Source organism: Mizuhopecten yessoensis, unplaced genomic scaffold, assembly GCF_002113885.1.
Source record: "Mizuhopecten yessoensis strain PY_sf001 unplaced genomic scaffold, ASM211388v2 scaffold10973, whole genome shotgun sequence".
NCBI lineage: Eukaryota > Metazoa > Mollusca > Bivalvia > Pectinida > Pectinidae > Mizuhopecten > Mizuhopecten yessoensis.
This window is the reverse complement of record NW_018408814.1, coordinates 304,059-370,455: the sequence shown is the minus strand read 5'-3', so window position 1 is coordinate 370,455 and position 66,397 is coordinate 304,059. Positions and strand designations below refer to the sequence as shown.

At 38.2% G+C, this 66,397-nt stretch overlaps 3 protein-coding genes across 5 annotated transcripts; 1 reads left to right on the top strand and 2 right to left on the bottom strand.

Annotated features, from left to right (window-relative positions):
• Positions 1-1,778: 1,778 nt before the first annotated feature.
• LOC110464222 (probable RING finger protein 207 homolog) lies at positions 1,779-4,491 on the top strand. The gene has a single exon (XM_021519323.1). The coding sequence runs from the start codon at positions 2,079-2,081 to the stop codon at positions 3,717-3,719; it is 1,641 nt and encodes a 546-aa protein (XP_021374998.1). The 5' UTR covers positions 1,779-2,078; the 3' UTR covers positions 3,720-4,491.
• A 15,035-nt stretch (positions 4,492-19,526) lies between these two features.
• LOC110464212 (probable flavin-containing monoamine oxidase A) lies at positions 19,527-40,887 on the bottom strand. 3 transcript variants are annotated; one of them, XM_021519311.1, is made up of 11 exons: positions 40,672-40,887; positions 38,690-38,780; positions 33,053-33,224; positions 32,319-32,433; positions 28,006-28,163; positions 27,676-27,765; positions 26,478-26,565; positions 25,705-25,805; positions 22,749-22,928; positions 21,192-21,376; positions 19,527-20,562 (listed from the first exon to the last, which is right to left on the bottom strand). In XM_021519311.1, exons 1-11 carry the CDS (start codon positions 40,784-40,786, stop codon positions 20,289-20,291), a joined length of 1,569 nt encoding a protein of 522 aa, XP_021374986.1. In that variant the 5' UTR covers positions 40,787-40,887; the 3' UTR covers positions 19,527-20,288. The 3 variants fall into 3 exon arrangements, with proteins under 3 accessions (XP_021374986.1, XP_021374987.1, XP_021374988.1); XM_021519312.1 differs by lacking the exon at positions 40,672-40,887 and having other exon boundaries at positions 33,053-33,217; positions 38,690-38,766; XM_021519313.1 differs by lacking the exons at positions 32,319-32,433; positions 33,053-33,224 and having other exon boundaries at positions 28,006-28,081.
• Positions 40,888-44,842: 3,955 nt separating this feature from the next.
• Positions 44,843-60,593, bottom strand: LOC110464211 (probable flavin-containing monoamine oxidase A). Its single transcript, XM_021519310.1, has 11 exons — positions 60,415-60,593; positions 58,921-59,011; positions 58,217-58,391; positions 57,575-57,689; positions 55,568-55,725; positions 53,431-53,520; positions 52,627-52,714; positions 51,308-51,408; positions 50,814-50,993; positions 46,879-47,063; positions 44,843-45,457 (listed from the first exon to the last, which is right to left on the bottom strand). The coding sequence occupies exons 1-11, from the start codon at positions 60,527-60,529 to the stop codon at positions 45,178-45,180; spliced, it is 1,578 nt and encodes a 525-aa protein (XP_021374985.1). The 5' UTR covers positions 60,530-60,593; the 3' UTR covers positions 44,843-45,177.
• Positions 60,594-66,397: the final 5,804 nt, after the last annotated feature.

Genomic DNA, 66,397 nt, shown 5'->3' with positions numbered 1-66,397 from the left:
GACCGTGAGGAAATCTCTATATAGAGGTGGACTCACATATAACACTGGGACCGTGAGGAAATCTCTATATAGAGGTGGACTCACAGATAACATTGGGACCGTGACGAAATCTATATATAGAGGTGGACTCACAGATAACACTGGAACCGTGAGGAAATCTCTATATAGAGGTGGACTCACAGATAACACTGGGACCGTAAGGAAATCTCGATATAGAGGTGGACTCACAGATAACACTGGGACCGTGAGGAAATCTCTATATAGAGATATTTTCACAGATAACACTGGGACCGTGAGGAAATCTATATATAGAGGTAGACTCACAGATAACACTAGGACCGTGAGGAAATCTCTATATAGAAGTGGACTCACAGATAACACTGGGACCGTGAGGAAATCTCTATATAGAGGTGGACTCACAGATAACACTGGGACCGTAAGGAAATCTCTATATAGAGCTGGACTCACAGATAACACTGGGACCGTGAGGAAATGTATATATAGAGGTTGACTCACGTCATTAACTGATCAAAATTTTAAATGACATTATCTTATATCATAAACATACCATGATTCATATGATATACTCTAGAAACACACACAGGCTTATACTCCAATTTCCCGCTAATAAAAATATAATATTTTATACATGTATTTTATACACGAACTAACACACTGTCGTATTTTATTTATGCATGCTTGTTATGTTTCTCTTAATGATGAAACGTTGTCTTATATTAAAAGCCTTTAGTGTTATCATGTTAAACCATGTACCGACTAATAAATAAAGTTCACTTGACTTGACGTCTGTCTTTTAACCTTTAAGTTTTTTTGATGTTTTTATCTTGTGTTGGTTTTTTCGACCGTTTGTTGGCCCTACAGACCTATCTAGTGTTGTTGGGCCGTTAAGCATTTGATGATAGTAATTATCAACGTTTTAATGATGTGTCTGTTTTCGCCATTGACATTTTTACACTTATTTTGCTAATGAAGATTTTGTTGGTGACCGGCTAGGACTGATGTGTGGCCATGGTGACCGGCTAGGACTGATGTGTGGCCATGGTGACCGGCTAGGACTGATGTGTGGCCATGGTGACCGGCTAGGACTGACGTGTGGCCATGGTGACCGGCTAGGACTGACGTGTGGCCATGATGACCGGCTAGGACTGACGTGTGGCCATGATGGCATTGTTGTGTACACGTTTTGTTAAATTACCGACTCTCTTGTATCAAGGGTTTGTTGAGATTTCTGTGTAACCTTTTTGTACTGTAGCGTGTTCAAATTCATTCTGAATTGTTCTTTTTATTGTTGAATCCTTTCCTGTCGTAATCGGGTTTTTTTTATTTTATAAAAGCGAAAAAAATACAAAAAATATCCTCTTTTCAACAAAAACAAGATATTTTTGATAACAAAATTCAGGTCAAGTTTAGTGATAGCCTTGAGGGAGACTTCTATCCCATCTATATAAACCACTATCGGGAGAATGACAGATTGCACTTTGTTGGTTTAAACTCCTTAAATGTCTTATAATACTTTCTATACATGGGATAGGTTTAATTAACCTACAGTGATAAATTTCGTATTAAGGGTTTGTTGAGACTCCTGTTTAACCTATTTGTATTGTAGCGTGTTCAGATTGACGTTTGGTTCTGAATGCCATTATTGTGTTCGGTCCTTTGATCCAAACACACCAACTAGGATATGTTCCCATGTCCATGTGACTGGAATTAAGAAAGGTACTTATTACCATGGCAAAGAAAGTGTAACACTAGCAATTTAGACTTAAATAGCACAGTGTCATGATACATTGTAGCACTTTCAGTTATGTTTCGGTGGTTAAAGGGACACAACTCAAGTAAAAATCACAATATTTACTGGTGGTTACGTACGATATCAGTATCTGTTGTTTTGGTCTAACGCCAGGATCCGGGACTTTGTACTGTCTGTCGATCATATCATGTGATATACCCGTAACAAGGAAGTGTACAGTTAAAGTCGTACCGACACAGTAACAAAATCGTGGCAGTTCACAGTTTGTAGGCTAAGTATTCCTTCAACTCATCAAAGTACCAACACCATGGCAAGTAACAGATCCGTGCGGCGTGCCCAGGAACCCGTTACCTACACGTGTGCTTTGTGTGACAGTGAAGACGAGGTACGATGGTATTGTAACGACTGTCAGGAGAACTTGTGTGACCGGTGTAAGGAATTCCATTCACGCGGAAAGAAAACTAAAAACGATGACGTAGTATCGATAGGGGACGCTAACCGTCAGGGCGACAAGCCTGTACCAGAGGTATGTAAACTACATCCCGGTAAACAGCTTGATCTCTTCTGTTCGGACTGCAACGAGTTTCTTTGTGGGATATGTTTATCTAAAATTCATAAACACCACAACTGGAAACCTTTTGAAGACGAATTTTCTTCTAAATTGCAACATTTGAAAGAGCATATGGCAGCAATTTCTACCAAAATAAAACATTTCAAGAACGAGACATCAAAGCGACATCATGATAACGAAGGGTTCAATGACAACATTGATACAGTGAGGAAAGAAGTGAACTCTAAAAGGACAAAGTTAAAGGCAGAGGTAGATTATATCGCTGATGGAATACTCGCTGAACTGTCGGCTTTAGAAAAAGAAGAATCAACAATGAACAAGAAAGATTGTCAGCGATCAGAGAAAAAAGTCGAAGAACTGACGCGTCTGCTTAACGAAGCGGAAATGACAGATACATCAAGTGTATCTTTGTTTGAAACAGAAAGGTCATTGAGGAAAAAGCTGCCACTGTATGACGTTAATGTGAGATATGTTTCACCAAAACAACCAAGGTTTGTTACCGAAAGTATCGACCGTGTCATGTTGACGAAAACGTTTGGTAAAGTACACCACGAGAACCAGTACGAGAAGATAGACATCGACAGTAAACACGTTCAACGTCTCTCTAAGTTTAGTGTTCCTCAAAGGCATCAGCCATTCAGTATATGTCCAGTCGACGACAGCCATGCGTGGTTATCAATGCATCAATACCAGCGTCTGGTACTGGTCAACAAGAAGGGTGTGGTCAAAGAGTCAATAAAACTGGACTTCTGTCCTTTCCTAATCACCATGGTCGGGACAACAGACATACTTATGACCAGTGATCCACGTAGAACATTTGTATATAAACTATCACTACACAACAAACAAGTGACAACATTTGCTGACATCAGACCACATCAGTCACATGACGTCGGTATCAACGAGTGGGGCGAGGTGTTTGTTAGTACAGATACACCAGAAATAGTGGTACTGAATCAGTCAGGTACGATTATAAGGAAGGTCGCGATTGGATCGGAAAAAATACTGGACATTGTCTGCTTGTCATCGGGACGTCTGTGTGTAGTTCACACAATTAGAGGAAGCTTGGCTGATAGGCACATGAAGATAACAGACGAGTCAGGTACCGTCATACAGACATGGACTGGTGATCTCGACAACAGCCAAAAGGGCGATAGAATGAACCTCTATAATATGTCATGTGATAAGTACGATAGAGTCTTTGTACCAGATAACCACAACAACCAGGTGTACGTCCTACCGAGAGACGGTAAACAAGCCATGTGTCTCCTGAACCAGACACACGGAGTTGTGAGACCTTCAGCATTGGGTGTGGACACGTGTGGAAACGTATGGATCGGGTGTGAGGACGGCACCGTACACGTGATGGGGCTGTAGCACGAAGTAAAAATGATACAGTTCAATGATACACTGTGTTAATATAACTCCACGGTAGTTCACCGATGTATGAAGTATCAAATATTGAACCAGATTGAACAATCATTTGAACAGTGGATTTATTTTTGTCATGTCAGTGATCATCTTACAAACATAAGAAACTCGATCGTTTCATCCGACAGACAATACATGGTCATTGGACTGATCAACGAGTAAGTACGTTAGCTAGAATGTGGCCTTTGTTTTGTGTGTTTTTAATTAATTTATTTTTTTACATTTTGAAATTTTTCATTTTATCTTTAAAATGTTTCTTAATGGTTAGTTTCTCGAACAATTGTTTCCTAGCGACCTAAACCTCCAAATACGTGTTATCAAATGGTTTTAGATTTGACTATTTTTAAGCAAAAGAAGAAAATGCTATATCCGGTTATCTACCCTTATATTTTGTGCATACCCTTTTGTATTGATTTTCAAGGAAGAAATGTTGAAGTAAAAACCACTCTTCTAAATATATTTTTTAAATGAAATACTGTGTCTAATAACCCTTTTTTTGTAGATAAACGAAAGTGAATATTAAACAATTGTCCATTAATGTGTGTTTCACAGATGTTTACAAAACGTGATTAACCTGTAAATGTAAGGTAATACAGGTTTAGTTCAGTTGTTTTATACCTTGTAATATTGAAATATAACAAGAACGACTAATACATATTGATTTGTATTTCCATTTTTAAACCTTTAAGTAGACATATAGATATTATGCTAAATAAAACCTTTGACATTGTAGTACTGCTGTGTCTTTGTTGTTTATGGTATATATAAGTATAAGGATATTTGATTATAGGTTTGCTTCTTTATGTTGTATTTTTGTATTTCGACTCATTCTGAATATTTCTTTTTATTGTAAATTCCTTTCCTGTCATAATCGGGTTTTTTATTTTATAAAAGCAAAAGAGATACAAAAATATCCACTTTTCAACAAAAACAAGATTTTCCTTCTGTAAGTTAACAAAATAAGAAATATATTTCTGATAACAAAATCAGTTGAAGATTAGTTATAACCTTAAGGGCGACTATATAAACCACTATCGGTGGAATGGCAGATTGCACTTTGTTGATTTAAACTCCTTAAATGTCTTATACTTACTATATATAGGATGGGTTTAATTAACCTACAGTGAGATATTATCAGGACCCTATGAACAGGCTGCTATATTGGGGGCTATGTATATACCAAACAAAAACCAAGACATTAGGTCCAGATATACAATGTACCAACTGTGATTAATTGTCGACCACCACCAAACAAGACATAAAGATAGGTCTAAACATACCCACATTGATTGATCACCAGGCCCCTATGAACAGGCTTATTAGAGTAACATATGAGCAGGATAGGTCCAAACATTCCTACAATGATAAATTATCAGTACCCTGTAAACAGACTTGTTAGAGTAACATATGATCAGGATAGGTTCAAACATACCCAAAGTGATGATGAATCCTTAGGCCCCTGTGGACAAGCTTTCTAGAGTAACATATGAGCAGGATAGGTTCAAACATACCTACAATGATAAATTATCAGTTCCTTGTAAACAGACTTGTTAGAGTAACATATGATCAGCATAGGTTTAAACATACCCAAAGTGATGATGAATCCTTAGGCCCCTGTTAACATATGATCAGGACCTATAGTAATAAATTATCAGGTCCCTGTGAACAGGTTTAAAAGAGCAACATAGTATCAGGTTAGGTTCAAACATGCTTACATTGATAAATTAGCATGTCCCTGAGAACAGCCTTCTGAGAGTAACATGGGAACTATGATAGGTTCAAACATTCCTACAGTGATACATTATCAGGTCCCTGTGATCAGGCTTATTAGAAAAACATATGACAAGGATAGCTTCAAATATACTTACAGTGATCAATTATCATGTCCCTGTGTCCGGGCTCCTGTATCTATATGCAGACTAGCACGACAGAAAATGACTAAGTCTGGTATCAGGGCCAGAGGAAACTAGGGCAAACTAGGACTGACTATTAAAATAAAGATATTCGAGCGATATTAAAAATAGTATCAGTAAAATATTCAGAGCAAAAAATGCTGAGATCTTTTGCTTTATCTATTTAGATAATTCTGTCTTTATTTAGATTTTTTGTCAACAATATGTGGAAGATAATAAGGGATATGATATGAAAACGAAATAATGTTTTCGACAATATCTTTGGATTGGCAATAGAATACAACTATTACCTGACGCATTTTCCTATCGTTTTGAATCTTATTTTTTACCTGGGGACACAACACTGGACATGTTTCTATACCAGGATTTTGACTATAAAACCCAGAGTGAATAACAATCAAATCATTCGCATATATATATATCAAAACCGACCAATCACTGAACGATAAAAGGTGGGTTTTTTGCCTTTTATTTGGCACGAGGCTGGTTAATTATGTCATACCTGTATCACATAACAATGAAGAGTAAGTAGACGAAGTTACGATAACACCGTTGTGGAGGAACTGACAGAGCCAAGTGGCTTACACTTCTGAAACACCTGCTCATATATTATCCTTGTGTTTCTTAATGAACTAAATGTAAAGCTTCCTTTGTTCATATTTGGCTCTGATCTTATGTTTTCGAATTATATGATATTCTCTTCCTGTCTTTTCTACGTCAATGCTATTTCATTAATATGCAATGCCGAGGACACCCAGCAAAGTATTCTGTCCGGTCACATTCTAACGTTAAGATTGCGATTGTTTATAATATCTGTAGAACAGGGACCTCTGCACGAACCCATGTGATTATGTTCTCGTAGTGTTTGTACTGATATAGTTACTTATCTTTCCGTTTCTGTTTTTCAAACACTTCCATTAGTCATTGTCATGTCTATTCAAAAGATCTGTATGTATTTAATTCATGGTACGTTTTCAGAAATGCATTCTCCAGTCCTATATGGCTCTTATTCACATTTGAATAAGTAACGCAAAACAGAATAAATATCTTTTGGTTTACATAATTTACTGACATCATGTGATATATTTTCATGAAATGTAATGAAGAGATTTTTATTGTAAGGACACTAGAGCCGTGATATGTAAAGTTTATGTATATATAATATACTTCTGATGACCTGGTGAACGATTTCTTTTAAACTGTGTGAGAATCATCCTAAGTAGTAGTAGGAATCAAGTTGTCAATCTTAAGTTCCAACCTAAATCCAGTGTTCCGCAAGAGTAGCTTCTCGTGTTTCATCGACAACAACTGTCATGTAAATCTAGATCAAATCAAAGTCATGTCACGTTCTAACATCACAAACCTGAGTACCGACAACAAAACCACACTAATAAGCATAATCAAAAACATCACAAAAAGAAATAGCAATTTTCCAACAAAAATGGTTTAAAATTCCAAAATCTTCTTTATCAGACTCCAATTTACCAGAATAATGGATGGAAAGGTCCTTCGATGATTTATCAATATAATCAATTCCATTTCCTCGCATCACACATTCTTCCCATTGGCAAGGGGTACAGTTTACTTCAGTATAAGGGAATATCACTTTTGGGTTTGTTTTGGTAATTTTAGTGGGAAACTTGATTAGGAATGAGAAAGAAAGAGCCCATGATAATTTTTAAAAACAGTTCATGTAGATGTGCAATAGGGTTTTTATAAGATTTCAATGTGAAGGATTCTGTTACGATACATATACTGGGGGTCGTTAGGCGCATGGTTCGGTAAATATTCCCTTCCCCGGATGACATGCTGAGTACTGCAGTTTTCTTTGTTAGTCAACGCTTCACGTCTAAACAAGGGGAAATAACTAGATTATAGCTCAGATGACCGTTAAGGCCCATGGGCCTCTTGTATAATTCACAAACACCTACAAATCTGACTGTTGGCAGTTTTTAAACGAAGTGGTCAACATCTTCATAACCACCTGGTTTACTGCACTTACAATGTTAAACTCTTCAATAAATGCCGTAATACGTTCACTATTCCAATTGCAGGTGAAGATATAAAGTAAGTTTTTTGTTGACATACCCTACTCTCACCCAATGCAAACATTGACAAAACTTCACCTCAAGTATGGCGTCAGACACGAGGATATATGACTATTGACTTTGAGCTGTCAAAATCCTTAGAGGATTCATACATTGATTTATTGCTTAGGAGTGTTGGTATTGCATATTTGTGTTGGGATGTTTGTTCACTTTAATAAATATACTGAAATAAAAGCTCATGTATAATCCCACTGTACTACCCCTGCAGGTCGACGATCAAAACGACAATACGCCTGCTGTTTCCCCCTGCAGAAATGGGGATTAGAGTATGTGCAGTTCCCCAATTCTGTAGGAGGTTCCCAATTTAGTCGCTTCTTACGACCACGCAGTAAGTATCAGCAGGTATATTCTTGTATTGATCTCCGACCTGAAGGATTAACGCACGGTGGCATGACTTAGTCTGTTAATAGGATACTGGTTTATAAATGAAGCTACCCGGTAGAGTTATGCTCATGAATTTAAGATAATTATGCTCCTTCTAGCGACCGTAACACATTCTCTGAAGCTTATTGAGAGCACTTTCTTAAATATAAATATATATGTACAATCTAGTATGGCAGTCACTCTGTCTCACAAGAATGTTTCCTAGAATACAGGATTGTATGAAAATATGTTCCCTACTCAAATGGTCAGGACGAAGGAACACTGGAACTATAGATTTAAAGGTTTTTGGAATATAAGGCAGAGAAATACCAAGAGCGGAACACTTAATTACAAGAGATATCAGTTTTTATCTTAACCAAAAACAGTAAAAGAACATTTTGTGCAGTTTTGGTATATACTGAAGAAGAAAGAAATGGGGCAAATTACATATGGATTTTGAGAAACTGTTCTTTGACCAACCTATTCTTGCTTTGCAGCCAGGGTCATCCAAGAGACAAAAATTCAGAATGAAGGCTGATTGAATCTTTGACAAGATGTACGACACTTCTAAAAGGTCACCAATTATTTCAGATGACTACCTTCATGATTGAGCGTTCAAAGACTCTCTTCCTTATAGGATAACCTGTGTACAAGGGTTTAGGTAATTGCCAATAAGATGAAGTTAATTCATATTGTTAAAACAAAGACAACATTTTATATGTGAACAGGATTCGTAAAACAGGTCCTTGATTGTTAAAAAAAACCACTACTAGTGGTTCCAACTTCATACCGTTCTGTTTCAAATTCTCTTTAGTCTCTAAGTCAGTATATCCAAGAGCCATTATAGATTATTATTTTTACATTTTGTGTACCTTTACATTTACGAGATTTCGCGAAGATAGGATGGCGACCTCCACCAATACATTTACTCTTCATTATGAGATGAGTATTAACAACTGAGTATGAAATATCCCCTAAAAGCAATATAAAACGAAAATCTGATGATAAAATGTATAAAAAAATTATAACAAAATGTATAAGAACAAATTCTAAAAAGTGACAAAAAAATTACATTTGATCTCAAAATTGATTGTTAACAAAATATGTATCAATCACGCCGAGCGATGAAATAAATTGGAATTTGGAATTTTTTGTGACCTAACATGCACTGAAAGATTTATTGTAGGCTTGTAACGAATTTCGTAACCAATTACCTGTAATCAGGTGCATTGCTTTTTAAGTGGACGCCAGGGATGTGTCTTAAGCCCTTACCTTTTTGGGCACACTGGATACTTTGTTGTGTGAAATGAATACTTTCCACCTTCCACCACATTTTTTGGACTAAATAACACCACTTCTTCATACTATGAAAATTTTTGGTACACAAGAATAATAAGAATGAAAAATCCTATACTTTACATTAAAATAATCACAAAATGTTCGATTCAACTCACATTCTGGATGATAAATATATTATTACAGCACTACATGAGAGTAAATGTCCTTTCCCAAGTAATACTATGCAAAAATACGATTATTTTTCAGAAAAATACTTTCAGGCTGATATCGCATTTTTAGACCCCCATGCTGAAATAAGGTTAATTAATCATCTAAAAAAATAAGAAGAGTGAATCAAAGTAATAACATAGGATGTATAAGGGATTGAAAAAAGTAAAAACAACAGCATAAATCTCGTAGCATTTCAGAAACCAAATTTAAGAGGGGGCAGGCTCCTATGTAATTTTAACATAGCTGGAAACAGTCCCTTTATAAAAAAAAAAAAGCCTAAATATACCACAATCCCCAAAAATCATGATACCGGATAATATGCTTGCTCCTAACACGATTTCTCACCAGGAATCATGTCAGGGTGAGAAATCGTGCCGTAACAGCGGGCCACCGTGTACTGTTATAACGCGTCCTCAAGTATTTGTACACAGGTAGCTCTATCGGAATCCTGTGTCTATTAATAGATTATTATATACAGACGAATCCAATGCAATAGCTATTAATAAATGCGTTTCACGATACATACTCAACAAAATGCTTATTTCGCGTTATCTATATAAGTTTAAAACAAATTATACGTATGTAACACAAGTTCGTACAACCATTACCAACAAGTTTTGAAAGGATTTAATTTTCATTACTACTGCCTACGTCATACCGTTACCTGTGTTCCTACAAAAACACATATTGGTTGTGTTCTTTGAGCACTTTGGAATGTCAAAATTGCATGTCTTGCACGTGTATTGCACTGCTCACTTTATGTTGCAGTCTTCCTGCATTTTGAATAAATGATGACCTTTTTCCGGATTTTCGGTAAAATATTTCCGATAACAACAGTTCATTTTTCTGGCTTTGCCCTATTCTGGCGCAACAAATTTCACATATTTGTTGTTTCGGCATCATTGGTTCATGTTTAGATAATAGATGTAATTAATAGTGCCAATTTGAGGGTTAAACAATTCAAAAATATCATTAAAATGATATCTCACCTACAAAACGTAGTTGTACTGTACACGTGTAGGGAGATAAGTTGACATGATTCAAAAGAAGTATATATGTCGAATAAAATGGTAGCGAAATATTGTTAACAAAATTGATAAATCAATAGGTATGTTATTAAGATATGACAAATGCGTTACACGTTCGGCTACATCGGACATAGAACAATACGGAAACACTAACTGATTAACTTTTTTATTATTTCTCAAAAAAAGTAAGAGGGATCTTTTTTCAAATTTTATTTTTGAAGTTCCTCATGTTCTCTACATACACGTATTGAATTGTGAGCCAGGTCGAAAAACCAAGATGTTCGAGACATGGCCAGAGTAAGATATTGAAAGAACAAGAGTGTTAGTTTGGTTTGGTTTGGTTTGACATCCTATCAACAGCTTAGGTCATTTAAGGACGTGCCTCCATGTGTATTGTGTATGCGTGTGCGTCTGTGTGTGTACAGGAGGCAGGGTATGTTAGTGTATGTGCCTCCTTGCGATAGGGCAGATCTGATGCCGATGTTATAGTAATATTTAACTGAAATACAGTTGTGTGACCGCACAACGCACCAAAAATAGCGTGCGCACATTGTGCATACATCGTGCAAACACTGTTTACACATCGTCCGCACATGGCGCGCACAAGTGTGCGATTGCATAATCGTTAGCCCCGTTGTGCGCTTCTATCCGCACAACTGTGCAATTTGGTACAATTTCTTGATCAATATTACGGAATGAAAAACATACGGAAGGCTCGTATGCAATAATGTACGCTGTATATATCATTTTCTCATCAGAATAATTAAGATTATGTACAGCTTTAAAATGCGTGTTACACAATATTAGAGTGACCGTTACACTGTCAGGAATGGGTTTGGCTACAGATAAATAACAATTTGATGAGTGACCGGAGTTTTACCTAGCCTGTGCCTGACAAAGGGAGCTAATATATGACTATTATGAAAACACAAGTGGAATTTAGTATTTGTTAGTTGCATTCGGTTTGATCTATAGCTCCCCTTCACCTGGATTTTCACACTTCGACGAGTTACGTAATTGTCACGGGTGAGGAAATCTACGGTCCAGGTACGTACAAAGTGGGTATGTTTACCTGTATATTAGATCAACTCCATATCTGTTGTAATTTTACATGTGGCGATTGAGGTCGTTGAAATTTAAGAAAGTATAGATGGAAAGATAAGCTTAAAGATGAGCTAGAATATAGAAACATACTTACAAAATCAACTTTATATTTTTAAACACGTAACCGTATATATTATAAAGTCATTTCTCAATTTACACAAACCACGATCGTTATCGAACTACGATCGTCCATCGTCCGCACAAATGTTCGCAAGTAATGATCCTCCAGATTTGTGTCGTTCTCACATCGTGCACACATCGTTCACACACCGTGCATGCATCGTGCGCACACCGCACATCGTGTAACGTTGTGCGATCCCACAACTGTACCATGCCAAAGGCACCCTGCACATCATTCCGCCCGGTCACATTATACTGCAAACGAGTAAAACAGTAGTTGCCATTCCCCTCAATGCTGAACGTTAAGCAGGAATAACAACTACCATGTTAAGGACTGTGGTATGTTCCGGCCCCGGGTCAGAACCCATTGTCTTCCTCACCTGGGCTAACGTTCAGCATTAAAGCCAAATGTGAGGTGTTCTCAAGCGATGCGCTAGGAGGAAAAGGTTGTAAAAAGTAGAACAAAATACAAAGATACCAAGTATTGCAATGGGTGCAGCAGATTTGGTCACTTTTGTGTCCCCAAGTAGAGGACGCAAAACCAAATCCCCAAGTCTGCAGGGGTCTTTATCAACTTTTACGTGAAGGTTCCCAATGGTCCCTACTTATCCATATTGATATTGGATAGCAGTTCAATTTTGTAATCACCATTTTATATGTGTGGTCCCCATGTTAAAAAGACCCCTGGCCCGAATGAGAATTCATTCGTTATTGACAGCACTTCTAATTACTAAATTTTATTATTTTGCTTATAGTTATGCAATTCTTATACAATAACATTTGTTCTAGTGGCGCCAAGATCCTTCTGGGATCTCTTGTAAAGTAATACTGTGTAATAGTGTTGATATTATTACTAATCAGGATATTCTTTAAAGTTTTGCCGCGAAGGCTCTTAGATCAAATAGGAAATAACAAAAGATGACTGACTTCATTTCACCATTTGATTTAATGTGTTCAAGGGCAAGATACCCTGAAATCTGAAAGTCAAGGTTATAACACCTACGTTTTATAGGACCCCCGGCATTTGGCATAGGAAACAAAACTGTTAATACGAAGTAAAGGGAAAATATAAATGTTTCCTTGGCGGTAGCGGATCATTTTTTGTTTCTTCAAAGTCATATTAGCAGCGGAGTCGAGAAGACCTCGATTCTGTAGGAGCCTCTACATAGTCACCTTTCACGACACATTGTTATTTACTTTGGTATAATGTTCTATTTAAGAGTATTAAGCAGATAATAACGAAGTGTACCTGTATTTATCCGACATTTCCTTTTCATCGGCGAAGGCATAAGACTGAGTTTGAGAATGTAATATAATGTGAACTCGTTGATGTTTACCAACTGACGAAGCAATCATATTTCCAAAATAAGATCGTGCACTCTATGGCTACCAGTTTGGTCAGGCGGGGAGCAGCAATCGGAAACATATTAACCTTTCTAGTGGAAAATATTGTAGTGTAATGGTTTTTAGCTATTTTAGACTATAACAACATTTTCGGCTTGTATTATATAACATTCGTTTATTCCTTTTTCATTTCTCAAGTTGTTCCAGATTTCTTCCTAACAGAAACAAGAAAAGGATTATCAATTTGAAGAACCAGTGTAAAATTGATTTCAACAAAGATATGGTATATGATTCTGTTGACAACCAGTTCACGTACTTCAAATCTGGATCACTTTTTGGATGCCGATGGGACGATAGAGATGTAGAGATTCGCAAAAACAGTGAGTCACATTACCGACATAATTCGATATAATGAAGATGAAGACCATGACCAGATTGGCAAAATATTCAGCAAATCTTCAGACCAAGATATGCTCGAGTCAAATGCTTTTCTTGAATGGAAGGATATAAAACGTAGCTTTATCAAAATTTAAAATTGTACTAACCCTTGGTCACCTATTCTTCCATGAAGAGGAGATAAAATGTACTATAGTTTACATAAAAATATAATTTTAGGTATATTTGCTTTATTTCAGAAGGAGAGAATTTAAACTTGGACGGGATAATTGTCATGAGATTACAATTTGACATTATGAAAATTAAGAACGTGATGCACTTTTTTTTAACAATGCCCTTCTTCAGACCCAGATATACTGGGATCAAATATGCTTCATGAATGGAAAGGCCATAATGGGGCTTTTATCAAAATTGTGAATTTTAATACCACTGCTTCACCCGTTGTCCTCCTGAGGACGGTGTAATAATTATAGTTTAAATAGAGAAGCGACAAGGGGCCAGAAGGACAGGAGCCAAACTAATTAGATTTACTAAAGTTTTAACAAGATTCTTCAGATCCACATATTCTGAAACTGAAACCTAATCTTTTCATGAAAAGATCCCAAGGTGCTTAATTAAAGTTTTAACTTTTCATTATGCCTTTGTCACCCATTTCTCCCTTGAGAGGATGTTAATTTCACTAAATCATATGGTTTTGTTATTATATTTATGATAACATTTCGTAAAGGAAAAAAAACTTCAAAAAGACGTGTTTGGAATTGAATGGAATTATATGTACTATTTGCTTTTGTCACATCTTAACAACAATGATAGCATGGGCATCTTGTCCTAGTCATCTCTTCATTATTGTTTACAGCTAGCGTGTTGAGGTATCCGGCCCTGGATTCAGAAGATCGACTTTTGTTTGGCTATTTGGACAATGACATAGTATCCCTGAGATTAGATAATTCTGGCGCTGAATTTGTAGTTCCTGGAACAAGCGTTGGAACAGAACTGGTTCGAGATACAGAACGGAAGTGAGTTAGGATTTCAGCTGTATTTTTATTCCTACTGATTTTAAATTTTTGGTTGTATTTATGATATAGTTTCAGTTTGAAATACGTACTTTTGTATATTTTGCTCTATTTCTCAGTGAAATTTATTGGTATTTTCACAACATCGTAAAACGAGATAGTTACAATGGAGATTCAGAGATAGATTTTTGGAAATCATCCAGCTATTTCGGAATGTTTACTTTTAAAGGTTTGTATATTTTACAGATTAAATCTAAAATGTTGCCAGCGGCGTCCGGCTAAGTTAAAGCTCGTGCCACGGTTGCTGTGAAAGATCTGTTATCATTAAGATTGAAAATAAATACAGAAAACGTCGAAAAGTAATACAGTTAACAGTGGCATTTGACATTTTAAACGTTTGAAAACGGACGCAAATTTCTTACTATCTGTGTGTTAACTCACCTGGTCCTTATGCTAGGAGGGAACATCTGTTGTCCGAAGTTTGATTTGGGCAAAAACATTCTATTTTGGACAACAGTGATTTTGACCTTTGACGAACCAAGCATAAATATAACAGAATCTGGTTCTTTTCTTATTATTCAATTTGAAGGATAAAACACCTAACAATTGTTAATTATTGTCAGCCCAGCTGTTCCAAAGGGCATAGTGTTATATCGTTGCCCGTCTTTCGTCCAGCTTCATTTTGTTTTCTTTAAGCCACTTTTTCTCAATTAAAAGGCCCGGGTTCGTGGTCATTTACCAGTAGCATAATGGGATGACGTGCTACCAGGTTTGTTCAAATAAATGACATTGATGCATTTTCAAGGTCACATGGGTCCAACTCTCTACAAAATCTGCAAATAGCTTGCTGCTGGGATGAAGTACAAATGAACGACTATGACTTCACAGATCACAGATGTTAAATGTGTTAAAAATGTTTTTTAAATCTTAATATTCTAGATGTAAATGGGAGATGATATTTTGTCAGTAGCATGCTGGGATGACTTTCAAGGTCACAATTGTCAAATATAAGGAGCTGTTTAAGCGTCCGTGTCTCAATAGCCAAAAGACCCAAGATAATGATATTTGGCAATAGCATGCTGGGATGAATGGCTACCATTTTTTGTAATGAATGACCTTAAGCCACTTACAAGGTCACTTTGGTCAAATGTGTTAAAGGCTTCAACCAAATTCTGAATAATCCAAATACTAGTGGTGTTTATATTTGTCCAGAAACATGCATAGATAAAGAGATGGCAAGTTTGTTCAAGTAAATGTAAGATTTTCAAGGTCACGGGGATCTAGTGTTAAAAACAATCACCTCAAAAAATATAAGGTGATAATATTTGGCCAGTCGCCAGCTGGGAAGAAGAGCTAAGTTTGTTCAAATGAATTACCTGATAAGACTGTCAAGGTCACTGGGGTAAAATGTATTTAAATACTTTGCAGGTTCGTTTGAATGACAAAGAGTCATAGATAATATTTCGCCTGTAGCTTTATTTAATGTTACAAGATCAATATCAGGTGAGCGATACATGCCCATTAGACCTCTGTTTCCTTTTTGCTCGCTCTATGCGTATTCATTTTGTATTCTTCGTTATTCAGGAATAAGCAATTTCAGCTAATTACTACGTGTTTCAAGGTTACCGCGTAAAACTTAACGATGCATGAAACAGGCAAGCTTAACATAAATGATTATATTTGTTAATGTATCGAAATGTGTCCCATTATAGGTGACAGTATATTCAGTATTGATGCGCATTATCGGGGAATTACCAGGATTCATCACAACTGTTGCTGACGTCTTGTACTCGCACTATGGTGTAATGGATGCCTGCGGTAAGCTGTATGCAGATCATGAGTGGATTTACTGTATAGGATATAAAGATATGTAAGTATAGAAAATATACAATATCTATCTTCGTATGTTCCACTTGTGTTATGCATGTTCTTATAATTGTTTTCAGATTAAAGAAGACAGGCACAATACAGTAAGTTTGAAATTCTACTAATTGCCCAACATCCTGACAATGCCTCATTTTCATTTCACTGAGTCAAATGCCAGAGCAAATTTGAAAATAAAGCACCTGTAACTATTTGCAAAGTGTCATAACACATTGTCGTTATATTATGCACATTGTGATAGCAGTTACTCATTGTAATCGTGAAGTCAGGACGGTTTTTATATTTCCATTTTGTAGTGTTTCAACATTGTTTAATACCGATTCATTTTGCACCATTTATGCTAAGATGATATTTTATGTTGACATATCGAATAAATCTTCTACCAATGTTCACCTTATAGGAATATACTGCGGTTACAGAGGGATGGAAAGGGAAGTAGTTCCCATGGTCCATTGGAGTCGGGTATTCTTTAGGCTTTATTCTGTTCATACTTAAGTTACAAGCTACTTTAATTTGAAAACAGGGATTAATCTGTTCGATAGCTTGTTCGTGCATGTACATTTTGACAAACGACAAATGTGATTTTAGTTATATGACACACGTATTTTAAAATTTTACATGAAATTGTTTTGAGAAATCATATAAACATGTATATTACACGTCTTCATTTCCCTTATTTTGTTCCCATTATTCATAAATGATACTGCTCGCAGGCGCGTAGCTACCATGTAAGCCAATAAGCCCGGGCTTGCACATGATTTTGAAAAGTATAGGTTTTCATGACATTATTTTTTCTTGCCGATACTATAAAGTGGAGTTTAAGTTTTGAATATATAGTATACATATGTAATTCCTCAGATATGATACAGTGTTAATAGTACAAAAATGTATGAAGTTTAGAAATGTCCATTGCATTAATGGACAGTTCCAGGCGGAACTAAACTGCTCGATTGAGTAAATTGAGAAACTCACGCCTGGCGCAAACGACTCCGAGTATGGCACAGTGGACACAGACAATCAATGTGGGTTTTTTTATGAAAATATCAATTTGGCGCACGTTCGGCCCCTTTTGCCGGGGCACATTCGGCCACCCCGAATGCAACTGTTATTGTGCCAAGTGACGTCACTATTGTTAACGTCACCCAATTGACCACAAAAATAATATTTTTACGTCGCAAAAATTAAGTATTTTTTTCTTTGTATTCACTGATTTGTTCTGGACTTATTTTCCAACAGAATTGAATGAAATTCCATACACTTATTAGTAAATTGTCTTCTCTATCCTTCATGCCATACTTGCCCTGGTAGGGGCCGGATTTACCTCAGGGCGGGGCTCGTCCGGCCCCCAACTCTCTCGACCTAAAAAGTCCAATAATTCCCAAAATATGGTCTTGTTTACNTGGGGGGGCTGCTGCCTTCGGCAACCCCATGTCGGGGCTTACACATGGTAAAGGGGCTAGCTACGCGCCTGGCTCGAGCCGTTTTGTCCTCTGCATTTTGAGAGGCCATTTTGATTATGTACACCCAACTCAGTCCAAGTAATGTATGAGAATCATTAGACATGGCCTCAGTGTTCAAATGGTGCTTTCATTCGTTTTGTAAAAAAGGAAAAGGATGGAGGGATTTTTCTGTTTCATTGTGACCCAACCCAGTAATAACATTTTAACAATCGTTAAAGAAATACACCTTATGTATCCTTATGTATTCACTATGACAATTGTAAAAATTTCAATTTGAAAAATATTAACATTATTACATAATATTACCTCATATTTTGCTGGGTTCCCGGCGATGTTGGAGTATTGGTTAATAAAAAACGCGAAACAGCTTTATTGCTACCACGTGTGGATTCTAAATTTCATCTAACTGATTTAAAAACACTTATAACAAAGTTTTGAGGATCACATTGGCAAAATCACTGGACTCGATACATAGACAGTAAATTACATTCTTCAAAGCATTATTTGGTGAATGGCATCCTAACTAAAAATAAAGTCGCCCGAACAAGGCTGTCCTTAGCCCTGTCCGGATGGGTCATTAATACATAACACATTGTTATTGATTGAAACGTATAAACCAGCCTGAAAACACAGCATTCAAAAACATATTAACAGTTAAACAGTAAATATATTTTGTCGCCTTTCAGCCAACTCGAGAACATTTCTATGATAACGTTGCATGTCTTGTATCTCATTTCGAAACAATTACTGTCCCTACAAGTTCAAACAATCTCAAAGTAGTTGGTCTTTTCAAAATAGCATGAGTCCCCAGAACCACTTCTAATCAAGTATGTCTTTTAACTTTTTAGTTTTATGTCATTTTTGTATTTTGCATTTATTTTTGTCGACCATAAATTAGCCTTTTTACCTCCCCGATGCCGTTAGGTACGTAATAATAATGTTCACAAAAAATAAGAAAAAAAGTGTGCTACCCTGGATATTGATAATGGTATGTTATATGTCTTAACAACCATTCCATAATTCACTTCCACCCTTGATCCATTAGCAAATATAAGAGTAACTATAACATGTTTTTTGTAGAGTCTGTTTACTTGTTATCTGTTTTCAAGCTGAAATTGATATATATTTTCTTCAATAAAAATACTAAATTGACTTAAAATGAGGTAAGACAAATGGAACCATATAAGCATATACTCATGGGGTAATTACGTGTGATTGTGGGTCTGCAAGATAGACTAGAGGGAGCCCTGTGATAGGTAAGTACACCACCATCGCAATCAGGTATAATGTGTTTGTTCTTACGATCTTTTGACATGCATGTCATGGTGTTTCATTTTGTCGTCACTTATATGCATTATACCAAGAGTAGGAATTTTAACTCAAGTAGTACATAACAGACTATTAGTTAAACGTCAAAAAATTGTAATTATATCTTTTGTTTCCTGTCTAACAATAACTCAGAATGTATATTTGATGAATTAAATACATGAAAAGAAATTGTTGACAAAAAGATGTTTTAAACAGATTTATTGTAATTTCAATGATTTAAGCATTTTTAAAGGCAATTTTGTGAATTGTAAGCGTAAAAACAATGTGAAAGAATACACAACAATATTAATACTCTGTAGATTATATTACGTTATCTGTCGGCGACATGAACTGGTTGAAAATGACAAAGATACGGATACAGAGACTTAAATAATCCAGAGACTCACTGATTTCAACTCTCTACGCTCCTGTTTTGTTTGGTTTGTATAATTTAATTATTTACATTAGTTTTGCATTTTACCTTATTTCCTACGGAAACGGTTTACATTTTAGACATTAATGACGTCATGAATTACTACGTGATCAATAAGACTTACTACAGATCATGTACAATATCGATTTTCAATCAAAATGATCTATTATAACAATGAAATACAAAAGCGTTAAAAAACATTATTCCAACTCATACATATGCGAACATACAATACGTTTTCTGAATTGTTAAGGGTTTAACATCTTCAAAGAGAATAAAATCACACAGAGACGTTTTCAACGTTGTCAGCAGATGACTGGGGCACTGAAGTGCAACTTTAACATCTTACTGAAATGTTGTAACCTGGACATGGCAACACTACTCTATCTGGTATGCATAGTTATAATTGATATCATAAGGAAACCATGTGAAATGTTTGAGATGCAGTTAAACTGTCTGAACGGAATAATGCAGCTTACCACCAAAACAACTGTTTAATTGGTGGTTAAGTAAAAATAATAATCATATCAAATTAACGATACAAACTTCCATACAGCAGCGCAATGACGCCTACTAAAATGGCGAAGCTCAAACCTTTAGTCATGTAAGATTGTTTCACTTTTCTTCTTAGATGTTGTGGTGCTTTGTATGAAGGACTGTAAGCTGTCCCTGACAGTTCTGCACTGGAGACGGAGCCGGGCCGGAGTTGATGTAATATTTCCGTTGCTGCACGTATACCGGACTGGACCCCGCCGGACATGTACCCATCCCATTCCATGGCGCCATCAGCGCCGGCAAAGTGTAGTCTTAGAGCAGAAAATAAATTCTTTTTTAAATGATTCCACATGCTTATACCTTCATTTTGATTAAATTAATTTCGTAATCAAAAGTTAATTTCTTGGTTAATTTGTTATATTAATAAGTGATTATATAATCAATCTGCCTATTATGTTAGCTAAGAATGTCAACATTGTATAGCATGCTGTATACCATAACACTGTTTCCTATCCAGGTTGAAGTAATTTGGGAAAGCGAAGCATGTACTACGAATACATCACTATTTGAGAAACCAAATATCCCTGCAGGTTTCTAGTTAAAAAATAAATGTTAAATCCAAATCAAAACAAAAGAGACAACACAATATTAATTAACTTATTCCCTGATTTTCTCTGAGTGTGTTTTGACGACATATTGCCTCCCCCAAGGTTCCCATACACAGACATCTCGATATCACTATGAATAGTCTCCCCTGGTGTTTCCTCATATCGAAACTTCAACATGTAGTAAAATAACCCGAATCCCCTCCCACTAGGGGTCCTGTAGAGAGACAACTGTGCAACACAATCTGTCTCCCTATGGTTTTATACAATCACACTTTAATGGGACCTTCCCAGAGGTTTCTGTTATGCAAACACAAATACAAGACGATAGTTACCTCCCCTGCGGTTCCCGGAGACCAGCAGCAAAGTTTCGCATTGCCCCTGTACTGACTCCTGCTAAAGCGCCTTCTATGAATAGCTCTTCACTCCAGTCCTTCTCAAAGTAATCCAGGCAGGTTTCCGCTTGCGACCCGAAGAAATCAGTCAATGACTTTAAAACTGCGTTTTTCCTTGTGTGAGCCTGAAACGGGAGGGTCGGGTATAACAGATGAGGATTCAATGAAATTGGGAACAAACCAATGCCTATTCTAAGTATTAGGATTATGATATGTCAGTTCGTAACAGTATGATGTGTTATAATTTTAAACCTGAAGATCCCTTTACGAGGGTAAAAGTACGAGTGTGAGAAGGTGCGATTTCGTTTTTATTGTATATGTTCGAATAATTTAAGGTTTTGTTCCGGGTACTCCGTTTTCCTCCCACAATAAGGCCCACAGGTGCGCTAACATCCGGGCCACAAGAATAATTTTATCAACTGACAGACAGTAATTATAACTTTCTTCGAAGTTGTTGCTGCGTCCACCAAAACGTACACCATGATCTCTGTTACGCTATTCAACAAATACAATTTCTTATTTTCGACCTAAAACTGTCTTTTCTACGTCATATAAAATATTTGAAAGAAACTGCTCGAAAGCTCTAAATATTCTCATGTATCTATTGTTCAGACAGATTGATAAGCAGACCGTGACCTGCTGCTAGTTTACGTCGCTCATTGATTCAAAGCTTTACTATGGTTTTGAAAAATCTCGCATTCTTCTGTTCAATTCATCCCACAATTTCTTTTACTCACAATTGTATATAAACAGCTCTAAGGTCGCAAAGGAACTTGCTGCAGTATGTGTGGTTGGCAACCTGTCGTTTGCCCTCCAGTTCTTACATTTTACAGCTAAAGCAATTGCAGTTGGGTTGTAATTTGATGAAATTGAAAAGAATTAAATGAAAAAAAGCAATATTCTGTTCTGTTTTGTTGTCGCTACTACAAATATTAAAAAGTCGGAACTTTGACAATGTTCTCATGCAAAACATCGCCCTGCGTATTAACAGGATTGTAGTGTCCTGCCGCATGATTTATCTCAGTCTGTAAACCCGGTCAGAATAGGAGACTACAAACGAAAGGTACTAAACTGCCATAATATGATTTTAAATCTTTCATAGCAAATTATATAAAATTAATGCTCCGAAGGGAAATTTGCAATTCAACCTAATGTAGGCTCATTTGCAACAGGTATATCATATCGCAGAGAGGAAGTTGCCCTCTCGCGACTACACATGGGCCATAAATATATATTACGCATGGTTACATTTTACGTACGGAAGGTCAACTTTATTGTCATGCATGTGATCAACCTTTGAAAGTAAAATAGTTCATGATTGAATGCGATAATGTTAAACAAATACGTGACAGATTCTATAATGCACCGTCCATGAAAAGTTTATTTGATACAGTTTTTTTCAATTGAAATATGCATGTTTACCGTGTTGTCTTGCCCTAAATGACTTGCATGAACGACTGACCGTGAAGCAACACAAAAACAAAAAACAATACCCACTTTCTGTCTGCTCCATTGTATAGCTTGATCTCCCGACAAGAACGCCAACAGCGCGGGACTTCCTTTCGGAGTTGTTGCATCGCACACAGCAGACAGAGGGCCTACGTCACATCCGCTTACGTCACTAGGACCACCATACGTCAAAGCCTCTCCAGATTGGCCATTGGACTTCCAGAATGCCTGTACATCAAGTTATTTCTTGCGTTAGAAAACAAATTGAATTCTGCATTTTTTATCAAAACTTCAATATGAAATTGAACACCATTTTATGAACTATTAATTATGGTATGAATGTATTTTTTTTTTGCTTTCACACTTTATAACAATAACTTTAACGTCATTCATTCCTTAAAATTACATTATAAAACCTATTTTTTGTATTCTGTATGTATTGACAGTAAAAGTCGGGGTTTTCTGTCTGGCAACACTCCTAACAAACTTGGTCACTTCAGCGATTGACTATGTATCCATTGCATTGGTCGACATGTCCATACAGAAAGATCAGACTATTTGTTGTCCCTTATGACCTATCTTGTGTTGATGGGCCATTAACCATGTAATAATACTAATACAGAAAGATCAGACTATTTGTTGGCGCTAATGACCTATCCTGTGTTGATGGGCTATTAACCATGCAATAATAGTAATACAAAAAGATCAGACTATTTGTTGGCCCTAATGACCTACCTTGTGTTGATGGGCCATTAACCATGCAATAATACTAATACAGAAAGATCAGACTGTTTGTTGGCACTAATGACCTATCTTGTGTTGATGGGCCCTTAACCATGTAATAATACTAATACAGAAAGATCAGACTGTTTGTTGGCACTAATGACCTATCGTGTCCTGATGGGCCATTAACCATGTAATAATACTAATACAGAAAGATCAGACTATTTGTTGGCGCTAATGACCTATCCTGTGTTGATGGGCTATTAACCATGCAATAATACTAATACAAAAAGATCAGACTATTTGTTGGCCCTAATGACCTATCCTGTGTTGATGGGCCATTAAGCATGTAATAATACGAATACAGAAAGATCAGACTATTTGTTGGCCCGAATGACCTATCTTGTGTTGATGGGTCATTAACCATGTAATAATACTAATACAGAAAGATCAGACTATCTGTTGGCCCTAATGACCTATCTTGTGTTGATGGGCCATTAACCATGTAAAAATACTAATACAGAAAGATCAGACTGTTTGTTGGCACTAATGACCTATTTTATGTTGATGGGCCATTAACCATGTAATAATAATAATACAGAAAGATCAGACTGTTTGTTGTCCTTAATGACCTATTTTGTGTTGATGGGCCATTAACCATGCAATAATACTAATACAGAAAGATCAGACTGTCTGTTGGCCCTAATGACCTATCGTGTGCTGATGGGCCATTAACCATGTAATAATTCTAATACAGAAAGATCAGACTATTTGTTGTCCCTAATGACCTATTTTGTGTTGATGGGCTTTTAACCATGTAATAATACCAATACAGAAAGATCAGACTATTTGTTGTCCCTAATGACCTATTTTGTGTTGATGGGCCATTAACCATGTAAAAATACTAATACAGAAAGATCAGACTGTTTGTTGGCTCTTATGACCTATCGTGTGCTGATGGGCCATTAACCATGTAATAATAATAATACAGCAAGATCAGACTATTTGTTGGCCCTAATGACCTATCCTGTGTTGATGGGCCATTAACCATGTAAAAATACTAATACAGAAAGATCAGACTGTTTGTTGTCCTTAATGACCTATTTTGTGTTGATGGGCCATTAACCATGCAATAATACTAATACAGAAAGATCAGACTATCTGTTGGCCCTAATGACCTATCTTGTGTTGATGTTCCATTAAACATGTAATAATACTAATACAGAAAGATCAGACTATTTGTTGTCCCTAATGACCTATTTTGTGTTGATGGGCTATTAACCATGTAATAATACCAATACAGAAAGATCAGACTATTTGTTGGCCCTAATGACCTATCTTGTGTTGATAGGCCATTAACCATGTAATAATAATAATACAGAAATATCAGATTATTTGTTGGCCCTAATGACCTATCCTGTGTTGATGGGCCATTAACCATGTAATAATAATAATACAGAAAGATCAGACTATTTGTTGGCCCTAATGACCTATCTTGTGTTGATGGGCCATTAAACATGTAATAATACTAATACAGAAAGATCAGACTATTTGTTGTCTCTAATGACCTATCGTGTGCTGATGGGCCATTAACCATGTAATAATAATAATACAGAAAGATCAGACTGTTTGTTGTCCTTAATGACCTATTTTGTGTTGATGGGCCATTAACCATGTCATAATACTAATAAAGAAAGATCAGACTATTTGTTGGCCCTAATGACCTATCTTGTGTTGATGTTCCATTAAACATGTAATAATACTAATACAGAAAGATCAGACTATTTGTTGTCCCTAATGACCTATCCTGTGTTGATGGGCCATTAACCATGTCATAATAATGATACAGAAAGATCAGACTATTTGTTGTCCCTAATGACCTATCTTGTGTTGATGGGCCATTAACCATGTAATAATAATAATACGAATACAGAAAGATCGACTGGGTAGATACATTGAGAACGTAAACGAATTAAATAATGTGGCAGCTCGTTCGACCTGAGAGGTCTATTCAGAACAGACCTGCTGTTACCAAAAGCATGCCGTGAGAGGCGACCTATGCGGGAGACCCTCCTGTAGCATTCTATTGTACCAATTTGAATTTCCAGACTATAATATATATGTTTGAATCCCCCCATTTGACTCGTTGGAGTAAATAACTGTAAAGCACTTTAATTTTCGCGTAAATTCCCAGAGACCTTGTTCAAAAATAAAATGTTCCGCGGAAAACACTTTGTAAATAACATTAACGGAATGAAATATCCCGCTCCTGTTGTATTACCTCCTCGTACGTTATAACGACTTTGATGCAGTTTCCAAAAGGCATCCATTTCTCTATCTCTCTTCGCTGTAAGGACAGCTGGGGCTCAAACTGTATTTGTCCTGTGAAAGATCAATATTACACTTCAAATAATTGTCGAGATGATATTGGTGTAAAAATTCCTACTTATTTGTTGAAGATGGACAGAGTTCCTTTGCTGCACCTGACTGTCTGGGAAACTGGTGAAAGGCATACCTATAATTAATTGGTCCCTGCAAGTAGGTCGTAAGAATTGTATTTGCTGTCCCTAGCCTATTGCATGATCGTAATAGGTGACTAAATTTGGGATCTTATCTTTTCTCTTCTTTCTAAATAACGTTCTTCTTCCTAATGTCTTCCTTGACAATGCATCACTTTTGGCCTTTAGCTAAGCGTTCGCCCCTGTGAGGAAGGCTTTGGGTTCTGTCCCCTGGCCGAGACATACCAACGTCTGTAAAAATGGTAGTTTCTATTCCTGCTTAACGCTGAGCAATTTAGGAGTGGGACGACTGGTTCGCCCGGTGTCAGTATAATGTGACCGGGTGGAGTGTCATCCTAGGTGTATTCGGACCTATGTTTCAGTGAGGTAGGACTATAAAGTCGCTATCACAAGGAGACAAACACGAACATATCGCAGCCTCACAAAACACACACGCATGCATCTTGCACACAGGGGAGGCCGTCCTAAAATGACCATAGCTGTTAATAGGACGTTAAACAATACAAACCAAACCAAATATTCATAGTTCACTCACTTGCAACCATCGGCGGTGCGGCCATCACTGCTCGCTTACAGCTCACTGTCAGTCCGTTCTGGCATTTCAGTTGAATGCTTTCCTCACTCTGAAACAAGTATATATTGAAAGAAAATTTAAGGGTTTTAACGTTTTATGTTATAAATTGGTTGTGTATCAGTAATATTTGTATTATTTTTATATCCTGTATTGCTTTTTGGACACAAAAGGTTGAAAGGCTCAATAGGAGTGGTCTTACAAAATAGTAAGATTGGAGATCATGAAGCAAACGAAATGTTAAAAACACAAAATTGGATCAGGATTATTGGTGCCGTTTCGGACATTGGTATTTCAACCTTATCGTAATATACCTCAACAAATACACCAACATACCGCCTCCATCAGACTACATACATCACACACGTGTTCTTACTAGATCTTAGCTGTTAATAGAGCTCGAAATCCATTCAACCAAATCAAACAGTTGTCGTCTATGTAAGATATTGACATCAACATCTGAGGTGACTTATGTAGGGCACCTGCAGGGGGGTTTCTTTAGGGGACATTTTAAAATAACCAAGAATATTCCTTCCATATCTCAACGAATGTTTCGTACAGGCGACTAATGTGAGGACCCTGCAGGACCAGGTTTTTTGTCCCTGTCACCTACAAAAAGGGACATTGACCTTAAGTGATCCGCCGCTTCCACTGCAACACTTTGGATATTTTTTAGTTTACTATCTTTCCTGTCTACTTCCGTTCTTTTTTCTTCCCATTTTCTTCCAGGATGTTTTCAAATGGTAGTTGGTACTCCCTGCTTAACGTTCAGCATCAAAGGTGATTGCACGAACTGATTCACCTGTTGTCAGTATAATGTGACAGGGCGTTATGCTGTGCTGGGTGCCTTCGTCATGGTATTTCAGCGAGATTGCACTATAAAGTAAACCCATATCCGCGCTATCACAAGAAGGCAATTACACAAACATACCTTGTCTGCGGCAAACATTCACACATGCACGCTTACACAACACACATGGGGGCACGACCTTAAATGACCTTAGATGTTGCAATAGAACGTTTAATAAAATAGTCCTCATATATTGCTGACTGATACGGGACGTTTAATACCAAACAAAACAAAACAAATCGCTCTTTGTATTTTCGACAGAAGGTTGTTGCATATTGTTCAAAAACATCAACAACATACACGGACATTTACCTGTATCACCTTAGTAACAGCGTGCTCCAGCAGGACATTGTCTGTCCCGACTTTCTCCGCTAAAATCTTAGAGATCTGCTGCGTTCCTCCCTGTAAGTAAATGGTTGGTACACACTTATATCCGGGTACTACGTGCAAAACAAGCTAATGAGTGAAGCTCCATCACATATATCCCGTAGAGTATTGTTACATGTATAAACTCACTACAAACCTGTTTATGTAAGTGAGGACGCCAGTCTAAGATTATTTGATCATAGGGTACATGTGCGATCCCGATATGATATAATTGTCCCTCTTTGTATACAGTTACACCAAACAAGAAGTTCCTACCTTGACTTTTAAACCCTGAGCGGAGTCTTCATTTGTTTCCACCATGGCCATTAGTCCACCGGCGGATGACATCGTACTAAGGAAGTAAAGAGTCGATATTTGTGACGGTTCCATGGTAATCAAGGAACGAATGAAGGCCGCTATTGTCTCGTAGGCACCTACACAAAGACAGGTATACAGAGTTATAGCCCCTACACACAGACATGTATATATAGTTACGGCCCCTACACACAGACATGTATATAGAGTTACCACCCCTACACACAGACATGTATATAGAGTTACGGCCCCTACACACTGACACGTATATAGAGTTACGGCCCCTACACACAGACATGTATATAGAGTTACGGCCTCTACACACAGACATGTATAAATAGTTACGGCCCCTTCACACAGATATGTGTAAAGAGTTATGGCTCTACACACAGACATGTATATAGAGTAACGGCCCCTACACACAGATATGTATAAACAGTTATGGTTCTACACACAGATATGTATATAGAGTTACCGCCCCTACACATTGACACGTATATAGAGTTACTGCCCCTGCACACAGACATGTATATATAGTTACGGCCCCTACACAAACACATGTTTATAGAGTCGTGGCTCCTACACACAGACATGTATATAGAGTTACCACCCCTACACACAGACATGTATATATAGTTACGGCCCCTACACACAGATTTGTATATAGAGTTACGGCCCCTACACACAGACATGTATATAGAGTTACCACCCCTACACCCAGACATGTATATATAGTTACGGCCCCTACACACAGATTTGTATATAGAGTTACGGCCCCTACACACAGACATGTATAAATAGTTACGGCCCCTTCACACAGATATGTGTAAAGAGTTATGGCTCTACACACAGACATGTATATAGAGTAACGGCCCCTACACACAGACACGTATATAGAGTTACGGCCCCTACACAAAGTCAGGTATATAACATGTATATAGAGTTACGGTCTCTACACAAAGACAGGTATATAGAGTTACCGCCCCCACACACAGACATGTATATAGAGTTATAACCCCTACACACAGACATGTATATAGAGATATAACCCCTACACACAGACATGTATATGGAGTAACGGCCCCTACGAACAGACACGTATATAGAGTTAACGCCCCTACACACAGACATGTATATATAGTTACGGCCCCTACACACAGACATGTATATAGAGTTACGGCCCCTACACATTGACACGTATAGAGAGTTACGGCCCCTACACACAGACATGTATATAGAGTTACGGCCCCTACACACAGACATGTATAAATAGTTACGGCCCCTTCACACAGATATGTGTAAAGAGTTATGGCTCTACACACAGACATGTATATAGAGTAACGGCCCTACACACAGATATGTATAAAGAGTTATGGCTCTACACAGAGATATGTATATAGAGTAACAGCCCCTACACATTGACCCGTATATAGAGTTACTGCCCCTACACACAGATATGTATATATAGTTACGGCCCCTACACAAACACATGCTTATAGAGTCGTGGCTCCTACACACAGACATGTATATAGAGTTACCACCCTTACACACAGACATGTATATATAGTTACCACCCCTACACACAGACATGTATATATAGTTACGGCCCCTACACACAGATATGTATATATAGTTACCACCCCTAAACACAGACATGTATATATAGTTACCGCCCCTACACACAGACATGTATATATAGTTACGGCCCCTACACACAGACATGTATATAGAGTTACGGCCCCTACACATTGACACGTATAGAGAGTTACGGCCCCTACACACAGACATGTATATAGAGTTACGGCCCCTACACACAGACATGTATAAATAGTTACGGCCCCTTCACACAGATATGTGTAAAGAGTTATGGCTCTACACACAGACATGTATATAGAGTAACGGCCCTACACACAGATATGTATAAAGAGTTATGGCTCTACACAGAGATATGTATATAGAGTAACAGCCCCTACACATTGACCCGTATATAGAGTTACTGCCCCTACACACAGATATGTATATATAGTTACGGCCCCTACACAAACACATGCTTATAGAGTCGTGGCTCCTACACACAGACATGTATATAGAGTTACCACCCTTACACACAGACATGTATATATAGTTACCACCCCTACACACAGACATGTATATATAGTTACGGCCCCTACACAAACACATTCTTATAGAGTCGTGGCTCCTACACACAGACATGTATATAGAGTTACCACCCCTACACACCGACATGTATATATAGTTACGGCCCCTACACACAGACATGTATATAGAGGTACGGCCCCTACACACATACATGAATATAGAGTTACGGTCTCTACACAAAGACAGGTATACAGGGGGACCGCCCCTACACACAGACAGGTATATCGAGTTATAACCCCTACACAAAGACATGTTTATGGAGTAACGACACCTACGAACAGGCATGTATATAGAGTTACGGCCCCTACACACAGATATGTATATAGAGTTACGGCCCCTACCCACAGACATGTATATAGAGTTACGGCCCCTACACACATACATGTATATAGAGTTACGGTCTCTACACAAAGACAGGTATACAGAGTTACCGCCCCTACACACAGACATGTATATCGAGTTATAACCCCTACACAAAGACATGTTTATGGAGTAACGACACCTACGAACAGACATGTATATAGAGTTACGGCCCCTACACACAGACACGTATATAGAGTTATAACCCCTTCACACAGACATGTATATGGAGTTACGGCCCCTACACAAAGACATGTATATAGAGTTATAACCCCTACACACAGATAAGTATATGGAGTAACGGCCCCTACGAACAGGCATGTATATAGAGTTACGGCCCCTACACACAGACATGTATATAGAGTTATAACCCCTACACACAGATAAGTATATGGAGTAACGGCCCCTACGAACAGGCATGTATATAGAGTTACCGCCCCTACACACATACATGTATATAGAGTTACGGCCCCTACACAAAGTCAGGTATATAGAGTTACAGCCCCTACACATTGACACGTATATAAAGTTACCGCCCCTACACACAGACATGTATATAGAGTTACGGCCCCTACACAAAGTCAGGTATATAGAGTTACAGCCCCTACACATTGACACGTATATAAAGTTACCGCCCCTACACACATACATGTATATAGAGTTACGGCCCCTACACAAAGTCAGGTATATAGAGTTACAGCCCCTACACATTGACACGTATATAAAGTTACCGCCCCTACACACAGACATGTATATAGAGTTACGGCCCCTACACAAAGTCAGGTATATAGAGTTACAGCCCCTACACATTGACACGTATATAAAGTTACCGCCCCTACACACAGACATGTATATAGAGTTACGGCCCCTACACAAAGTCAGGTATATAGAGTTACAGCCCCTACACATTGACACGTATATAAAGTTACCGCCCCTACACACAGACATGTATATAGAGTTACGGCCCCTACACAAAGTCAGGTATATAGAGTTACAGCCCCTACACATTGACACGTATATAAAGTTACCGCCCCTACACACAGACATGTATATAGAGTTACGGCCCCTACACAAAGTCAGGTATATAGAGTTACAGCCCCTACACATTGACACGTATATAAAGTTACCGCCCCTACACACAGACATGTATATAGAGTTACGGCCCCTACACACAGACACGTATAGAGTTATAGCCCCTACACGCAGACATGTATATATAGTTACGGCCTCTACACACAAACATGTATATATAGTTACGGCCCCTACACACAGACATGTATATATAGTTACGGCCTCTACACACAAACATGTATATATAGTTACGGCCCCTACACAAACACATGTTTATAGAGTTATGGCCCCTACAGTGCACTCCAACTTACATGATGTACAAAACGATGATTCTGTAAACACTGTACGAGTCCTGGTGTAGGGTGAATTTAACACTAAGCGAATTAGGACTCTGTCGGTGAAGGGCGAAAGTTTCCCGGTATACAGTAACTATCTATGAACGTTAATGGAGAAAGAGGTCCCCAAACTCATGGCGCCTGGTATTCATGTTTCTCTCCTCAGTTAACTGAGATGAATTTAATTGGTAGTTTAAAAAACTTGTAATTTATATATTAGTCTTTGCTTAAGAGGCCTTCAATCTCCGGCCCTTGAATGCATTTTAGTTTTGTTTCATTTGATCGTAATTAGACAAAACAAACTCTTGTTGTCCTGATGTGAAATGGCAATAAGATTTTTAAACAGACCACGTGTCCACAGCGATTCCTTTAGGAACGTCTCTAGAGTTTTGGTATCCCACTCCTCGCCTCTACTACAGTTATAGGGATCCCCGTGGTCGACCTGCTTCTGGAGTCTCTCTACCTGGTTGATACAACACGTGTAAACATGATTATAACTAAGGTAACCACTGGAATCAATCGCGTCACGTGAAACATTATATTTATATTAGTTTATCATTTGTTGAAAAAAAAAATGGTTCGTTACCCTTCACATCCACGTCACATGGAGATAACTTGATGTCTAGCATTTGTACAGAAGATTCTTCTGTAACCGATGAGAATAAACCGTCATCGCAAATGCTGATATGGCTATGAAACTCGTATTATAGAAAATGTTGGCTTGTTCAATGGGGACATGACGTCATAGAAAAATGATATAGCCACAAACATCACAGAAATTACATGGCGTTAAGGAATCTGTCAGTATGGCTAATCTAGACATGACGTCATAGAAAAATGATATAGCCACAAACATAACAGAAATTATATGGCGTTAAGGAATCTGTCAGTATGGCTAATCTAGACATGACGTCACAAGTTCTTCGAATGAATTATAGGAGTAAATAAAGTATCCAACTGTAATATGAAAACAAAGTTTTCACTTTTGATGAAAATCAATACTGATAATATTTGGTGAATAAACAAAAAAAGAAGAAGATTATTTTGTTATTCAAAATTAGGGTTCAAACAACATGTCTTACCTTCCATATAAAAAACAAAAGGTCTATAAGCACAATCGGTGAAAGAGACGGAATCCACTTGAATCTTTGGACCTTTGCACTCCCAACCTGCAAAACCTTTGACCCTGTGGTGAATTGTGGGTAGGTTTCCAGCCCAAATTCCTGGAGCAAAGCCATGATGTCTTTCTGTGATCTTTAAATTTTGATAAAATGCAAATTAACACAGACTATTTTTCGTGTTGGCTAGTAGACGCAAACGATGTACGATTCTTCTTTTAATAACCAAAACTCTATCCAATAACCATTTCTGAACATTCTAAACGGGAATACAACTGCGGGTTGTTAACAAGACAACACACATGTATACATTCTAGATGGGAATACAACTGCGGGTTGTAAACAAAACAACACACACGTATAAATTCTAGATGGGAATACAACTGCGGGTTGTGAACAAGACAACACACACGTATACATTCTAGACGGGAATACAACTGCGGGTTGTAAACAAGACAACACACACGTATGCATTATAGACGGGAATACAACTGCGGGTTGTAAACAAGACACCACACACGTATATATTCTACACGGGAATACAACTGCGGGTTGTAAACAAGACAACACACACATATACATTCTAGATGGGAATACAACTGCGGGTTGTAAACAAGACAACACACACGTATATATTCTAGACGGGAATACAACTGCGGGTTGTAAACAAGACAACACACACGTATACATTCTAGACGGGAATACAACTGCGGGTTGTAAACAAGACAACACACACGTATACATTCTAGACGGGAATACAACTGCGGGTTGTAAACAAGACAACACACACGTATACATTCTAGACGGGAATACAACTGCGGGTTGTAAACAAGACAACACACACGTATACATTCTAGACGGGAATACAACTGCGGGTTGTAAACAAGACAACACACACGTATACATTCTAGACGGGAATACAACTGCGGGTTGTAAACAAGACAACACACACGTATACATTCTAGACGGGAATACAACTGCGGGTTGTAAACAAGACAACACACACGTATACATTCTAGACGGGAATACAACTGCGGGTTGTAAACAAGACAACACACACGTATACATTCTAGACGGGAATACAACTGCGGGTTGTAAACAAGACAACACACACGTATACATTCTAGACGGGAATACAACTGCGGGTTGTAAACAAGACAACACACACGTATACATTCTAGACGGGAATACAACTGCGGGTTGTAAACAAGACAACACACACGTATACATTCTAGACGGGAATACAACTGCGGGTTGTAAACAAGACAACACACACGTATACATTCTAGACGGGAATACAACTGCGGGTTGTAAACAAGACAACACACACGTATACATTCTAGACGGGAATACAACTGCGGGTTGTAAACAAGACAACACACACGTATACATTCTAGACGGGAATACAACTGCGGGTTGTAAACAAGACAACACACACGTATACATTCTAGACGGGAATACAACTGCGGGTTGTAAACAAGACAACACACACGTATACATTCTAGACGGGAATACAACTGCGGGTTGTAAACAAGACAACACACACGTATACATTCTAGACGGGAATACAACTGCGGGTTGTAAACAAGACAACACACACGTATACATTCTAGACGGGAATACAACTGCGGGTTGTAAACAAGACAACACACACGTATACATTCTAGACGGGAATACAACTGCGGGTTGTAAACAAGACAACACACACGTATACATTCTAGACGGGAATACAACTGCGGGTTGTAAACAAGACAACACACACGTATACATTCTAGACGGGAATACAACTGCGGGTTGTAAACAAGACAACACACACGTATACATTCTAGACGGGAATACAACTGCGGGTTGTAAACAAGACAACACACACGTATACATTCTAGACGGGAATACAACTGCGGGTTGTAAACAAGACAACACACACGTATACATTCTAGACGGGAATACAACTGCGGGTTGTAAACAAGACAACACACACGTATACATTCTAGACGGGAATACAACTGCGGGTTGTAAACAAGACAACACACACGTATACATTCTAGACGGGAATACAACTGCGGGTTGTAAACAAGACAACACACACGTATACATTCTAGACGGGAATACAACTGCGGGTTGTAAACAAGACAACACACACGTATACATTCTAGACGGGAATACAACTGCGGGTTGTAAACAAGACAACACACACGTATACATTCTAGACGGGAATACAACTGCGGGTTGTAAACAAGACAACACACACGTATACATTCTAGACGGGAATACAACTGCGGGTTGTAAACAAGACAACACACACGTATACATTCTAGACGGGAATACAACTGCGGGTTGTAAACAAGACAACACACACGTATACATTCTAGACGGGAATACAACTGCGGGTTGTAAACAAGACAACACACACGTATACATTATAGACGGGAATACAACTGCGGGTTGTAAACAAGACAACACACACGTGTACATTATAGACGGGAATACAACTGCGGGTTGTAAACAAGACAACACACACGTATATATCCTAGACGGGAATACAACTGCGGTTGTAAACAAGACAACATACACGTATGCATTATAAACGGGAAAACAACTGCGGGTTGTAAGCAAGACAACACACACTTATATATTCTAGACGGGAATACAACTGCAGGTTGTAAACAAGACAACACACACGTATACATTCTAGACGGGAATACAACTGCGGGTTGTAAACAAGACAACACACACTTATATATTCTAGACGGGAATACAACTGCGGGTTGTAAGCAAGACAACACACACTTATATATTCTAGACGGGAATACAACTGCGGGTTGTAAACAAGACAACACGCACGTATACATTCTAGACGGGAATACAACTGCGGGTTGTAAAGAAGACAACACATTCTAGATAGGAAATAAGTAGTTTTATACTATGTATCTTTCATAATGGGTGTAACCTCAGTTGCGCATTATTTTACAACTTGAAGCTATTCACGACAAAAGGGATCTTTTTATAGATATAACCCAGCTTCTACAAATATAAAAATAAATGACACAAAAGTCACTTTCCTTCATTTCATACAGAAACTGTGTCCAAGTTCTATTGAATTCTGTTTCATTGTAAACATTGTTCCTTAAGTATTGATAAAGTTTGGAATATAACTCACTGTCTGAACAAATAAATCGCATGGTCCAGTTGGTCTGTTAAATGAATGTTTTATTGAATGAAAACAGTTGTTGTTACCTTTTTTACATGTATTATTTAACAATATTTTACAATCTGGGTGTTTTCCAGTTGACTGGTCCGAAGCAATCATTGTTCCTGTACATAAAATGGGCGCTTTAACAGATCCTAATAATGTCCGAGGTATCAGTCTAATTAGTTGTATGTGCAAATTATTTACATCCATACTTAACAAACGTTTGATTGACGTTTGTACTACATATGATATTTCAACGGACGCACAATTTGGATTCCGTCCAGGGGTTAGCACTGTGGATGCTATTTTCGCTTTGCAAACTATAATTTCGAAAACGTTATCTGAATAAAATAGGTTATTATTGTTGTTTCGTAGATTTCCGCAAGGCTTTTGATTTCGTAGATAGAGCAAGCCTGTGGTGCAAGTTAACAAAGCTGGGTGTTCGAGGTAAATATTTGTCTACAATTAAGTCTTTATACTCATTAGTTAAATCTTGTTTCTGATAATGTTGGATTGATGTAAGGGGAAATTTTGTCCCCGTTACTTTTTTCTTTGTTTATAAATGATTTTGAAAATAGTTTTATAGAAAATGGAGCATCCCATTATGATTTTGGGGAATTGAGTTTATTTCTTCTTCTATATGCAGATGATTTAGTTTTATTTTCTGAGTCAATCGAAGGTTTACAAAGCCTCTAGAACAATCTAAGTGAGTATTCCAATAAGTGGAAATTAACAGTTAATACCGATGAAACCAAAGTTATGGTTTTCAGAAATAGTGGTTGTATTAGAGAATCAGAAAGCTGGGTATATAACGGCAACAAAATTTCAATTGTGGATTAATTCTGTTATCTGAGGGTTCTGTTTAGATTTAATAACAAATTCAGTTTTATGGTTAAACATGTAGCAGAGCAAGGTCGTAAAGCGCTTTTTGCCTTACGATCTTAATGTAAACACATTCATTTAAACATCAAAACTACGCTACACCTCTTTGACACATATGTGAGTAGTGTATTCTAGTATGGCTGTGAAATATGGGGTAGTTATAAAGGAGTTGAAATAGAAAGGGTTCATATGGAATTTTGTAAAAATATACTGTGTGTTAAAAACTCTACGTGCAATGCTATGGTATATTTTGAGCTTGGACGACTTCCTCTGGCAAATAATCAGATGCTTCGAATGTTTAAATATTGGTTTAAGTTGTTAAATTGTGAAAATTGTATTCTAAAAGAAGCATATCAGTTTTCATTGAAAGAAACTTGGAGGGAAAACCCGAAACGAAATTGGTTATTATTCATAAAGCATGAAGTATTTGAACTAGGGTTTGGATATGTATGGTTAAGGCAGGCATCTATCGACATCTGTCTACTACCTATTATTAAACAGCGCATAGATGATCAGGCAAAACAAACTGTATTTAACTCGTTTGCCATCTCAGGTAAATGTGATTTCTATAGATATATGGTAGATACCGTGATGTTGCAATATTATTTAACAAAGTTTATACCAAAACAACGTCGAATTATGATTACCAAATTACGTATGTCAGCTCACAATCTTGCAATAGAAACGGGAAGGTACAGGATTGTTGCAAGGAATAATAGATATTGCAGTAACTGTGACCTAATAGAGATAGAAGATGAATTTCATTTTCTATTTACCTGCCCACGTCATCTAGATTTAATGAGAAAATATATTCAAAATTATTACTGGCAAAAACCATCTGTATTCAAACTTATCGAATAAGTAAATACACACAATGTAAAAGAACTAAAGAACTGAATTTGTTAGGTAAGTTTATTAATGAAGCTAACAAACGATTATTTAACTTATAAGTTTGTTTTACCTAATTTTATATTACTCAATGGTATCATGTCCATGTTTTGTTCGTACAATCTTTCTTGTTTAAGATGGTAAATCCTCAACGTTGTTGTATTTGATGAAGATGTATAAGGCAATGATGATGATGATGTTGATGTTGATGATGATGATGATGATGTTGATATTTTGATGATGATGATGATGATGATGATGAAAGTGGTAATGATTTCAATAATGTCGTGATGAATGTTCCAGTTTTATGAAATTCATGTTAATATGGTAAATATTTCATGTTGTTGTACTTTGACAATGATGCTGATGATGATGATGTAGTCGTTGATGTTGATTTTAGGAGATGATTATTTCATGATGATGAGTTATAAGACGACGACGACGGCCACTACGATGATGGTGATGATGATGATGATAATGATGAAAGCGATGAATTATGATTTCGATGATGTTGTTGCTGCTGATTTGTCATGAATGTGCCAGTAATATGAAAGTATTTGTTGTAAATCCTATAAATTGCAAAACTTACGAAAATAAATTAAATTGAATTGAGTTGGTTTATATATATGGTAAATACGTACGTGGACACCCACTGTCCGCCCAAGTCCCAGTGGTCAATGCCGCCATCTTTACACTTGAGAGGCAGAGTAAGTGTCCGGCCGCCAACCCGATCTGTATAAACAACAATGACGATTCATTAAATATGTAAACTGTCAGTTACAATCACATTATTACAACATCGGTCGTCGGAATACAGATAATTTTGATAAACAGTCAATTAAGTGTGTATTATAAAATATAAATCGAAAAAATACCTAACATATCACAGTCATACACAGAATAGCTAAAAGTCAGACAGGTAACTGTCACACAGGTAAGTTACCTGTGGGGTAAGTATGAAACAGACTATAATTGATTAGCCATTGTCTTCCTAAATCTCAACACTTTTCTTTGTTCTCTTAAATTTGGGGTAACTGAGAACACACCACTGAGGCTACCCAAACAGACAGCTACCCATACAGACAGCTACCCATACAGACAGCCTACCCATACAGACAGCTACAGACAGCTACCCATACAGACAGCTACCCATACAGACAGACTACTCGTTTGGTGACAGACACGAACCGGTAACCATTTTGAATTAACCGTGTTTCCTCCTCTGCACGCGTTCCTAAATACAGTTTATGCCCTATATCATAATAAAGAAACATATAGCTGTGACCCATTTGTTTCAGGTCTGATCGACAAATGGTGAGGTTAGCGCCTATTTTTTTATTTTATCTTTAAGCTATGCAGTATTTGAACAATGGTTCTAGGGCGGAACATCAGCAAAATTGATCAGCATAGAAACCCCCTTGTACCACTGCGAGAGTACTATATACACAATTTATAGTTGTGGAACAACATGTAGACTTGGTCTAGCGCCGGCAACAAGGAAGTTAAATTGTCTAGAGCGTCGGTCAATAGTTCAGCCAGGTTCGGATCTTTGTCTGGTGTTTTGTACCAATAAGCAGAAGAGGACAGAACATTATTGAACCCTCGGATCGATATAGGCGACACATGAGTAACATACATGATAAACAATATACAGTATTATAATAGGTAAGGTAGCCTGGAGACTGAAATGTTTGCATAACACATTTCAGAAAGTTACAAAGGTTTTTCATTAATTTTATATAAGTTGTGCCAAATAGTCCACGGTATTTGATAGTATTTGGAAACCGGAAATATTATTTGGGAATATATTTACGACTTCTAGTACAAAAAAAAAAGCTACATTCAAATACATAGTGGTATGTATTCATCACCAATAACTTGTTGATCACAAAGTGAACATAAAGGTTCATTCGTAAGAACATTTTCCCCTCTACCAATTTCAGCAGGAAGTCTGTGGTCACATGTCCGATAACGAACTAGAGTATTCCTTAAATTGTTCGGTAAGATCAAAAGATAAGGTTCTAGCTTTATTTCATTTTCAATCATTCTATAACATGACGATACAAGACGTTTACACAACAAAACAGCACAGGTAACAAACACTTAGACACACGCTGACCAGACAAACCGGTTGGACGAGTACGAGAACAAGTATATAAAATAGTGAAGTACGTCAGTCATACGTACAACTTAAGCATTCTCACTAAGACAATACTATATAGTTTAATCATTTGAATTAAACGCATATTAGAAAATAAACTAAACAATAGCACTGCCACATAACCACCGCCGTATATACATTTATGTTGACGTATTAAGAGTTTTTGATGTAACACAAAATATATGTAATTGACTGCGGTAACCTACTTGTGAATAACCGGTCCCCCCAATGGGCCCCTCGTTGTAATGTGTACATACCTGTATTACAGAACGGATACACTATGCTACCCCAACTGGTATGACAACACCCACGCATTTATGACGATCTGGTAATAAGTGTCACGTACATGTCATTGATTACAATTCTGCAGTAAATGAACACCTTATAAACACTAGTAAACACAACATATAATTAGTGCTTATTTCGCGGATATTTACTTTCACATTCAATTTGAACTTTTACCTTTCGCTTCCAGAACACATATTTTTAATCCTGGGTCCTTTTTGTGGAGGTGATACGCTGCTGACAACCCAGATATCCCCCCGCCAATGACTGCCACATCTACATGTTTCTCCATCCGTAAGTTTTCCGACGGAATATAGTTCAAGATTGTGTTGATTACTTGCCTGCAAACGACACTGTTCCGGGACTAGATTTCACTTCCGGTGTAAATGTCAGTGTTCAGGAGGGGTACCATAAAGGGACATCATTAATATGAAACGTTTTCAAATGCTGATACATTTTGAAAGTATAAAACTACCTAACTTTGCAATTGGTAATAACTACGGGTGTCAAAAGGGACAACAACTTTTGCATTTACAGAATTTCAAAAGAGTGTTAATCATTCGTACGAGTTGCGTCCCCTATAACACAGCTTCGCCGACACGTATGTGGTTATCAACGCGGGCATGAAAGGAAAAATCATTCTTGAAAAGTGGTTTGTGCATGTATATGGTACATAGAATCACGGACTTAGATAGCAATTTAATTCCGTGATAGAATGTATATGAAGTATTGCATAGCTATGTGATAGCAACGGGATTAGGTACAAGTTATACAACTACAAACCTAATTTAATAACCAATCTACTGACTTCCCGGACATTCAATTGCTAGTTAATGTCACTTTCAGACCCCTATGAACACTCAATATAATGCCCTAGAAATATATCACAGAAATCTAAACAAGCTGTCTGGATTTTTCCTCAATTCTCTCACACATTTCTGTAAGCTGGTGTGCATTAGAATGACATAGTTGAAAAACTGACTGATATGTATATAACTGAAGATAATTTTAAAAATACAAGCATATGCAAATATGTAGCGATCAGTTTTCCGGAAACTTTACTTGGAAAATGACAAAATCTTATCAGACAGAACTGAGGTATGAGAGACTTTCAATCACTACTTTGTAAATGTGGCCAATGCTATAGGAGAACACATTAGTTTTACCACTGATTTACATAAAACCATCAACAACAGCAAACACAATTACAATCACAAAGAACATTTTAGCTTCAGAACAGTACAGGAAGAAGACATCACCAAAGCTGTAGCACACGGGAACATTAACCATGCCCCAGGTGTAGACCACATCAGTGCCAAACTCATAAAAGCAGGACAACACTCTCTTACATCCCACATAACAAATCTTATCAACACAACTATCACTTTTGGTTTCTTCCCTGACATCCATATCCAAGATATAGGAACGAACTCTTTTTGATCAGCTCAGCAAATTTTTCGAGCCAGTTTTTGATAATCTTTTATGTGCTTTTAGAAAAGGATATGGATGCCAAACTATACCTTTAGAAAATATTGAAGACTGGAAAAAAGAATTAGATGAAAATATATTTGTAGTTTCTATTTTAATGGACCTATCAAAAGCTTTTGACTGCCTACCACATACAATTTTACTTGCTAAATTATCAGCCTATGGTCTTTCGAAACCTTCACTATATTTAGTAGAAAATTATTTAACTGACATAACTCAACAAATTAAAATTCACTGCCAACTATATAACTAGGCTGATGACAATACCCACATTCATCCTTAAATCTAAACAAACTTGTATCTGCACTAGAACAAGACACAAAAAAACTTATACACTGGTTCGACATAAACAAAATGAAAGCAAACCCTGACAAATTTCAAACACTAGCCATAGGAAAAGGACCCTGTCACAAAACATCTCTTTTAAAATGACACCTCTATTACATACGAAGACAGTACAAAACTACAAGGTGTTGATATAGATTTTCGGCTCTCTTTCGACCTGCACATCTAAAAGACATTTGCAGAAAAGCCTCACAACAATTAAATGTACTTTACAGGAGTAGAAAACACCTAAACAGACTAAATAAACTCACAATATTCCACACCTTTATTCTTTCACACTTTAACTTCTGCCTACTCTCTTGGCACTTCTGCTCTGAAACAAATAGTACAAAAATAGAGAAAAACTCAGTACAGGGCACTCAGATTTATCTATGACTTGTCCAGTTCTAACGATGACCTCTTGACCCGGGCACAGATACCTACTTTAAAAATTAGAAGAATGAGACAAATGGCAATAGAAACATAATTATACACAAAACCGCACCCCCATGCCTGCACGACATTGTCACACCTAAAACCCAAAATTACAGTTTCAGATACACCAACAAATTAGATATCCCACACGTTAGAACCACTACATACGGCACGAAATCATTCAGATACACAGCAGCCTGCCTTTGGAACAAATAACTTCACTCACTTCAAATCTTTAATATCCTCCTGGAACGGTACACAATGCAAATGTTCAGCCTCAACTCCATCACCATTCACTACACACTTCCTGTCTCAATTTTAAATGTATTTTATCAGATCAGTGCTAATTGATTGACTATATCACATGAAATCGTATGTGTTTTAAAATATACTAGATGTATATTGTTCTAACTACAATGTGTAGAATATGTGTTTATCTGATACTAGCTCGAAATCTGAAGTGTTTTATCTCATTTAATATGTGTGAATGTCTAAATGTTGATATATCAAACTTGTCCAAGTGTGAATGTCTTTGTATGTAATATGTATGTCGGTCAAAGGCTCTATAGAGCTTATGCTATTTATTTGTTTTAAAATGCCAATCTACTTTAAATAACATTTATCTTATCTCATCTTATCTGAAGGAGAACGTATACATTATCAGTGGGGTTTTTTGGATAGTATGACTGTTTGTATCTTTTCCTACAGCTTTACAAATTGTTAGAGTCTTAGGAATGTCGATAATATAATCTATAATACAAGGTCTGAGCTGGTCTAGCTTCTATAACAGAGACGTCAACGTCAGCATTGTCAATAGTTGATATACTAACAAGCAAAGTAGTCATTTACAATGTTAGCCATCCCCTTCTTTATTTCCAGTCGAACTCCTTAATGGTCAGTTCTACATGAGTCGCTTGGTGGTCCGAAAGTTCGCGATCTATGTCTCCTTCGTCAGCTTTCTAAAACTGCAGTGTCAGAAAGGAGAATTGGGTCAAAGCGTAAGCTGAGCGTGCGCTCAGTTCTGTCGATAATATTTGTCATTTGGAAGAAGATCATGACATCGACGAGAGAATGAGTATGACCTCATACCAGCAGGTTCACATTTTTGTCTCGTTCAGGGATGTTTCCACCGGAAGTCTAGAAAAATTCCAAGAACGCTTGTGTACAGTCTGGAGGTCTATCTACTGTGTATAAGATATTTGTATCGTTTGGAAACTGGACCTCTTCTCAGATAACTTAATCTATTTCGAATTCTAAGTCAATGTAATATTCTATAAATAATATTGGACACATGCATGTTTTTGATATAAGTCTTTTAATATTCTTAATCTACATGTACTACTGAATTATGCAACTGTACAGTAATAACAATAATATAGTACGCCCCATTTAATGTAGTAGTGATTAACAAGGCAAGTAAAACGTGTCATCTAAGATTAGTATTGAATACAAACATCTTTAGAGAGAGAGAGACAGACAGACAGACAGACAGAGAGACAGAGTGACAGACAGAGAGAGGGGGAGAGACAGAGACAGAGAGAGAGACAAAGAGAGAGACAGACAGACAGACAGAGACAGAGACACAGACAGAGAGACAGAGAGAGGGGAGAGACAGAGAGATAAAGAGACAGACATACAGACAGAGAGAAAGACAGACAGACAGACACAGAGACACAGAGACAGACAGACAGACACAGACAGACAGACAGAGAGAGAGAGAGAGAGAGAGAGACAGAGAGAGAGAGAGAGAGAGAGACAGAGAGAGAGACAGAGAGACAGACACAGAGACACAGAGACAGAGAGAGAGAGAGAGAGAGAGAGACAGAGAGAGAGAGAGAGAGAGAGACAGAGAGAGAGACAGAGAGACAGAGGGAGAGACAAAGAGAGAGATACAAACAGACAGACAGACAGACAGAGACAGACATAGAGAGGGATAGACAGACAGACAGACAGACAGACAGACAGACATAGAGAGGGAGAGACAGACAGACATAGACAGAGACAGACAGAGACAGACATAGAGAGGGAGAGACAGACAGACAGACAGACAGACATAGACAGAGACAGACAGACAAAGTGGGAGAGAGAGACAGACAGAAACAGACAGACAGACATACAGAGAAAGAGACAGACAGACAGACAGACAGACAGTAAGTACATGTACTTGATTGAAACGTATACCTAATTATCAGAATGTATAAAGTTACAGACAGTACATGTACTTGGCCGATTATAGTAGATCTTAGAATTAAAAAGCACCAGGAAGTACGGCAATAATTTACAGATATTTGACAACAATAGAGCGATTGTTTGAGAGCCAATATCTATTGAATAAATTATGTACTTTTATCTTAAAATGAGAAAGCCGGATGTACATCTCACACTTTATGTGTGTACAGCTGTTTAATAAACAGTTTAGTAAAAATAACAATCATATCAAATTAACGATACAAAAATCCGATACAGCAGCGCAATGACGCCTACTAAAATGGCGAAGCTCAAACCTCTAGTGATGTAAGATTGTTTCACTTTTCTTCTTAGATGTTGTGGTGCTTTGTATGAAGGACTGTAAGCTGTTCCGAACAGTTCTCCACTGGAGACGGAGCCAGGCCGGAGTTGATGTAATATTTCCGTTGCTGCACGTATACCGGCCTGGACTGCACCAGACATGTACCCGTCCCATTCTCTGGCGCTCTCAGAGCCGGCAAAGTGTAACCTGAGGATGGAAGATATAGCATTTATTGCCGATTTCACATATTCCAACCAACATTTTGATGTTTAATTTAGTTGATTTTCTTATCAATTTGTGATATTGATATATACATTCATACTTAAACCACCTGTGTTGTTAGCTTAGAGTGTCAACATTATTCGCTTAAAATGTCAACAAATTATAGCATCCGCCTGTTCCGGAATTCACGGTCCGGTTTTCGGGTATGTGCTTAGTCCAGTGTGTGTCACTTCCGGATACGTAAGTTACACATCAAGCCTTCGACCTGAGCGGACGTTTCCCCAGAATCAGCGGGCTGCAAGTACTCCAGACCTTCCTGAATTCCTGAAGGGTTACGTCATCAATAAGTCGACCTTAAGAAATTGTCTATTACGAACCCACATCACATTCTATATACAATAACACTCACACTCTCTCTCTCTCTCTCTTTCTAATTTAAAGCATTTTGTGTACCATAACACTGTTTTCTATCGAGGTTGAAGTGGAAAAGTGATAAAAATACTGCAAATACATGACTACTTGAGGAACCCAACACCAAGACCTCCTCCATCCCATACCTGCTATAATAAAAGGTCATTTAAGTGGAGATGTCTTCTGTGTGGCATTTGCATAGAAGCATTGAAGAAACCGAACGGATATAATGCAATACCTTTGATCTATATCTTTCTTTTCATATTTTCCTACTCTGTCTCTCCGGCGGTGTTACCTTCATCTTCGATATCCAGGGGTTACCCTCACTTTCTCTCTCTACATTCGCTCTCTACACCCCTGGAATATGTCATAGCAAACTTGAAGGCACGCGGCCAGCTATTTGATTGGTGTCAGGTAAAAAAACTGACCAATCACTGTCCTTTGAAGATTAAAAAGGAGCGATGCCCGACTTTAAAGCCTGTCAATTTTTACCGTTACGCAACCGCAAGATTCTTTTGATGTACATAAAAGGACCAAATTAGTCTTCTCGTCTCTTCCACAAGACAGTGCACACTGAGCCTTGAATTTTGCTATGACATATTCCAGGGGTGCAGAGAGTGAATGTCAAATGACATAAGCTGTTACTAGGACGTTATATTGAAACAAAGCAAAAATACAACACACTATTTATAAACTTATTTCCTGCATTTGGACGACAATATGTCTCCTACAATTTCTCGTACAGAGACATCTTGATGTGACGATGAAAGTTATGCCCTGGTGTCCCCGTGTACCCACACTTCGACAAGGTTCTCGTACAGAGAAATCACGATGTGACGATGAAAGCTCTGCCCTTGTGTCCCCGTGTACCCACACTTCGAACAGATACAGCGACACCTTTACGCCATGACAAACTGTCTGTTTTAGGTTTTATACAATCACACTTTCATGGGACTTTCAAACTCATGCAAACTCAAATACAAGACGATAGTTACCTCCCCTGCGGTTCCCGGAGACCAGCAGCAAAGTTTCGCATTGCTCCTGTACTGACGGCTGCTACAGCGCCCTCTATGAATAGCTCTTCACTCCAGTCCTTCTCAAAGTAGTCAAGGCAGCTTTCGGCTTGCGACCCGAAGAAATCTGTCAATGTCTTTAAAACTGCGTTTTTTCTCGTGTGAGCCTGAAACAGGGGGGTCGGGTATTAAAACAGGAGGATCGGGTATTACAACAGGAGGATCGGGTATTACAACAGGAGGATCGGGTATTAAAACAGGAGGGTCGGGTATTAAAACAGGTGGGTCGGGTATTACAACAGGAGGGTCGGGTATTAAAACAGGAGGGTCGGGTATTAAAACAGGAGGGTCGGGTATTACAACAGGAGGGTCGGGTATTAAAACAGGTGGGTCGGGTATTACAACAGTAGGGTCGGGTATTACAACAGGAGGGTCGGGTATTAAAACAGGAGGATCGGGTATTACAACAGGAGGGTCGGGTATAAAAACAGGAGGGTCGGGTATAAAAACAGGAGTGTCGGGTAGTAAAACAGGAGGGTCGGGTATTAAAACAGGAGGGTCGGGTATTAAACCAGGAGGGTCGGGTATTACAACAGGAGGGTCGGGTATTAAAACAGGAGGGTCGGGTATTACAGACGAGGATTCAAAGAGGAACAAACCAATGACTAATTCAAGTATTAGGACTATGTATTAGGACTATGTATTAGGACTGTGTATTAGGACTATGATAAAGTCTCTGTTGAACATATTAACTGTAAAGTATTTTTAGCAGTTCGTTTAACACATATTAAAAGGGTTTTAATTCGACTTACTCAAATGTAAACCCTACGGGAGTATACTTAGTATGTTCTGTCACACATTTTGGATTAAAAATCAACAGCCTAGTATACTATCCGGAGTCGTCCACTGACGGATCACGGTTTATTGACGATTTTCTAATCAAACATGTTACATTTGTAATACCTTAGAAAGACAACTGCAGCAATGTCTTAAGAAAGCTCAAACCTGGGTAAATAAAACACTGTGTATGCACTTCTGACAGTTACACGATGATCCTTGTAAACTTTTCAACAAACAACATATTTTGGACTTATTTTAGACTCACAGTTATCTTTACTTCCTCTTTAAAAAAATGTGAAAGAAAAAAATTGGTATAAAGCTCTAAATATTCTCAAAGTATTGTCCAGATAGATAGGAGAGCAGACCGTGACGTACTGCCTCTGTGTGTTGAAGCAAGAAAATCACCACTCATGGAATGAAGAACGAAATGATCTTTCGGTTTGCTGAACAATTGAAATCAACTCCAGAAAATCTAGCGTTTTAGTCAGCATTTTATCCAAATTATTCAAATCTTTTCGAATGAAATGAGAAATTGATCCCATCTTTTGACGTTAGACTTCAAAAACTACAAGAAATTTTAATCTATTCCCATCAGCAATCAGAATTGCTTTTATATCCGATATTCCATCGAATTGGGCTGCCCGTTGTTTAGAGTCACACAATTTTGAAAAATCTCGCACTCTCCCGTTCAAAACACGAGAGTACATGTATCGATGTTTTACATACAATTGTATACAGTGACCGCTCTTCATCCTCAATATCCAGGAGTAACGCTCACTTTCTCTCTGTGTACCCCTTGAATATGTCATAGCAAAATTGAAGGCACGAAGATAGCTGTTTGATTGGTCTCAGGTTAAACAAACTGACCAATCGCTTCGCTTATACCTGTCCTTTGAAGATTACAAAGGAGCAACACTCGACTTCAAAGCCTGTCCTTTTTACCTTTACGCGACCCGAGATTCTTTTGATGTACATCAAAAGATCGAACTAGTCCTCATGTCTCATCAACAAGTTGGTACACACTGAGCCTTCACTTTTGCTATGACATATTCCAGGCGTGCAGAGAGTGAAAGAGAGCGAAACCCCTGGATATCGAGGATGACCGCTCTAAGGTCGAGGATGACCGCTCTAAGGTCGAGGATAGAATATCGAGGATGACCGCTCTAAGGTCGAGGATGACCGCTCTAAGGTCGAGGATAGAGTATCGAGGATGACCGCTCTAAGGCCGAGGATGACCGCTCTAAGGTCGAGGATAACCGCTCTAAGGTCGAGGAGAAATTGCAGCAATATGTGTTGTTGCCAACTTGTCGTTACCAAACAGTACTTCTATTTTTACTGCTGAATAACAGGTGGGTTGGATTTGGGTAAATTAAAGAATGAAATAAAAAAGCAATAATTTACCCTAATCGTTGTCGTTCCGACAAGTTTTAAGAAATCAAGACTTTCATATACAGAACATCGCCATTCGTATCAACCGGATTTTACTGATCTGTCACATGATCTTTATGTGAATACCCGGTCATGTTGGAATAGGTAGTACTAATGTAGGTTCATTTGCAACAAGAAGAGCAATCGCACAAAGGGCGTTTCCTATAGCGATTGCGCATGAGCAAAACCTACATTACGTATTGTTACATTTCACAATACCTACATTACGTGTAGTTACATTTTACAATACCTACATTACGTGTAGTTACATTTTACAATACCTACATTACGTGTAGTTACATTTTACAATACCTACATTACGTGTAGTTACATTTTACAATACCTACATTACGTGTAGTTACATTTTACAATACCTACATTACGTGTAGTTACATTTTACAATACCTACATTACGTGTAGTTACATTTTACAATACCTACATTACGTGTAGTTACATTTTACAATACCTACATTACGTGTAGTTACATTTTACAATACCTACATTACGTGTAGTTACATTTTACAATACCTACATTACGTGTAGTTACATTTTACAATACCTACATTACGTGTAGTTACATTTTACAATACCTACATTACGTGTAGTTACATTTTACAATACCTACATTACGTGTAGTTACATTTTACAATACCTACATTACGTGTAGTTACATTTTACAATACCTACATTACGTGTAGTTACATTTTACAATACCTACATTACGTTTAGTTACATTTTACAATACCTACATTACGTGTAGTTACATTTTACAATACCTACATTACGTGTAGTTACATTTTACAATACCTACATTACGTGTAGTTACATTTTACAATACCTACATTACGTGTAGTTACATTTTACAATACCTACATTACGTGTAGTTACATTTTACAATACCTACATTACGTGTAGTTACATTTTACAATACCTACATTACGTGTAGTTACATTTTACAATACCTACATTACGTGTAGTTACATTTTACAATACCTACATTACGTGTAGTTACATTTTACAATACCTACATTACGTGTAGTTACATTTTACAATACCTACATTACGTGTAGTTACATTTTACAATACCTACATTACGTGTAGTTACATTTTACAATACCTACATTACGTGTAGTTACATTTTACAATACCTACATTACGTGTAGTTACATTTTACAATACCTACATTACGTGTAGTTACATTTTACAATACCTACATTACGTGTAGTTACATTTTACAATACCTACATTACGTGTAGTTACATTTTACAATACCTACATTACGTGTAGTTACATTTTACAATACCTACATTACGTGTAGTTACATTTTACAATACCTACATTACGTATAGTTACATTTTACAATACCTACATTACGTTTAGTTACATTTTACAATAACTTCATTACGTATAGTTACATTTTACAATACCTACATTAATTAGATCAACCTTTGAAAGCAAAACATTGCATGATTGAAGACAATAATGTTAAACAAATACGTGATATATTGTATAATGCACCGTCCATGAAAAGTTTATTTGGTACAGTTTCTTTCAATTAAAATATGCATGTTTACCGTGTTGTCTTGCCCTAAATGTCTTGCATGAACGACTGACCGTGAAACAATATAACAACAATAACAATACTCACTTTCTGTCTGCCCCATTGGATAGCTTGATCTCCCGCCAAGAACGCCACCAGCGCGGGACTTCCTGTTGGAGTTGTTGCATCGAACACAATAGAAAGAGGGCCTACGTCACATCCGCTTACGTCACTGGGACCGCCATACGTCACAGCCTCTCCAGATTGGCCATTGGACCTCCAGAATGCCTGTACATCAAGTGTGTTTTTTTGCGTTAGATAAAAACGAATTGCGTCTGTTGTTAAGTTGATATCGGATTTGAACACCACTTTAGGAACACATCGCTAACATACAGATATGTGAGCCTCTTTGTCGTCACACTGGTGTAACAATTACAATAACGTCGTTTAATCCTTAAAATTATATTCTAAAACTTATTGTATTCTGTTTGTATTGTCAATGAACTTTATTTTTCATTTGGCAACACTCCAATTATCTTGGTCACTTGAGCGATTAAGCACGAGCGACATAACATACAGTATCCCCGCTCCTGTATTATTACCTCCTGGTACGTGACAATGACTTTGATGTAGTTTCCAAAGGGCATCCATTTCTCTATCTCTCTTCGCTGTAAGGACAGCTGGGGCTCAAACTGTATTTTTCCTGTGAAAGATCAATATTACACTTCAAATAATTGTCGAGATGAAATGGTTGTTGAAATTCTTACTTATTTTTTGAGGATTGAAAGCGCTTCTTTGCTGCAACTCAGTCTGTGGGACCTGATGAATGACTCACAGTCTGTGAGACCTGATGAATGACTCACAGTCTGTGAGACCTGATGAATGACTCACAGTCTGTGAGACCTGATGAATGACTCACAGTCTGTGAGACCTGATGAATGACTCACAGTCTGTGAGACCTGATGAATGACTCACAGTCTGTGAGACCTGATGAATGACTCACAGTCTGTGAGACCTGATGAATGACTCACAGTCTGTGAGACCTGATGAATGACTCACAGTCTGTGAGACCTGATGAATGACTCACAGTCTGTGAGACCTGATGAATGACTCACAGTCTGTGAGACCTGATGAATGACTCACAGTCTGTGAGACCTGATGAATGACTCACAGTCTGTGAGACCTGATGAATGACTCACAGTCTGTGAGACCTGATGAATGACTCACAGTCTGTGAGACCTGATGAATGACTCACAGTCTGTGAGACCTGATGAATGACTCACAGTCTGTGAGACCTGATGAATGACTCACAGTCTGTGAGACCTGATGAATGACTCACAGTCTGTGAGACCTGATGAATGACTCACAGTCTGTGAGACCTGATGAATGACTCACAGTCTGTGAGACCTGATGAATGACTCACAGTCTGTGAGACCTGATGAATGACTCACAGTCTGTGAGACCTGATGAATGACTCACAGTCTGTGAGACCTGATGAATGACTCACAGTCTGTGAGACCTGATGAATGACTCACAGTCTGTGAGACCTGATGAATGACTCACAGTCTGTGAGACCTGATGAATGACTCACAGTCTGTGAGACCTGATGAATGACTCGCAGTCTGTGAGACCTGATGAATGACTCACAGCTGTTTATGGAGACTTTGAAAATAAATGTTTGACTCTCCAAAATGAGCTTCAATTCATGGGTTTGTAATAAAATATCTATTTGACATGTGTTTTAACCCTCAAGGTATATGTGATTGAACTTCTGACATTGATAAATGTTAAGGGTAAACTGAAAGTTCTGGAAAACCTGATGAAAACTCGCGGTTTATGAGACTTATAAGTGACTATTTATTTCATTGTCTGGGAAACCTGGGACACCACTCGTAGGTTTGGAGACTAATAAATTACTCACTTGCAACCATCGGCGGTGCGGCCATCACTGCTCGCTTACAGCTCACTGTCAGTCCGTTCCGGCATTTGAGTTGAATGCTTTTCTCATTCTTAAACAAGAAATATTTGTAAAGAAAATCATCGGAACTTAATGTCCGTAGTATTGAATATAAACACGAATGTGTATCTGTAATAATAGTACTGCTCCTACATCCTTTGTTAGACTCAATACAAGTGGTATTATTAAATACTCAGAACAATGTTAAAAACAAAACTAGGTCTATTGGTACCGCATCGGACATTCGATTTCAAACATGGAAGCACGTCCTTAAATGACCTTAGTCACCAGACTAAAAAAACTGTTATCGTTAATATGAGACTGCGATATCAACGTCAACATCTTCTGTATCCCACCGCCTGATCGTAAGAGGCGACTAATGTGGAGTACCTGTGGAATCGGGGTTTTCTTCTACTAAGGGGACATGGAAGGGACTAGAATTTATCTACTGCTTCTAATGTAAGCCTTGGGGTCTTTTTCGCTTCCTATCCTTTCTGTCTACATACTTTCTTTTTCTATCTACTTTCTTTTCCTAACGGCGTCACCTTGAGTACCCGTCATCTGCGTCCCTCACTGTTGCCAGGACGTTAAACCACAAACAACTCTCTTTCCGATGGCGTTTTTGTAGTCACGCGCGCGTCCTCATATAACCCTGACCGATACGGGACGTTTAATACCAAACAAAACAAAACAAATCGCTCTTTGTATTTTCGACAGAAGGTTGTTGCATATTGTTCAAAAACATCAACAACCTACACGGACATTTACCTGTATCACCTTAGTAACAGCGTGCTCCAGCAGGACATTGTCTGTCCCGACTTTCTCCGCTAAAATCTTAGAGATCTGCTGCGTTCCTCCCTGTAAGTAAATGGTTGGTACACACTTATATCCGGGTACTACGTGCAGAAGGAAACGTTATGATTAAGATTCTATCACGTGATCAAGTAAGATTGGAATGGTACATGTATAACGTCACTACAAACATGTAAGTTATAATGTCTAAAACTATTTAATATCATAAACATTTACAATCAGATATAATGTCACTCTATAAACGGTAACACTTCTCTATAATCCCATTCTCCAGCACACATACTCACATGCACACTTACAGAACACACATGGAGGCACGTCCTTAAATGACCTAACCTGTTGATAGGACGTTCAACAAAATATAACCAGACCAAACTATAATCACATTCAATAGTAAGTACGAAAAGACCATTTAGTTAAGGATCCTCTTATAACAGCCAGAATTGGAACTATGCATCGGACATTTTTTTCGGGTGTGACAATAGCTTTGATCAATCTTAAAAGAATATCACTTGTGAAACTTTGACGGAAATTAAAAGAGAAGAAGAGAACAAACACAAAATAAAAAGAGTGTTTAAAGTTTAAAAATACCACGTGACTTAACTAGGATGCGAAACCTGGACCGGCAATCAGTATGCTGTCACCTTTACCAATAAATCTACTTGGTAAACTGATATTTCACTCGACTTAGTTAATTTTCAAAAGTTACAAAAGACACGAGCTTTAGTTGAAGATTAACTGATGAGAGTGAAATAAATACCATACTCAACAACCACGAGCCGTGTGATCTGTTTCTACCACAATCTCAGTCGGAAATAGCTGGAGTATTTCCTGATGCGAATAACATACACACGCGACCCATATGTAAAACGTCACTCATTAATATTAAAAAATGACATTTGTTTTACAAATTTAATAATTTTCAAAATTAATGTTTCGGCAACAACTTCATGAAAAAATATAATAGATGAACGACTTTAAATAATGAGAGTAGCAGTATTGCATTAATTAATATAAATTAACCACTGACTACATGTACGTAAGCATATCGTACGAAGTCTGCCTCCCGCCAAGTGATGAAGACGGACTAATCGCTGTCAATGTCCAAAGCCATAGGCCTACGTTTCTTCGTGACGATTCTATGGTTGAGGTTTATAGTGAGAGTTCCGCCATAGACAGGCCCTCCAAATATTGATAACGGGACGTGAGGAGAATGAAACATTTTCCGACACTGTGTCAGATCCTGTTTGGGTTTCACGACCTGGCATGGACACGCAACGGTATGGCGTCGAAACGATAACGAGCGTCTGTAGCAATTTTGCCTGAAACTAGCAATCAAATGTTTAAGTATCATCTTCCTTTGATATTGCCCTAATAATCCCCTTTCCCATCGCATAACCTCACAAAAGTCACCAACAATTGCCGGGTGTTGACAGCAGACGACGTAAACAAAACAGCACGCAGCAAAAAGCGCGTGAAAAAAGTCGTTCGGTCAAGGTTCATCTTCTCGACCAATCAAAACTACGGAAGTCATATTTATCAAACAGTCTGCATGTTTATACAATGATCTGAGAGTGGAATAACACAGCGTATTGTGGTAGAAAAGATCATTCACGCTACAGTTATATCCGAATTGAAATTGAAGAGAAGTAACTCTATGAACGAGAACTGTATTGGTGTACGAGGAGTTGGACAGGGATCCTTACTCGTACTTCCAGAAAACACTTGTAGTATTATCGTTTCTATAAGCCTCGCACACCTTTTATATACACAATCCGAGCAAAGTGTTGACCAACTGTATTGGGAGGCAAGAACAGGGTTTTAAGGAATATACTATTTATCAAGATAAACGGACTTTAGCCATTTTAACAAGCTAAAAGGCTGCGCGGCCATGATACTCTGTCTGGTAAAATCAAGCCGCAGTCTGTACGTAAGGAAGTTTTCACTTAGCTGGAATCAGCAGCTGGAATTCCTTACGGGGTCACGTGGTCTTATCTTCCAGTATCCGTTATCCAGTACTATGGTCTGAATATAGAGGTAAGTAGGCCTACGTTCTGAATACGCGAAGATAAAATGAATCAAGTGACCCTACCTTGACCTTTAAACCCTGAGCGGCATCTTCGTTTGCTTCCATGAGGATCATTAGGCCACCGGCGGATGACACCAAACTAAGGAAGTAGAGGGTGGACATCTGTGACGGTTCCATGGTAACGGTGGTACGAATGGCGGCCGCAACTGTCTCGTAGGCACCTACACAGACAAGTGTATATAAGAAAGGCGATATAAAACATAGAAAATACAAATAATTACAGAGGCATTACTCTGGGGAAGTTGAAAATAATGTAATAACAGATGCTCAAATTGGTTTTAGACCCAGACATTCAACCGTTGATGCAATATTTGTACTTCAGACTTTAATTAATAGATATTGAAGTAAACAAGAGGCTCATGGGCCTTAACGGTCACCTGAGTTCAACAGTATTTATTTTTGTTGTTGAAATATGTACTAATTTGAGTAAAAAATAGTTAAGTATAATGTTAACTCAACTTTGTCAGGACCATGAGCTGATCATTCCTAGACCGATTTTCAGTGAGATCGGCCTATTAGAACTTGTTTTAAAGTTTGAAATAGGTATTTACAAAATAGCGGCCATGGCAGCCAAATTGTATTTCTGATTGACCCGAAAAATGACAACACTTTGTCAGGACCATGATTCGATCATTCCTACAAAGTTTCAGTTCAATCGGCCAAGTAGAACTTTACTTTAAGTTTGAAATAGTTTTTCAAAATGGCGGCTGTGGCGGCCATATTGGATTTCTGATCGACCCGAAAAATAACAACACTTTGTCAGGACCATGAGTCGATCATTCCTACAAAGTTTCAGTTCAATCGGTCTAGCAGAACTTTACTTTAAGTTTGAAATAGTTTTTCAAAATGGCGGCCATGGTGGCCATATTGGATTTCTGATTGACCTGAAAAATAACAACACTTTGTCAGGACCATGAGTTGATCATTCCTACCAACTTTCAGTTCAATCTGCCCAGCAGAACTTGACTTTAAGTTTGAAATAGTTTTTCAAAATGGCGGCCGTGGCGGCCATATCGGATTTCTGATCGACCCGAAAAATAACAACACTTTGTCAGGGCCATGAGGCGATCATTCCTACCAACTTTCAGTTCAATCGGCCCATCAGAACTTGACTTTAAGTTTGAAATGTAAAATGTTAACGGACGACGGACGACGATGGATGAAAACGGATAGCAATAGGTCACTTGAGCTAAAGTTCAGGTGACCTAAAAAGGTTGTAGACTTTACTGTTCCTTTGTTGATTACAAGAAAGCTTTTGACTTATTCGACAGATCTCATATGTGGTGCAAATTGATTAAGCAGGGTGTTAGAGGGAAAATGTTTCAGTTAAGTCATGTGTAAAGCAAAATGGTTTTTATTCAGGGTTTTTTTCAAATACAATCGGTCTATTTCAGGGGGAAATTTTGTCACCCATTTTATACTCCATGTTCGTCAATGACTGTGAAATCAATTTTATAAAAAAGGTTGTCCATCTATTGAAATCATATAATAACAAGTACAAACTCAATTGGAACACTGATTAGACGAAAATAGTAGTTTTCACGAATGATTGCGGGATACAAAACAACGAAAAATAGTTGTACGACACTAAAGAGCTCCAAGTCGTCGACCAGTTTAATTACCTAGGCATGCTCTTTAACTACATCGGTAATTTTGATGTCACTCAAAAGCATGTTGCAGATCAGGGTAATAAGGCATATCATGCGCTTTGTAATAAGTTCAAAAGTCATAATTCTAATATCAAAACACAATGTTCTGTATTCGACACTTATATCAATAGCGTCTTAAGTTACAGTGCAGAAGTATGGGGCTTTCATAAAGCTCTTGATGTTGAAAAGATACACATACATTTTTGTAAAAGGCTACTCGGAGTCAGGAAGAGTACTTGTAATAATTTAGTTTATTGTGAGTAAGGAAGATTACCATTGTATGTATGTAGAAAACTGAAAAGTTTTAAATATTGGTTAAAATTAAAAACTCCGAATAATTGCATTTTAAGTTTAAACAGACCACGTGTCCACAGCGATTCCTTTAGGAACGTCTCTAGAGTTTTGGTATCCCACTCCTCGCCTTTACTACAGTTGTAAGGATCCTCGTGGTCGACCTGCTTCCGGAGTCTCTCTACCTGGTTGATACAACACGTGTAAACATGGTTATCACTAAGGTAACCACTGGAATCACTCACGTGCCCGTAACAATTTAATTATATTTGTCTGATTGGTTAAAAAAAGAGTTTATTCGTTTTCTTTAACATTCACGTCGCGTTGAGATAACTTGGAGACTTACATTTGTACAGAACATTCTCGTCGCATTGAGATAACTTGGAGACTTACATTTGTACAGAACATTTAACCAAGGAATAGGGTGTCAACGAAAATGATAGTATGGTTATGAAAACTCGTATCATAGACAATGCTAGCTTGTTTAAAGGAGACGTGACGTCATAGAAAAGGAATATGACGTCAAAGAAATTGCATGGCGTTATAGAATTTGTCACAAAATTCCTGGAATGGATTATAGGAATAATTCTAGTATCCAGTCGGAATATAAAGACAAAGTATTCACTTTTGATGAAAATACATAATGATGAATAACTATAGAAGCGAAAGAAACCATTATATTAAAAGTTCGGCGTCAAACAACATGGCTTACCTTCCATATAAATAACTGAAGGTCAATGAGTTCAAACGGTGAAAGAGATGGAATATCGGACTTGTAGCTTTGGATTTTTGCACTCTCAACCTGCATAACCTTTGACCCTGTGGTGAATTGTGGGTAGGTTTCCAGCCCAAGTTCCTCAAGTAAAGCCATGATGTCTTTCTGTGATCTTTAAGTTTTGATGAAAATAAAAAAAATTAACACTGCTGATTTTCCATCGTGATTTATTGTCACGAGAATGTTGTACAATTATTTTATATCACAAAAACGAGTTTGTAGACAAACCCAACCACAGGTTTTGCACAATCATAGTGGCTGTACTGCCAGTGGCGTACCATTTTACAACTTGAATTCTTTTTTTTTTTTTTTGGAAATATGCCGCAAAACCATTTTTCTTCATCTTATACAGAAATTGTGTCCAAAGTTTGTTGAATTTGATTGAACTATAAGATTACCATATATGCTGCCGCCTGTAATGTTTTAACAAGTCCTTAATGCGCATGTCAACGTCAGGCGCCACGCCGTCGTTATACATTTGACGTCATTTCATACGTCAAATGTATGTATGTGAATTGTACGTCATTTCATACTATTTCGTCGACCACCTTGATAATATAATTTTGTGTTTTGTTGACCAACACTACGATCTATTAAACATTGTGTCTTAAGTAGTTGGTTGATATGGGGAAAATACGTACGTGGACACCCACTGTCCGCCCAGGTCCCAGTGGTCAGTTCCGCCATCTTTACACTTGAGAGGCAGAGTAAGTGTCCGGCCGCCAACCCGATCTGGAAATGTAAAGACCACAGTTACGTCAAATTACATTGTTACAACCTCGGTCATTAGGTTACCGACAATCAGCGATTCTGTTTTACTCGTTAAGCGATAGATATGTGGCTTTTAAATGAAGATAGGATCACGGTGGCCTTCCAGCTTTACAATAGAGGTAATTTCTCTTCAGCCCAATCGGTAGAGCGGCGGACTGGAAAGTTTGGGGTTGCTGTTTCGATCTCTGGTGAAAGCATACTATTCTCTTTCCTGATTTAGACAAGACCACGTGACCGCTCTGAGTTAAAACGTGTCTCACGTGATGATTCAAAACGTACGGGTGATCCTGACGTTTAGTCAACATGCCAACTGGGAAATACTAATGAATGTAGTCCGGATTCTACAGACTTCAGTTATCCTGTATTATCCGACAACCAGGTATCTTTATTTCGTCAGAGCGTCAGTCTATAACTCCGCCGGTGTCAGAGCGTCGGTCTATAACTCCGCCGGTGTCAGAGCGTCGGGCTATAACTCCGCCGGGGTCAGAGCGTCGGTCTATAACTCCGCCGGTGTCTGAGCGTCGGTCTATAACTCCGCCGGTGTCAGAGCGTCGGTCTATAACTCCGCCGGTGTTTGAGCGTCGGTCTATAACTCTGCCGGTGTCAGAGCGTCGGTCTATAACTCCGTCGGTGTCAGAGCGTCGGTCTATAACTCCGCCGGTGTCAGACCGTCGGTCTATAACTCCGCCGGTTTCGGATCTTGGCCTGGCTGTTGTATTATTCCTTTCTTGTTACATTATCAGTATTAGTGGAGTGCTAATAGGCTAGGGGTTGATTTCCAGCGTCAGAAACTTAGTATAGGCCTTCATAATAGGCGTTATAAAATACGTGATTTATTTATCACCGGAATACGAGTGTCGAATTTCGTCCACGTCAATGTTCACTATCTGGATCATCGTGAAACTGATGAAACAAAATCGATATTAAAGATAAAACAAAGGTCAACCCTCCGTAAATCACATAGCAATAACCAGCGCCGTATATATATTTATGTTGACGTATTAAGAGTTGTTCATGTTTACATTCGCAGAGATATATTTGTATCGTGACATTTATATGACGTTTCTAACAAAAAATGGGTTCAATCGACTGTGGTAGCCTACTTGTGAGTAATCCGTTTCCCCCGATGGGCCCCTGACTGGCATGTTTACATACCTGTATTACATATAGATAGTATAAACGATGCTAACCCAACTGGTATGACAACACCCACGCATTTATGACGATCTGGTAATGAGTGTCACGTGCATGTCATTGATTACAATTCTGTAGTAAATGATCACCTTATAAACACTAGTAAACACAACATATAATTAGTGCTTATTTCGCGGATATTTACTTTCACATTCAATTTGAACTTTTACCTTTCGCCTCCAGAACACATATTTTTAATGCTGGGTCCTTTTTATGGAGGTGATAAGCTGCTGTCAAACCAGATATCCCTCCGCCAATGACTGTCACATCTACATGTTTCTCCATTCGTAAGTTTTCCGACGGAATATAGTTCAAAATTGTGTAGATTACTTGCCAGCAAACTACACTGTTCCGGGACTAGATATCACTTCCGGTATAAAGGTCAGTGTTCGGGAGGGGTACAATAAAGGGACATCATTACATGAAACGTTTTCAAATGTTGATACAGTTTTAAGGTATAAAACCACCTAACTTTACAAGGCAAATAAAAGTAAATACGGGTGTCATAACGTTTTGCATTCACAGAATTTTAAAAGAGTATTCATCATTCGTACGAGTTGCGTCCCCTATCACAGACACTCTTTGCGTGCCAATTTGTTGAGAACTTTAAAAAAAGGAATATTTATTTAAGATGAAATACACAGTATTCATTAAATTTATTTTGCTTGTCGTATGAAAAGTGAAAATCTGGAAGCTAAGGGGCCAAAACAACGACCTTATGGGAGCACATCCTTTGAGAAGGCGTCGTCCAGTAAGGACAATTTCTCAATATTGCTATTCAGGAAAAATGTTAACACTCATGAACCGAGAAATGGATATCATGGCGACGAAATAAGTCTAAACCAGGAAAACTATTGTATTGCTAATTTGTCAATATGAAAGGGAGAGAACTCCAGGTGGATAAATCAGCTCCTTATAATATAGTGACTTAGTTTATTATACCACTTGAAACGGGAAGACACTTAATAAAATAGAAACGCATACGGAACCTACATATACACAAGAATAATTTATAAAAGGAGATGACAACAGCTATTTGGGAAAGTTTTGTCGATTCATGCAGAGTCTTTAAGTACTCTTTCCAGTTTTATGGCGTCTTTTGTTGAATGAGTTCAAGTGTCCTCACAATTATATTGCGATCTATGACGTCCCTGGGTCGTACTTTTCTGTTTCCCTGATCTCACAAAGGGTACATCTAATTCCGTTTTTATTTTATTTTAATAGTGTCGTTTCTGTCCGAATCCAATTAAAACTATTCTATAACGAGACGGTGCATTAACCCAGGCAGTGTCATGCTTGTGTCTTAATTAAATGAAGAAGTACAAATCTTTGACAATCTAATTTGATCTACGATCCAGTAACGAATCCGGAACTTGACTATGATCTGTTTAATTGTTTAGTGATGCGGTAGTCACATGTCGTATTTCTCCAATTATCCGGAATCACCGATTGTTTAATTGTTGTGACACGTTTTCCTACTGTTTTGTCATTATACGATACATGTAACCTCCACGAGAATTATGTCTTTCACCCTTATTGTTACTATGAGAGATTTCGCCAGAGTACATCATTTACGAGGTTGTTATTAATTAATTGGACATGTACTCGGTATTTACTGTCCTGTCTTGAGTAGTCATGAAGGGTTGCTCGTTGCAATGCACTTTGGGTCTAATAATTCAGTGGCAGATCCAGAGGTTTTTTGGGGGCTTTTTGGGGGGCTTCAAGAAGACAAGCTGCTACGAGGTTGTTATTAATTAATTGGACATGTACTCGGTATTTACTGTCCTGTCTTGAGTAGTCATGAAGGGTTGCTCGTTGCAATGCACTTTGGGTCTAATAATTCAGTGGCAGATCCAGAGGTTTTTTGGGGGCTCCAAGAAGACCCCCCCAACACCCACCCAACACCCACCCACCTCAACACCACTCCCCTGACTGACTTTACCGATTAGTAGCTAACAGCTTACTTATCAAAGATTTAACAGAGATCATGTGTGAAATACCTCAGCAGAGTTCAATTCGTATTTCATGGCCTTAAGGTCAACGCAAAGGTCACTGTTGCTATTTATATGACAAATACATAGCCGAGGGATGATTCTTGTTTTACATGCGTTTTTTAGTTTCTGTTGTAAATAGACACATTAACATATTAAGAAATAACTGTCTATGTAAACACGGGCTCTGGTGGAAATAAACACATTATTTCTCAATCGTAGGCAGGTTTATGTAGAACAACCATTAAGTGTTACTGTGTGACGTTTCGGCGACTATTACGGTATGTTTTCTGTTACTTTCATCGGAGAAATGATCGGTAAAGCGTATGTACAAAAAATGTGTAAAATATATACAAGACGGCGACATAAAATCGACGTTGATACAGCTACCCTTCAAGTGTCAAACTTAGTGGTTGTACAAGTGCGAAATAGCGAATCAAACAGACAAATCGACCCGGCTGTACTTTGTTTAATATATTATCACAGATGTGCGAGATTCTATGAGCCTCTCATCTCGATTCAGACCTGGTCCACTGTGGCGTTTCCAAATAGCTTCCTTTATCTGTCACTTCAACAGATCCAATCCATACTTACCAATTAAAACAAAATGTTCAGAAACATCGCTCTACACTGTGAGCCTTCTCGCCGCTTCACTGTTGCGCCATTCGCTGTATGTTTAATCAAACCATTACTATCAGATCACAGGTATGAAGATTCCGTTTCTCAAATTTACTCGTACCAAGTGTAAGGTGGCTAGAACATGAAATATATTTTAGATACTTAACTTCTCTCCTTTTCCTTTTTTTTTTTTTTTTTAAATATAGTTTGACAAGAATCAATATTAATGAACCAACTTTCCAATGATGGGTAATGTAAGTAAATGTATCGACATCGTCCACCAGTATATAAACCTTGGAACAGTCACATCAGTTGTTGCATATACTAGTAGGTGATAGAACTACAACATTGGCTGTTACTGTTGTGTAAGTAGGCGAAGTGTGTACTTGCCAGTCGCCATTTTGAGAAGTACTGACTAAACGTTAGACCTCATTTCGTTTCATATCTAAAACGAGTTTTTTTTTATTAAAACTCTTTTGTAAACCAATCAAAAAAAAGCTAAGCATTCAGTCTGCCTTGAATGAATTAAATGACGCTCTGAAACCCAAAACTATCTTCAATGTTCAATTGTCAAAAAGTAATTTACAAAATGGGATGATGATACGCTGATAATTAAAAGTATTAACATCGTTGAACCTGGTGTTATTTTGGGGAACACAGCGTTCACAGTGGCGCGGCTCGACTATACACATTCATTTATGTTCTCTTAGTTTGATAAGAAGATCACGTAGGTGTACACAATATGGTATTTTCACGACGGATAGATTTTAAAAACCGACTGCATTCCGAAACTGAAAGCTAGCTCACATAAATATCAATGTATGTTGGAAGCTGGTTTAAATATTTCGACAATACTATCCATGTTAAGTGAATGTAACAACTCTTTGATAGCTGGCCTTGATCATTCACATCTAGCTGCTTCAGATCTGCTGTGGTTATGTTACATGTTATGGTGCGGTGTCGGGTCAGATCTGTTTTATGAAAACCTGGGTTTTATTTGAAGTGGTGTCATGTTTCCTATATAGTTATCTGTTAGATCAGCGACAGTTTAGTGTTGTAAGTAATTTATATTTGATCCTCCTTATCGCAGTACACACGACACTATCGCTGACCCTACATATACTTTTATTTGTAATATATGTATTTTGGAGATTCATTAAAAACTAATAACACCGTCAAAGAGCTGTTTATTTACATAATTGGCCAGTTCAGTTTCGTCACAGGCCGGATCTATATGCGTGCCTTAATTTACATTTTGAGAATATCTGTTAGTGATATAAATACATTTTAAATTGTAACATAATTGTTCTTGAGATAAAAGCAACAAAAAAATAACCACAAGGTCAATTATCAGAGAATGTACGTAGTTGGCCGGTTGAGCTTGAAGAAAAATTGGCTTTGGTTTAAAACCTGTTTATTGTCAGGCGTGGAGACGGTTATACGGTGTAAGTTATCGTTACGCCTTCTTCTGAACAAAACATCACAACTACATAACAATGGAGGCATGTATAACAATAATTAAGATGTCAGGTGACTTTTTAGATCTATTACTGATATCGAAGACTTTTTGCATCTGAAAATGTTTATCTTTTATTAGTCATTCATAAAACTACTAGCCGCTTTGTGCCGACTCGGCTAGAGAGAATCTCTCTTTAGCTCTTTCAGTCGAGCCTAAGACTAGTAAACCAGAGGACCCGGTAAATATTGACCTCTGTTACACTGGCACCCATTGGGGACCCGGGAAATAATGACCTCTGTTACACTGGCACCCATTGGGATCCCGGTAAATATTGACCTCTGTTACACTGGCACCCATTGGGGACCCGCTAAATAATGACCTCTGTTACACTGGCACTCATTGGGAACCCGGTAAATATTGACCTCTGTTACACTGGCACTCACTGGAGACCCGGTAAATATTGACCTCTGTTACACTGGCCCCCATTGGGGACCCGGTAAATAATGACCTCTGTTACACTGGCACCCATTGGGATCCCGGTAAATATTGACCTCTGTTACACTGGCCCCCATTGGGGACCCGGTAAATAATGACCTCTGTTAGACTGGCAACCATTGGGGACCCGGTAAATAATGACCTCTGGTAAACTGGCACCCATTGGGGACCCGGTAAATAATGACCTCTGGTAAACTGGCACCCATTGGGGACCCGGTAAATAATGACCTGTTACACTGGCACCCATTGGGGACCCGGTAAATAATGACCTCTGGTAAACTGGCACCCATTGGGGACCCGGTAAATATTGGCCTCTGTTAGACTGGCACCCATTGGGGACCCGGGAAATAATAACCTCTGTTACACTGGCACTCATTGGGGACCAGGGAAATAATAACCTCTGTTAGACTGGCACCCATTGGGGACCCGGTAAATAATGACCTCTGTTAGACTGGCACCCGCCTAAGACTAGTAAACCAGAGGACCCGGTAAATATTGACCTCTGTTACACTGGCACCCATTGGGATCCCGGTAAATATTGACCTCTGTTACACTGGCCCCCATTGGGGACCCGGTAAATAATGACCTCTGTTACACTGGCACACATTGGGGACCCGGTAAATAATGACCTCTGTTACCCTGGCACTCATTTGGGACCCGGTAAATATTGACCTCTGTTACACTGGCACCCATTGGGATCCCGGTAAATATTGACCTCTGTTACACTGGCACTCATTGGGGACCCGGTAAATAATGACCTCTGTTACACTGGCACCCATCGGGGACCCGGGAAATAATGACCTCTGTTAGACTGGCTCCCATTGGGGACCCGGGAAATAATGACCTCTGTTAGACTGGCACCCATTGGGGACCAGGTAAATAATGACCTCTGTTAGACTGGCACCTATTGGGGACCTGGTAAATAATGACCTCTGTTAGACTGCCACCCATTGGGGACCCGGTAAATAATGACCTCTGTTAGACTGGCACCCATTGGGGACCAGGTAAATAATGACCTCTGTTACACTGGCACCCATCGGGGACCCGGGAAATAATGACCTCTGTTACACTGGAACTCATTGGGGACCCGGGAAATAATAACCTCTGTTAGACTGGCACCTATTGGGGACCTGGTAAATAATGACCTCTGTTAGACTGGCACCCATTGGGGACCCGGTAAATATTGACCTCTGTTACACTGGCACTTATTGGGGACCCGGTAAATAATGACTTGTTACACTGGCACTCATTGGTGACCCGGGAAATAATAACCTCTGTTACACTCGCACTCATTGGGGACCCGGGAGATAATAACCTCTGTTACACTGGCACTGATTGGGGACCCGGGAAATAATAACCTCTGTTAGACTGGCACCTATTGGGGACCCGGTAAATAATGACCTCTGTTACACTGGCACTCATTAGGGACCCGGGAAATAATGACCTCTGTTAGACTGGCACCTATTGGGGACCCGGTAAATAATGACCCCTGTTAGACTGGCACCCATTGGGGACCCGGGAAATAATGACCTCTGTTACACTGGCACCCATTGGGGACCCTGGGGACCCGGTAAATAATGACCTCTGTTA

Coding starts and splice junctions, on each gene's coding strand:
- LOC110464222 (XM_021519323.1), top strand. CDS start 2,079: ATGGCAAGTAACAGATCCGTGCGGCGTGCCCAGGAACCCGTTACCTAC.
- LOC110464212 (XM_021519311.1), bottom strand. CDS start 40,786: ATGGAGAAACATGTAGATGTGGCAGTCATTGGCGGGGGGATATCTGGG. Junction 32,434..33,052: donor TTTTGTTTTTTATATGGAAG/GTAAGACATGTT, acceptor TGTATCAACCAG/GTAGAGAGACTCCAGAAGCA. Junction 22,929..25,704: donor TCGTTATAACGTACGAGGAG/GTAATACAACAG, acceptor CTTGATGTACAG/GCATTCTGGAAGTCCAATGG.
- LOC110464211 (XM_021519310.1), bottom strand. CDS start 60,529: ATGGAGAAACATGTAGATGTGACAGTCATTGGCGGAGGGATATCTGGT. Junction 53,521..55,567: donor CTCAGGGTTTAAAGGTCAAG/GTAGGGTCACTT, acceptor ATTTACTTACAG/GGAGGAACGCAGCAGATCTC. Junction 45,458..46,878: donor CTCCGGGAACCGCAGGGGAG/GTAACTATCGTC, acceptor TTCCATCCTCAG/GTTACACTTTGCCGGCTCTG.